The following is a 60,948-nucleotide window of genomic DNA, read 5'->3' on the forward strand; positions in this document are numbered from 1 at the left end:
GGAAAAAAATCTCTGTGCCTACATTTGATATGTAACATTCCATTTTGTAGATAGAATGGTTACTTGTAAGTAGAATTGAAGGACATATCCAAGAAACAGCAAGCAGAAAATGCTTTGGTGGCAATCCCTATCCAGAGTAGGGACACACATCAGCCAGGTAAGGAAAGGCATGTTCCCTTCTCACAGACTTTCCCAGCATGAACACACAGATTTGGGATGCCAGGCCAGGGCTGTGGTCACCAGGGAGCAGTTCTTGTGGGTCCCTATGATTATTTATCATAAGACTGTATGTGAAAAATAACATGTCTTAACAGGGCTTCTCCTTTATTTGTGCAATCCATGATGTAGATCACTGAAGAAAAAAAAAATTACAAAGCAGGAAACTTAGTCAAAATTCTTTATCTCCAAACAAGAGCTGTGTCTTTCATCTAAGTTTCTTAAAGAATCACAAAATAATTTAGTTAGGAAGGAATTTAGGCCATCTAGGTGGACCTCCAAGAGCAGAGCCAGCTTCCAGTTTAATGAAGTTGCTCAAGGCTGTGTCCAAGAAAGTTTCATGTACAAGGATGGCAACTCAGCAACCTTGCTAGGTAAATATTCCAGAAGCTTTTTCCTTCTGTCTGTGGGGAAGATTTAACATTTCTGTATTGAAAGTAAAAATTGCTAACTCTGGTCTTTTCAGTATGCCAGAGAAAGATATTTAAACAAACAAATGCCCAGCTCATTACTAGAACTTGCAATGTAACCTAAAATGCAATAATAAATTTTTAATACCATATATCTTGCAAAAAAAAAAAAAAAAAAAAAAAAAAAAGGAAAGAAAGCGGCAAAAAATTCAAGGACTCAGGATTTCTGAGTTATTACTCTCTCAAATTGAAAAATAGGAGCAGAGATGAGATATCATAGTTTTTATTTTCTTTTTTAAACTAAATAAATGAGGAAAAAAACCCCAACCCACAAACCATTTTCCTTTAGATCCTTCCAAGAGAAGGACTTTGATGCAGCTCTGTCTCCACACAGTACACACTAGTGCACAAAGGACACACACCACACTTCAGTAGGACTCACCAAACTGAAGCAGATTCAGGTAATGTATTAGAAATTATCAAAGTTATAGTTACTTTTATATGTATCCTAATATCTCAAAAGAAGCAGTTCTGCTACAGGCTATGCAGCACAAAACAGCACAAGGGTTTCTGTTAAATTTAAACAATGCAGAACCCTCATAAGCATAGACTGGTCAAGATGGAATAGAGTGGGCAAGAGGAGCTCAGATCGTCACCTCCCGTGAAGGTGGAGGCATTGGTCTGCCCAAATGACACTCCCAGCTGCACTGGGTGCAGACCTGCAGCAGAGGGAATGGAGACTGCAGTGTGGTGTGTCTCCTGATCCCACATTACAGCAGCACAGAGAGAAAGGAGTCCCCCAACACACACCCTGTGATCACCTTTCCCTCCTCCTCACCTACCACCTAAGCTGGGGCTGTGGGGATCACAGAGCCAGATGCCACTGGTGGAGAACAAAATAGATGATAGGGCAGAGACAGCCAATAACTGTTGTGGATACCTAGAAATGCCCTCCACTCTGTGACTGGTTTTAACCAAGCAAACTACCCATGCCCAAATCACAATAGTACTCAGGGCAACACTACACAAGTCAATGCACAAAATGCCATCGTGCTTCTTGTCCAAAAACTGAGTGATTCAGCAACTGCCAAGCAAGACAAGAATGCTGGGATTAAGTAACATGAACTTTTTCTATGACTGCAACTATTTCTGTAACTCTATAACTATAGATGTTCCCTAAATTAACTTACACTGACCTGTAAAAATGCCACTGACAGTAAAAGCACTACAAGCCTTTAAGGAAAAACAGATGATTAGTAACCACCATGGCTAAAAAAGTAAACCCTTTTACAGGCTGAAATACAGGAATCTTTCAGCTTCCAGTCCCAATATATTTTTACCTGAATCTGCTAAAATGATGGTCCCTTTATCAAACTTTTGTGCTTCATGTAGGACTACCCTGAAGTCACTTTTTCTCTTCCTCAGGGAGTTCAGTGGATTAGTTGGCCTTATTTTTTTTAATGAATGGGTCCTGTGCTTACAGCTGTTGATGTTTTCACTCCACGTGTCCTCAAGGACATTTACATAACAGTTCTCTTGAACTGTGCATGTTACTCCAGCAGCTGAAGCAGGGCAAACCATGGTAACCAGCCCACAATTATCTCTGTGGTCTCTGACAGCGCTGCAACAGCCCCTGCTATGTCAATGGGATGAACACACTGACAACCTCAGGGAGAAACCTGCAAAGGATTGTACAAACACACATCATGGTCTTCCATCCTAAATTCAAAACCATTCAAAACATTACCTGAAAAAAGTATTTGTTGTTTTCTTCACTGCTGTGGATATATGCATACATAAAAAAGTAATCTGGTTTTATCCTGTAAAAAGGATGTCTAGGGCTACTACAGGGTAAAAGCAGACATTTTCACACTTAAATGGTATACTCATTTTTCTTTGTCCCTCTCAGTCACACGCAAATGCTGCTCACAGACATGCTACAGAGTGAATCAATGCACCATTGTGGTAGTGGGAGTGGGACTGGCACCTGAAAGCCTCATTTTGAAAAACATGAATCACTCCAAACACTTCTGAAAGGTGTAATAACTCCCCACCCATGGCTACAAGGGTCCTGGATGGATCCGATTGCCATTACTTGAATGTGTGCCATTCCCTGTGCTTCCACATTATAGACTTCATGAAGTATCTGCAGAAAGTTTCAAATTAACTCCAAATTTCAAAGTGATATCCAGGGGGTATTGCCCTGAATTCATTAGGGTTTTCTTTGAAGCAAAGACCTTCAGGCACGAAGCCCTGAGTTTCCTAAGCCTGAGTGAAGCTTTCAGAAACCAGTGCAAGCAGTTTAAAACAGTGATATGACAATGCTCTAATATAAAAGTGAAACAGCATTGTAAAGTGTAATCTTTCATACAAATCCAGACTAAACCCATGGAAATACAGCTGCTAATTGCAGCTGGTCAGAGTTGTCATAAATGCCTTTATGATACTTAGTGAGGCAACAAACTGTCTTTAAAAAACTACTGAGAAAGCAGTGGAGCTGCTAAGCATGACAATTAATTGTTTCCACTTCAATGAGATGAGGAAAACAAACATAGGAGACCCGTAGAAAATAAGCCTAGCATCCATCTTGGGAAGTTCAGCAGATAGCTTTGGGGAATGCTGCTGCCAAAATCCTTCTGACACAAAACTCTTCAGAGATCAGCTCCGCTAGCTTTGGCCAAGGAGGTTGCTACCTCTGCCTCCTGCTGGGGATCAGATCAAGTCCAGAGGGTTGGCAATTGTGCTCACCAACTGCAGGGAAAGATCTATGGTGTAGCCAGGCCCTCCCTCCTCCCTGGCCCTGTGGGCACCCCTTGCTCACTACTCCTGTTGGGGCCAGGTCTGTTTCCAGCTCCTCAGGAGAGCCCAGAAAGCTGCTTTCCTCCAGCTCAGCAAATAATCCACATTCCTTGGCCAGTCCTTGGCTCTTCTCACCAACGCCTGCAGCCGGCAGGACTGAGCCCAAGCTTGTTCATGGTGTGCAACGCTTTGGCTTGAAAGTTGGCACCCTGAAGTGCAGAGGATTTCTGGCACATGAGAGTGTGCCCAGCAGAATCAGATTGGTATTCCGAGAAATTGGACCAATCTCATCCAGGCAAAGCTAGTGGCAATTTTCGTAATTAATGCATTAGGAACAGGCCTCGGGAACTACACTGAAATGTAATTTTCCATTAGCCTCCACAGGGCGGCAGTTTTACAATGTGACAATTATTCAAATATCACTTCATTGTAAAAATTACAGATTTAAGCTGCATCATAGGTTTTGACATTTGATAAATTCATGATACTTTTTATTACATGTTCCTACTCTGATGTTAATGTGCAAAGTCTCATAAATGCAACAAAATACAATAAAACTTCTGACTTAAGATATTAATTAGGTGATTAAACTGTCACAGAAGATTTGTTTGGCCTTTATAAATTAGTAACTCAACCCTCACAATTTATAAGCAGAACAAATAATAAAACAAAAGGCTTGGTTGACTAAAAAAAAAGCAGTAATGTTTTGCACAGGGCCAAAGCAGCCATGGAAAATTGATTTTCCACAGCTTACTGAGTCTTAAATAGACACTGCTTTGTAAAAATTTTTTTATTGAGTGAAGCCAAAGCTTAGTTCCATTAGGAACAGTGTGTGTTTGCACCATTATTTCTAACGTCATCAACATCACATTTTAATCTCATGTATTAACGTGGAAAGAGCTCAAAGATGTATTTGCATTTTATTACCAGGGTAAAAGAAGGGGACTGTGCTAGATCTTCACTAAAATCTGGGCTGTTGGAAAAGGAAAATGATTACTCATTATTTCTCACAGGATGAACTGTGACTAAAGAGCAGGTTCAAGGTAAAGTGAAGCAGCACTTTTTGTACAATGTCCCACGACGGAACTCATTATCATTGAACCTAAGGACAGCCAACACAGAAATGGCACTAAACAAATTTGGAGAACAGGACATTACACACAGCATTCCAGGTTCTGCCTGAGAAATCTCTTGACCAGTGATCATGGGAAGCTGGGAAGCGCTGAGCAGCATGGACTATCCTATCTTCACAATTTGGCCTCACTGTGAAAAGCAGGTTGGACCACAGACCTCCTGGGGAAGCCTTCCAACTTGAATTATGGCACATCCCTCTGTCCATGCCCTTGGCTTACACTGTTAACATCCTGGCTGGTATCAGAAAACATGAGGGCTACGCAGACATATGGTTTGAACTGGTATGGAAGACTTTATGCTGTGTTAATAAACAAAATTGTGCCACCTGAACCAAGATACATTAAAATCAGCAGTCTTCAGCAGCTTCTCTAGTCATTGAAGTGTCTAGTTGATTTTGCCAGGATTATCATAAAGAAATCAATGTTTTCACTCCATTCAGCATACTCTACACAGCTGAATAATAACTGCATAGGGGCTGGGGAAACCTGCATTTTACAATTGATACAGTTTCTGGTCTACGCAAGAACCACCAGCTGCTCACCCAGCTCTTGGCAGAGACCTGATCTCACGGAGTCACAGAGTTTAAATCCAGAGTTGCCACTTGTAATCACCTAATCTGATCTACTTTTCACAGGCCATTACCTTTGTACTGAGCTCAGTAACTTTGTGTTTGACTTAAATACATCTTCCAGCATGACATCTTGTCTTAATTTGAAAATGAGAGATGGGAAACCCATCTCTTCCCTTCATCATGTACTTCAATGATTAATCACTCTTTCTGTTAAAAACGGGCACAGAATTTCTAACTTTAATTTGGCTGGCGACAGCTTCCAGCCATCGCTTCTGTAGTACTCAGAATTTTCTTATTGTGAATATGCTCACACATTTTAATGAGGTCACCTCTGAGTCTTGTTTTTAATTCACTGACATGCCAATTCCTTTATTTCTCATGGGATGAGGTATTTCTTATCACTCATGAATCATTTCAGTAGTTCTTTCCCTTGCTCTTTTAAACCTTTGAACCATTTTAAACATACAAATATGAACTGGATACAATACTCCATTTCTCTGCAAAGAAGTAAGACATTGCCACACTCCTACCAGGAATCTGTTTTTTAATGGGCATCCTACCACTGACTGGAACATATAAACTGAATTTGTTTGGATGAAATAAAGTCATATTAGAAGACTGACAGTTACTATATGAGTGAACTTTCTTATATTTAAAGGTTTAGTTGAGCATCCAAATCTCTGAGTAAAGACAGCAAATTTCTTAGTGAAACTTGTTGGCTGTCAAACTGTGGCCTTTCAAAAGTCAGATTATTGCCTGATCTCAGTTTCTGTAACTATAAAATTGGAACAAAATCTTGTTAACCCTGGCACACCAGAGGAAAAAATGTTTGCTGTAATACTGTCACAGCAATTCTGTTCTTGGCCACTACTGAAATTTTCAAAGAATTATGCCACATTAATAGGAGTGTTCAAACTGGAGAAAAGAAGCCTCCAAGGAAACACTACAGCAGCCTTCCAGTACCTACAAGAGAACAGGAGAGGGATTTATTTTAAAAGAGCAGGACATGATAGGACAAGGTGGAATGGCTTTAAACTGAAGGAAGGGAGACTTAGATTAGGTATTTGGAAGAAGTTCTTTACTGTGAGGGTGCTGAGTGTGCTCATAGAAGTCATGGATGTCCCACCCCTGGAAGTATCAAAGAGCAGGCTGGATAGAGCTCTGAACAACTTGGTCCAGTGGAAGGTGTCGCTGTCCAGAAGAGGAGGGGGTGGAACCACATCATCTTTTGGGTCCATTGCAGTCCAAACCATTCTATAAAAAAATAATTTTATGAAACACTTCTTTCTTCTCCTTGGGCTATTCAAAGCAACTTCTTAGCCTGTAAAACCCTTATTCCTGTCAGAAAAGCTTTTATCTTAGTGTTACAGTGTTGAGATAGATGATTACTGAGGTAAAGAAAAAAGGGTATGGGCTGTACTGTGTTAGTTCAAACCCACTGAATTTTGCAAACTTTTAGCTGACAAATCCCATTTCAGAATCACTGCTGCCATAATAGATGTTTAATAATGCCAATTTAAATGCATTACTGAATTGAAAAAAAAAAAGACCTCTCTAAATGTGCATTATTTACTTTAAAAATTTTTCCTTTTTAGTGATAGGGATACATGGTTTCTCAGAAATGATGGATGCTGCATTCCTTTTGCTGTTCAGGATTCTTATCATCCTTTCAGGCAATTGAATTTCTTCCATTTGTAAAATCTATTACCAGCAGAAGGACTGCAAGTAAAAACCAATGACTGGAATCAGAACTGTTTTGGCAATACAGTGAATGAGTGCTTCACTGACCCATATCAATACCCAGGAATCCCATCTTAAAAAAATTAAAATTGTATTTACTTTGGCTTAGAAATTAGAATTCAAGCAACACCATGAAAAAGCTCACAAGGGATAATAATTCATTATATTCATACAACATATTATGTAAAATACACTTCAGCTTGGACCAGTTTGATGCTTTGATTTCTGGAATTGCATTAAAGGAATACAACCACATTAAATGTCTAAAGGCTGATTAACCAGAGACACTGAAGAAAGCAATATTAGGCTTAGCAACTTCATCCAAAGAGGTACTTTCTAGCAGAATCTTCTTTAAATCAGATTGAAGCAGCATTTCTTAGTAATCTAAATGAGACTATTAAACTGATGCTAGTAAATATGAAATTACTAATAAAATTTGTGATTTCATAAATAATTATTTGCAGAATGACTCAGAGAAAGTAATAGTCCTTCCCAGACTTAAAAATTTATGAACTGATGACACTCTATTGATTGGAGCATTTACTGCACTTCCAATAGGTCTAATTAACAAAACTGTTCACAAAATTAAACATAGTAGTTAGCAGGATGACACTATGGCCCAGTTCTTTGCAAACATCTCCACAGTCACACACTTTCATCCTCATGGAGGGGCCTAAGGAGGAGCTGACTTTTTGTACTAGTGAAGCCAGAGTGTTTCTCATTATCTTCAATTATCTTATGCTTACCTACACGTGAATATAAAGCTACCTAGAAGACATGTAAATTGCAGGATCTAACTCTTGATCAAACAACACTGCTAAAAATAAGATGTAAAAGAGTACTTGGTTTGTTGACTCTCTCATTTAACTTTAAATCATTACTACAGCATGGAATATGTGGCAAAATATTTTTAATAATGTCAATTTGAATTTTAATATGTACCAATACAAAGGTACAGATCCAGCAACAGGCAGTCTAACATAGCAGAGAATAACCACCTGAAAAGCAGAGTCTGAAAGGGATCTTCAGGTCCCAGTGGAGAAATGACATGAACTCTTAAAAGCAGCTGTATTATGACAAGATAAGCTAATACAATTTTCAAACCTGTTAAAAGAAATGAGCAAAAACAGAGATGCAGTTTTTGTCTGTTGATGAGGTCACTTTAGAATTATATGTTTCTACTACATTTTTTTGTAAAGATGTTAAAAAACAAAAGGACAGAAATGAAATAAGAAGAGTCACAAAGCTAAGACTTCAGGTAATGCATTAAAGCAATAAACTTCAGGGACTAAATCATCTTGGGTTTTCAGGAAAGCAACTGAAAAGAGACTGAAAACTAAAACAGAAAAATAAAATCAGAAGAGGGACTTAGGAGGCAGAAAAATTCAGCTGCTGAACTAGAAGTTTTCATCTAATGTGTTTTTCCAGGCTTTGTTATTACAATGGCTATGTACCATGGAGCCATTGACAAAGATGGACAGCTTTTTCCTCTTCTTTTTCTTTTTCTGTCTGAAGTTCTTACATTACTTGAATCTAATAACATTTGACTGAATAGGAAATCAGAGGTAAGTCAGGAATTTTTCAGCCCTAAAAAAGATAAAAGTGAGTTACAGCTTTAATTGGCCATTGAATTAGCTCATATGAATAATAGCTCACGGTCTTTTCAAGTTCTGTGGCTTAATAAGACTCACTTTTATTTCTTTATCTGAAGATTTACTGGAAAATATTAATTTCTTCTGAACTTAGTGATTACATTCAAACTTCAGACATGAAAAAAGAAATAGCTATGCAAAGCAAAAAATGTAAGTAGCATAAGCTGCTGGGAACAGAGGTTTATTACCACCTTCTACATGTCTGCTACAGGACGAAAACTGACAGGGCACATTGTGACATGGGATTGCACCAGACAGGCTTTTCAGGGCTGCATATAAAAATACAAAAAGACAAAAGGGGACAGACAGATATGCCCCAGACAGCAGAACCATTACCCATGTCTCAGAGGTGGAACTCACATGGTACGTTGGCTTTTGTAAGTTCAGAGCTGAACTAAGAAACATAGCAGAAATTTTACACCACTCAAAAACTAAATTACCATTAGCCCCATACCTACCGTGATCACAAGCAGACACTAACAAAAAACCACCTTGTTTGGCTTTAATAAGCTATGGCTTTAATAATCAAAACAAAAGGTCAGTAAAGGAAACCATTCTTTATTCTCTATCGTGAGTTCCTAAGCCTGTAACTCCCTACCTGCATAACTCTTCCGAAAACACCATTTTCCTTGCAAACAGTAACATTAAACATGTTTCGTTAATCTTTGACCAGTCACAAGCTGCAAATGCATTTCCACTATTTTCCATGGCACAAATGAAATATCTACTTAAGTACTATTCATCTTAGTGTACCTAACCACACTACTCAGGAGCAGTGACTCTATGGGACATAACTTGGAGTAAGTTTCCATGAGAGACAGGAACTCCAAAAAAAAAAAAAAAAAAAAAAAAAAATAAAATAAAAAAATCAAAAGCTCCACTACCTTCTACCCTCAGCACAAAGTGCACTCCTGAACCCTACGCATTTAAAATAGGAGTACAGCCATTAAAGTAAACATCACATACCATCTAAACAAGTGACCCTGCCTAGAGAAAGAAAGAAGCACATGCGTCATCAGTACACCTTTTAATCCCCCTCCTGGAAATCTATCCAGTACAAGGGTGATAATAACTTCCTGCATCTATGTCACAGTCTTTAACTGCTATTTTTGCATATGACCACGATGCTATATTCACCAAAGAGTTAATCAATACTTTGCTTTCACCTCATGATTCACTGTGTGGCCTGTGCTTTGTTCATTGCCCATTATTCAATTGCCTTATGATGCCAGAAATATTAATTTCCTCCAGAGATTCTCAAAGCTGCTCATCACTTCAACATCAGAGTTCTGCACAAATCCAAATTAATTCACAAATATTCACAGCAGCAAAGGAAAGGTACTACTGCTGTTTAAAATACAGGGCAAGGAGGCACAAAATAATTAAAAGCAGAAGTACTCCCTGATTTTAAATCTAATTTCTGAGACATCACAGATGAAATTTAAAATTATTTAAAAATATTTCAAACACAGACATTGCATCATTTGCAGGTGTGATTGCTGAGAAAACTGGATTTAGGGCTCTAAAAGGGGTCATTAAAAATTAGATAATTAGAAACTATTACACCATTAGAGGTTCCACACAGAACTGGTTTAAGTGTCTATATTAGCACTACATAGAAAAGTATCTTTTGTGCAACAGTGCATTATTACAGTTGCATGACCTTTCTTTCCCCTCCCATTGTTCATTATTGACTTCCCAGCTCAAGCAATAAATGAAGCAGGAGCCACAGGGGCATCACTCATCTCTCCTGCACAGCCCCAGTACATCCCCAGAGCAGGTCCACCCTGCACAAAGACAGAAATCCTGCATAAATACAGCATGTGATCACCCATGTATAATAAGGGGACCAAATTAAGGTTGCCAAGCAACCACTTCCCCACACTATGCCACAAATCCCTGTTCTTCATCTCTTCAGCAAACACATGCCATGCCCTGTCTCACAACCCAACTCTCCCCTGTCTGCTTCTGTGACCCTAATTACCCATTCTCCCAAAGGCTTCCTCATTGCAGTTTCTTTGTCCAGCCAGTACCCATTTTCTCTCATTATTCCAGTTGTTACCGTCTGTCTGTTCTTCATAATTAACATTTTGTTCATCCCATTTTCCTATTTCCCTGATCAGCTCTCAGTCCACTGACATGGCTAAAAAAATTAAGGAGTAAGAAACACTAAAAATATCAGATTAAGATAATGAAGTCTGGCAAAGCTGTAAGCAAAAACAGTTGTTAAATGAAACTTCCTGTAAACATTTTAATGTACTAAGAGCAAGACTAGAACTAAAAAAGTTCTCTTACACTTCATTCTCAAAGTGATTTTCTGCTGCTGTTTCCTTCTAAGTGTGAATTTCACACTAAGATTTCAGCTAATATCTTCAAAGTCCGTTTTATCGAACCTCAGCATATTTTTACTTTACCATCATCTGTTGTTTTGCACGGTAAATCACTAAGTCAAAATAAATTTTAGTTGCAGAAAGAGTAGATGATGTACCTGGTATCAAGAACCATATCTTTATTTGACAGCCAACAACAATATAACACTTATCAGTCCTAAAACAAATATATCTATGAATATACCTGATGACATAGAGAAAAATGGTCTAGAATACACTTGAAGCAGCAAAAGGTCTGTTGGTCTTCTCCAAGGCATGTGAGAAAAAGCCATGATGAAACAGCTGATAACCAGCCATCGGTAATAAGAAATTTAGTCAATCCAAAGGAGATGAAAAATAGCTCAGTACTTTCTCACAGCAAGCAGTAAGGGAGGCAGAGCAAAGTGAATTAGGCAATTTACAGCATGATTTTGTTGCTGACTTCACCTAACAGGAAGCATTTTGCTGCTCAGAAAACTACACTCAAGAAAGAAAATCAGAACCATGTCAGGATAAAACTCATTTGGATAGGACACTCAGAGGACACTTTCCAACTAGGCCTCCTGGTCTTGGAATGACTCGTGATTTAGGTCTGCTGAATACTGACATTAGCATTTCTGTTTTTCTAAGAAAATTTCACTCTGAACCTGTGATGTGCAGCACATGGTGTTGTTCCCCATCAGCCTAATCTAACTCCTTCTGTATCATCTATTTCTCCCATTTAAAAAAGTATAGTTGGATCCAGTATTCTTCCCTCCATTAACTTTTACTTTAAAGAGGGAATGAACCTATGATTCTAAGGCTGATAGAATACTTAGTATCCCACACCGAGATAAACATAACAGGTCTTGTAGGACACTTGCTCAGTATAAACAAAAGAAGATGCTTCTTCACACAGCAAGGAGCTGCTCTGTGGAACAGATTTCCATGAGACGCTGTGGATACCACAGAAGGAAAAAGACTGGTCGAGGGTTACTGAGTACCAAAATTGTATTAGGCTCAGGCATTCCTGAGAGCAGTCAGTGCCTGGAATGATCCCTAGGGAAGCTCTTCATGTGCTTTTTCTACTGTTAGCCTTCCCCCAGAATTCACCTGCAGCCAGTGATGACAAAAAGAAGCTGCACTACCAGAGGGTATGTAACTAAATGTGTAGAGATTAGAGGAAGGCCTCAAAGTGCATATACTGGCAGAACAACAGGAGCTTGCCCTTTGCTGCTGCTCCTTGGCCTGTGCTTGTGGCTGTTCTTCCTATATGGTTTCCCATTTCAAAGACAAGTGTCAGCTCATCCCCTTACAAAAATAAAAAACAAGACTTTACCTGTGAAGGGTGAACTGAAGAAGAAAGAAATTAGGAAAAAAAATTTAAAAGCAAGGGAGTATGGAAGTGGAAGCAAGCAGCCGGGGAGAGTCGAAGAATTACAAATATAAGGATTCACATGAAGACATCAGGCTGAGCATCTCTAACAGCACTTCTGTGAGCACACTGAACACATGCAAGGATGTGGGGAGGCTGCCCAGTGGTGGCTAACACAAAGATGGGTCAGGATGAGAAAACCCTAACTGTTCCACAGGCACTGGGATTCCTCCCCAAGCTGTCCTGTCCCCAAGCTGTCCCCAAGCTGCTGATGAGGGGTTCATCCAAGGTGAGAATGTTACTGACTAGAAAATTCTGCTGCCTGGCAGGGCCTTGGAAAGGCAGAATATGCAATTTACCGTCTACTGGATAGATGGCCCCTTGGTTTAATTCCACACAAGAGTTCTCAGGGTCTCGTGCACATGCTATGCTCATTCAGAATGATGTAATTGGTTTTCACCTCAATTTGCCCAGTCTTCACCCACCTATGGTTTATGTATTTTTGGCACAGTGCAGATCTAGCTGCAACCAAGTCATTCCCACCATGTGGTCTTGCACAGCTCTAGCTCACATCTCATGGACAGGGTTGTTAAGGGAGATCTCATTATGTACAATACCCATGCTAGCATTGAGCCACTGCTTACAGATTGCTATGAAAATTTAAAAAATAGTAAATCCACAAATGGCACAATACCATTATTCAGCTCCCCCACAGTGGTCCTGAATGCTGTTGAAAGGAGCGCCATGTGCAGCCGTGCAAGGATAAAAGCCTCCATGAAACCAGGCGAGCTCTAAAGCTGCCTCATTCCAACATGTGTGTGGAACAAGCAGCAACCTAAATCACTAATGGTGATATTGTTTGCAGCTGGCTTAGCAAGCCTCTACCAAGTTTCTTTACAAGATGATTTTTAGATAGGCTGTGCTCAGCAAAAAAAAAAAAGGCACAATTTCAGAAGCAGAGAAATGCTAATGGGAGCATAACAGTACTGCTTCATAGTGTGAATGTTACATAGGGAAATGAAAGGATAAGAAAGATACAATTCAAGAAAATGGTCACCACGCTTCAGATACAAGACACAGTCGTACATACATATATATCTCTGCTCTTTCTTTCTCCCTGTGTTTTTAGTACACAGCTAATCTTTTCATCTGCTTGGTATATTTATACAGTTCTACGGAAAATTTCGGAAAAAGCTACCAAAAATTCCCCAATGTTACAACGATTATGAAAATCACACATGCATATATTTGGAGTCTTCTCTCTCTAAATTTCACATTAAAATATGCTTGCTTATCTGCTTACTGAAACACAAACTATGCTAACACCTTCTAATCTGTGGTTAACCTGCTGTGAAGAGGCAAGACAAAATATTTTTTCACCCATGTTAGGAAAATCTTCTGGCAAACATTCCTGCAAGAAAATCTTTATTGTACCCATGCTTTCAAGGACACAGAGGACCACGTCAAGGTTCTTTTTTATGAGTACAAAATGAAAATAAAATATCAAATAGTGCTCAAAAAGAGAGTACCATCCATCTTGTTATGTATGCAGAGAGAAAAAAATAGCAAGGGAACGTATAATCTAAAACTCTATCATTAATGCATTGGAAGAGTAATTAAGATAGCCACCATTCTTCTTTGAGTTTTAAAGATTTCATCATACAGTGAGCAATATCTTTTATCATAAGTTCTGGTGAGGATGTGAAAGCAACGGAGATGTAAACAAACTAATAATGAACTAATCAGTAAATAATTTTCTAAAATTTCACAGATACAAAGAGAAATCACTCTTGAAGGCCTAAAGAAGAAGCAGAAGTGAAAAATGGGACAAAAAATCAGCTCCTCTAAATAAAGTCCATTACATTTCCTAATGACAAAGGCTAAGTGTAAATAATTCTCCCAAAATTCAGTAGGAAAAAAGCTGACTTTTCAGGTTATTTAAGAAAACTAAACAAGGTGGCAAAGCTCCTCAGTCTATGCAGGCAGACAAAAAGAGGTTCATGACCTATTCCCATCTCTGTGATTCACATTTCAGTGCCAATGCAGTTCATTTACTTAGCAGCAATTGTCTTCAAAGTGCTGCACAAACATTTTTCTTTCCAGTACCACCTCCCCTTCTCCCTTGTCTGCAACAGAGTAAAAAGTTAAATCTTTCCTAAGAAATGGAGAAAAGAACAAATGGGGGAAATGAACAAAAGGTTTTCAATGATCTGGCCATGGCCAGATAAATGTCCAACAGAAATGGAATGAAAGCCACAGTTATGCCCCACTGCTATTTAGAAGCAATTCGAGGGTGTTTTGCTCAGTAGCACATCCTTACAGGCTGCACAGCCACACACGTGGAGGTAGCCTGGCCTGCAAATGCATTTTAATGTCAATCAAGAAAAGGCCCAAACTGTGAAAGAAAATAAGTCCTAGCCTTCCTAGGACATGCTGGAGTTTAATTTATGCTCCCGTAAAATTTATGTGAAACGCAACATGAAAAAGTGACAGTCAGTGGAACAGAAATGATGTATGAGGTGTCTGGAAACTGCTCCTGTAGATGCCAAGATGTGACACGACAGTGATTGCCAAGCAATTTCTTGCACCGCTTTCTCGGCACTCCCTGCCCCAGGAGCCCGGGAGCTGCATCCTGGGGAGGACCAGAACTGTCATCGTCTGCGTCTCACGTCCCCCAGGCCTGACAATCCGTGTGGGCTCCCTCGAAACGGGCTCCGGGGAGTCCCGGTCCCGGCCTGGGGCCCCCGGGGATGGGGCTGAGGCGCCGTTCCCGGCGGCGAAGGGAGAGGGGAAGCGCGGTTGCCACTGCGGCGGCAGCAGGGAACCGGGAAGGGAGGTCCCTCCCGCAAGGGCGGGGAACCTTCCCACTCTGCCGGCCGCCCGTGCCGCCGCTTTAGCTCGGAGAACAGGAAAATCAACTGAATAGATGAGACAGACGCCGGGGCGGGTTCGCTGCCTACTGGGCGTGCCAGGCGGGGGATGGGGAGCCGAGCAGAGATGCTCTGTGCGCAGTCCCGGTGGCACGTCCCTCCCGAGGCAGCCGAGCCCCGTGCCGGGAAAGCACCAGGGCGACGGCGGGGCCGGCAGCGAGACCCTCACGGCTCCGCGGGCCGGGGTCAGCCGCAGCCATCCCCGCCCGCCCCTCCTCGTCCGTCCCCGCCGCCCTGCCCGTCTCCCGCCCCGTCCGACCCCACCCTGCCTGCCCGGCGCTCAGCCCGCCCCCCGCGCTGGGCTGATCGGCCCCGCCGCCTGCAGCACCACGGAGAGCGGCCGGGCAGCCCCGGCCCGCCCCGCCGGGGAGGGAGCGCCGTGCCCGGGCAGGGCGGCCCGCGGGGCCCCGCCGGGCCGAGGCCGCCCCTGGGGGCGCAGCGCTGCGTCCTTGCTCACCGTTTCCTTTCGGGAATAAGCTCCTCTCACTACAGACATCGTCGCAATCCTGTCCCGGGCTCACCAACGCAGCCACAGAACCGAAGGGCCAGAAGTGAAACACCCTAGAAAGCCACCGGGTCCCGGGGCTGCCTTCCTGCTTCCTCTCAGGAGGATGGATCGGCCCTGCATCCCAACACACCTGTTCTCATTCCCTCTGCCTGCACCTCGGCAGGGAGCCATCACGGCGTCTGCCCCGCCTCAGCTCACGCTGGTGTCTGTGCACGGGGATGTTTCTGTCCCCAGACTCACCTCTAGACTTTACTGTTCTCATTAATAAATAAATAAATAAATAAATAAACATCTTAGTTTAGTTTTTAGTGTCGTCCTTGGTGTCTCAAAAGAGAAAGCTAGCTTTATGCTCCAGGTGATGCTTCATTCCAAGGTGCTCTTCACTGACTTCAAGGAAGCTTGAGAAGCAGAGAATGGTGGGTTCCCTGCTCTAGGGAAGCACGCACAATGAGAACATCACAGTTAGCGATGACACACAGCATGGGCTGTGCAGCTGCAAACAGCCCCACACAAGAAAGAACAACAGTGCCAACGCCTTGCTTTTCCCACCCACCCATATACACACCATGAAACATATCTACAAGCAGTGTCCTCCAAATTGCAAGCTGAAAATTTGCCCTGTGCCCTGTCTGTCTGGACCCTGGAAGCAGGGTCGCAGTCTAGTATCTCTGAAAGCTCTTAACAATAAGGCTCGTTATCCCCTGGGAGAGGCAAATGAGCTCTGGGCGGACAATGAAATGAGAAGGTAAAGGTGGAGCATCCTTCTCTTTGTGCCAATGTCTTGGAAACTGGCTCCTCTAGGCCAGCAACGGCTTCCAGGCCTACAAGGTGTACAAACAGGTCCCATCACTGGCATGTTTCTAGCAATGTTTCAATTAACCTCCATCACATTTGTTTAGTGGCTGTCAGTTAGGTTACTGGCTTTTCTCTTTCCAGGGGACAGATAATTCTTAAAATTAGTGTAGGGAATTCTTAGAATGTGTCCATCCCCTTTCTTGTAGTGATCGTGTCAGATCCCATCGAGCACACTTTATCAAGGGAATCAAGCTCACATCTTCCCAGTGATTCTTTCCAAAGTGCATCAGGGAAGCAGTTGGACTTCTGTCCACATTTATCCTGTTCTGGGATTTCCAGAGCCCTTTGATAGCATAAACAGGTTCAGCTGTCATTTCACAAGGTTAAGAAAAGTTTGACATGACCAAGGTTAGGTATGGCCACAGTAAAACAGGTACTAAAATGCAGAAACATTCAGTATAAAACTAATTGATAGGATATCTGTGTATCCTTGCAGGAGGCAAAAGTAATCTGAAATCATTTTACTGAAATGGTCTAGGAAAACCCTTGCAACAGTCCCTCTTCTTGTTGTATCTTTGGAATGAAATATGTTAAAATGAATTTGTGCATGTTTTACAGGTAGCAACAGCAGAGCCTTCAACACCAATAGGCTTTTTTCATGTAAGACATAAAACATTTGACATGGAATGTACTATTAATGCCAGACCGAGGGGGGAGAAGCATCCACGGACTGATTTCCATTTCAAACTGCATTCTGGCACTTTGTACTCCAGCACCATTGGTGGATCAATATTTAATGCCCAGAGATTCTGGCTCTGCAGGAGTCATGTCAGGGGACCTCTTGAGCCAATCTGCTTGGGTAGAGGAGTGATAATTATTCATGGGCTCCTGCCTCTTGCTCCTTCTCTTGCACAGCCCCACTCTGCTGACTCAGTGCCTTATTCAGTCTTCTCTCCCTCTCTCCACTGCTGTAGCTGGACCCCTTTGCCTTCACTGCCTCTGAGAGCTGCACATCCCAGCATGGCTAAAACAGCAATGGGTAAGAAAACACCTCTCTTTTCCTTCAGCCAGTACTACGGCCACTGTCTCCTAGGTCTGCTACCTACACTGGGTGTTCTTCTCGCTGCCCCAAAAGTTTAGGAAAAAAAAAATCAAGAGAACACTGAACATATTTTTTAATTTCATTGATAAGAGAAAAAAAGGGAGGGTGGGTGGGACCTGGGGCTGTTTTAGTATTCTAGCCAGAGATCGGATTAATTATATACCAATGGGTGAGGTCGGCACACGAGCACAGCGTAATTTTGACATGGTTTTCATTATTTTTAAGATTAATATATATTTTATATCTATATATACATATAGATATTACATATATATATTACATATGTGTGTGTGTATACACATACATATACATATATATATACATATATATAAGAAAGAAAGAAAATAAAACCGAAAACGAACGGCAAAGTTATCCCTGTTGTCAGTGTGCCTCCGCCCGCCCCCGCCGGCCGGAGTCAGCGCTCCCCTCTGCCTCTGAAACGGCGTGGGGAGAAGAAAAGGGGAACCGGGGAGAGGCACCGCCGCCCGAAAGGGGCTCGGCGCGGGTCGGGGGCTGCGGGCGGGGCCGGGCCGGGGCGGCGGGGGACCCGCGGTGCCGGGCGGGGGGCGCTGCGGCGGGGCGGACCCTGCCAGGCGCGCACTGCGGCCGGCCGCGCCCGGCCCGGCACGGCACGGCACGGCACGGCACGGCACGGCAGGGAGCGGGGCTGCGGGAGGGGGCGAGAAGGGGCCGGCGCTCGGCGTTGCCCCGGCGCTGCCCGCACCTGCAGTGTGCCGGGGGGGCCGGCTGAAGTAGGTCACTGCATCACGGAGAGCTGGTGTGCGCTAGCGGTGCCCGCCCTGCTCTCTCTCCCGGGGGACGGCTGCCGGGGCTGTTGTTACCTCGCGTTTTCCAGCGGCAGGGAGAGCATCCCCCCCTCCCCCGCAGGAGCCGCGCCCTTGCCGCCGCGGCGCGCCGCCCCGCCGCCCCCAGCCCGCCCCGGGAGCGGCCGAACCGGGCGCGGCTCCTCCGCCCGGCCCCGGCCCCGGCCCCGGCCCCGGGGGTCTCCTGGGTCCTGGGGAGCCCGTTCCCCAAGGGTCCCTGTTGGTCCTGCTGGTCCTGGCAGGAGAGAAGGGCGGTAGCCCGGCACTGGTCCCTTTGTTCGACCGAGGATGCTGGGTAGGGTGGGCGAAGAAATCCCAGTGGGTGTGGAAGAAGGAAAGGGAGAACAAGTCCTGGGGTCGGGCTGCTGAAAGGGTCCAGACCCTAACCCTCCTTAGGGTTGGGTTTTGATGGTTTCGGGGTTTTTTTGGTTGGGTTTTTTGTGGGGGTTTTTGGTTTTGGTTTTGGTTTTTGGGGTTTTTTTTTAAAGAGGAAAAAGGATGGACCTGTATTTGACGCATTCAAAATTAAGTTTTCTCAATCATTCACCATTAATGTCGTGCACACGCAAATCCTACAAAACAAGGATGGTGTGGTCCCAACACAATCAATGTCCTCCCCAAGAAGCAAATCCTGTTCAAATTTTCATTTGTGCAGATTCTTGTTATCACTCTTCATCGCGTTGCACGAAGTTACACCAAACCCTCCTGGCACCGGCTAAAACCGATGCGTTACACCCAAGCATTTATCTGAATGCTGATGTTCCGCTCCCAAGGAAACAATTGGTGTGGATTGAAAGCATTCTAGCCCGGCTGTGGCACCCTTGGGAACAAGGCATGAGACAGCTGTAGATGCAAATAGAGGAGGGAAGTGAGGGCTGTGGGAGCCTGGCCAGCCCTGCAGTGCCGAGCACGCCGTCCCCTCCCCACTGCAGCAATCCGGTAATCAGTATTGATAATTTGTAGTCGGTCAGGGACCTAGCGCTGCAGAAGGCCTGTTAGGAATTCTGTCACAAGGGAAGGAAGGGCTCCTCAGCCTGGTGTTAATGATCTCGCAACGCACAAATATAAAGATTTCTGCGGCACGATTGATGCCAGGAATCATTAGGTTTACCAGAGACTGAGGGAGTGTCTGGCGCCGGTTTGTCTGTTAATCCCTGGATAACGAGCCACCTATACCAGCCATAAAAAGCGGTGCGGCCACCTAGCTCCAGTTTCCAAAAATACTAATTACAACAACATTCAATTAGAAAATTGAAGTTACTTTATTAAAAGCATCTTCCATCTTTAAACTCACAAAGCTTAAAGGATTCTTCTCACCATTTCTTTAAACTGTATTCTTCCTTGTTATAGTTATAAATAGACTAAATTTGTATCTAGACAGCCTATTAGAATAAACCACTATATTTCAAGAGTTACAACAAAGCAACAAATTTTATTTTCATGTGGAAAACCAGATGCATTCTCAGTAAAGCACGTTTCCAGTTAGGGCTAAACGAGCTACGTTTGTTCTGTACTCCTACTTTACCCAGTAGAACACTGAAAGAACTACAGAGTGCCTGATTTTTTCCCCTGTTGAATCCCAGATTTTGCAAAGTGGCATTAAAGGCTAGCTACCACTGGATCCAGCAAAACATTTCTAATCAGCTTAACCCAGCCCACTATTACATTTCTGGCCCTGGTCCAGCAAGGCACTTAATCAGGTGTCTGAGCATGCGAATAGTCCAACTGGCTTTGGACAGAACTCTTCACAAAACTCGGGTTAGGCAGATGCTAAATACCTTGAACAAGCCTGTGTTTATATTCTGCCACAGAAAGCAAAATAAGGCCTAATTTTCTGTTAGGCTGTGTAAAAGAAGAGGTTTTCAGGGAAAGCTTCCTTTACTTACATAGGAATTTTAACAGCTGCAAGAACTTCTGGAGATCATTATATTCTGAATGCTCGCAAGATTCTTCTTTCTGTTTAGTTCACATAGTAGATGAATGATGCATGCCACACAAGCATCTTTGGGTTGTTTTTTTTTTTTTTAAGTATGCCTTTTTTTTAAATTCCATGTGACACGACTGCACAGAAATTCTGGGGGCTTTTAAACTTCATCCTCCCACCAACACCATCTTCCACATGAAATATGTGTTGGATAGAGGGATTGCCCCATGCCTTAAGCTCCCAAGCAAACAGGAGTGTGTGTTACATAAATCAGGGCCTTTGCAGGCAGGGTCACTACAGAACAATCAGGCCACTTTTCTGGTTTAATAAACTTACTTAGGGTAAGGTACATAGATGGCAGTGTGAAGTTGAAGCAGTCTGTGATGCCACTGGAACTAAAAAAGTGTTAGAAACCATTATTTCATTGTTTCGTTGTGGTGTTTTGTTTACAGAATATTTACTATTCCAACATCTTCAAGCAACCATCATACAGAAAATCTCAGTCTCCATTATGGCTCTGGTTTATTTTATAGGAACTTGTTTAACAGAAATACATGGAGTATGTGTTAATAGTGTGTTACAGAAGTGTTTTAATGTCAACTCCTTTTGAGATAGTCAGGAACTCTGTAAGGTGATAAATGGGTGGGATTAGGAGGATACAAAGATTCAGGCAGCCCCATGCCCCCTCTTTCACATATCTGAGTAAGACTGATTAAACCACTGTGGAAGCTCTTCAGAGTTGCTCTTCTACTTTGTAATTCACATTTTAGTTGTAAGCTCAGACCTCGATAATTAGCTTGATGGATGCAAGGCCACTGCTAAGTTTTTCTGTTAACTGAGTAATATGTTATTGTTTTTCTGGTATGTAACATATATATGAAGTCTTAAATAAGTGTATCATTGTTGAGTTTAACTGATCCCATTATTTTAATAAGTTTTGCAGTTTTTTGACTGCAAAGGGGTAAGAATTTTGCCTCTGATCTGCCACTACACTTAAACAATTGCTTGATTGACAATAATTGCACATGAGTAGTTACCTGAATATCAGTGGCAATGACAAGCTTCAAGCTAAACAACATATGGCTAAGCACCAGGCTGAATTTGGACTGAACACACTTCTTCCCATATTTTTCAGTGTTTAGTTGAAGGTTTTAACCTTCCCCTTTTATAATTAAATGAACACACGTCAGCTCTGAATTATTTCCATCAGAAAATTACATGTCTGTAAATAGGAAATTACTTTAAGAGAAGAATGAACATAGGCAAGAATCAGAATGTTTTTTATTGCATCATAATGTTGGCAGAAATGTGATTTGACTGAGATACCACTATTCCAAATTCTTTGAAGACCTAGGAGAAGAAATCACAGAATAAGCTGAGTTGGAAGAGACCCATTAGGGTCACTAAGTCCAGCTCCTGGCCCTGCACAGCACCATCCCCAAGAGTCACACCGTGTTCCTGAGAGCATTGTCCAAACATTTCTTGAACTCTTAACAGGCTGATGCTCTGAGCACTTCCCTGTGGAGCCTGTTCCAGCACCCAATAACTCTCTGGGGGAAAAAAACCTTTTCCTAATATCACTTTGATGTGATAAGGAAACTGAAGTGATAACATTGTAGTTAGTGTGTTTTTTCTGAGAACTTTTATTAGTGAGCTAAATGTTGGTAAGTAAAATTCACCAAAGAATTGAGGTTAACATCTATTCACATTCTTTTCTTAGTTTTTAAAGACTGGATTATTCTTCCTGCTATTGAGAATTAAGCAGGGATAATTTTAAAGACAGTCCATATGGCTAAGGATTTATACTGCCTCATAGCAGTTCTTTACTTACCCTGTGAGGTGTACAGGCAGGAGGGATGGAACGTCATCTATTCCATTTTCTTGGATGAAAGATATCCCATAACTCACTGAGGAAATAAAAATAAAATCCAGCAGCTTGAACACTCCCAAAATGTTCTCTCACCTCCACCTCCATTGCCATCACCTCTTTGTTCCAATACAAGCTCTAGTTAGACTAAAAACTTCCCTGCTTAATGATGTATTCCTGTAATTCATTCACATAGATTTTGTGAATTTGAATTTACTTTATTATTTCGGACTGGATTTTTTTTTTACTATTTTTGTTGGCATTTGTCCTACAATAGTAATTTCTCTAGATCACATTTTGCACACCTATTTTTTATTATATATACTCTGTAATCTAACCTTATGGTTAGATTTATCTCAGGTGACATTTACATTAATTTCTGTAGAAAAGAATTCTCCATTTTCAAATTAATAACATTAATTTGAAAAAAAAAAAAAAACTTGTTAGAAAAAAGAGATGGGAGACTCACATCCAGCAATATATTTAGATAGTATTTTAGCCTTCGAAGACTATACAGTATAAACTAATTAATTCTCCTAATTACTTGCAGTGAGAAGTCAGCATTATTTTGTAGTCTAAAACACAGAGAGAAGAAGGCTCCCATGATAGATCAGTCTGGGTAATACTTGACCAGTACAGCATTTTCATGTAGGTCTAATTTAACCACCTTTTTCATTCACAGACAAAAGAAACAAAGAGATGCTCAGCACTCCTGAAAAATAGCAAGCCTTAGGAGTCCTAAAGTAGGTATCCAAAAAACACCACATAATTTATAGAGTTGGAAAATTGACTCACTAAAAAGCTTTGCTAAAGCTGGTAAAGCAAAAAAGCTGAGCATGAGGAACTGAGGGTGGCATCTGGCCCTGTGACCAGTGGGCAACAACACTGAAAGTGAATCCTCCAGCAAGCCTTCTCTCAGGCTAGACAGAGGGAGTGAAAATTTGCCTTTCAACTCAGAGTATCAGGCTTCTAACCCCTTTATCCTGCCACTCTCAGTAGTTCTGCTCAAGGGGACGAGCAAATGGTACATCATGAAGCAGCAGTGCTTGCTTGCCTCTGAAGTAACTACCTTCCAAAAATCCTCTGTCAGTTCTCCCTACCGGTCACCTTTAGAAACAAAAGCTATTGCCCTCCTCTGGTGGTTTGTAGAGAACATGTCTTCTTCAGCATTTGTCCATAAAATGGATGATAGATGAACCAACTTTACAAATGAGTCTTGCCTCACAGGAGCCAATGGAGCACAGCCACTGGCCTCAGCATAATCAGCTGGTCTTTAGCCCATGGGGACACAGAAGCTGGCAGCTGATTTGGAGGAATGGCCACTATTCACAATTCTTTCTAGGCTGTACACACAAACCTCACACTATTCTATGGACACAGTCTGAGGTGGTGTCAGTTTTCATTCAGTTTAAAAGTACTGTTGATCCCACTTGGAAGGGTGGGTGCCCATGGGGAATCTCAGCCAGCAATTCTACCTGAGACAGGTGTCCTGATCCTTTAAGCTGCTGGGTACCCATGACTGCAGTGCAGACAGTACCTATTCCTCTAGTTGCTCAGCACTTTTCAAAAATGGACAAAAATTGCTGTGGAGAATTTAATCCACATAGACCTGCATCCTGAGTCCAAAAAAATGGATTGATGCAGAAATGTTGGCTCCTAGGGACTAAATACTTATAACATCATGTATCTGACAAATACCAGCATACAAAGCTGATCTGAAATGTTTCATTTTCTCTTCCACTTATGTTTTTCTTTTTCCTGTCTGCTAATACATAATTTGACCAATGAAGTGAATTTAAGCTATTTCTGCCCAGATGTGCAGTTAAACTGGTGGACAGCATCTGCACAAAACATTAAGCTTTGCTGAATAGATTCAGAAATGTTATTTTTCTAAGTTATAGCTTCAAATCCAAGCAGTTCATAAATAAATTATGATTTATGCTTACATTCTAATACACAAAGCAGTTGTTGTGTGGAGAAGTTGTGGTCAGATAACAATCACAAGTTCACAGACACAATCACAAGATGGGATTATTAGGAGTTTTCACCAATTTTGCCCCAGGCAGGTAGTTTAGTTTAGAGAGGTGACTGAGGATAGGGTTAGTAAAGCATCTGTGGTGAGATACAGGCATGGCTGTACCTCCACAGCACACGGGGAGAGGTCAGCACCTCTGGCTGTGGTCAAGGTCTGCCCACAGTGAATGTACTCATAGTTCAGTGACCCAGAGGAAAATGCAGGGAGGAATGGTGAGACTTCAGCTGTCCCTTGGACACTTCACACACAGCCTTAGAGAAGCCCTGGCTTGATCTCTTCCATTGTGGTGGGTGGAGAAAAGGATGTGGCAATGGGTACACTCCTGCCCCTGAGCCAAACAGCTGGTGGTTGGCCTCCAGGTGTGGTGCTGGGATGTGGTGGCCCTTGTCCCTGTGTGTCCCCACAGAATACCAGAGCCATCGAGCTGTATCTTCTTCCCACTCTCCCATGGGAAGGACATCATGCTAGAGAGAGGACAAGAGAGCACACAGGAGGGAGGATGACCTACACCTCAGAGCTAGGGATCCCAGGAGAATCACTAGATTTTGCATGATATGGCAAAATAGAAATAGTTGTGGAAGCAGAAAATAGAACCTGAGTTCCTTTGGGTGACAGTTAGAACACTTTGGCTTGAATGGAAATTTTGAGAGTTTGACCCCAGCTCTGGCATTTCCCAGTCAAAGGTGTCACCGTAGGCAGCTGCTCCAAGGGTCAGGAGTATGACAGCCAGCAGTGTTCCTCCTCAGTTACATTTTAAAGGAAAACTGTGGCTTGCTCCTCTCTTTATGAAGAACTTATGAAGAAACACCTGTGTGGGCCACATGCTCCCAGGAAAGAGGTTACACAGATTTCTTCAGAGGACTGGCTGTGAGCTGGAAAAACACGCAATTCCCAATGTTAGTTGCTTAAGCATTTCAAGTCTGAGCTATCCTTGCTTGTCCAAAGTTTAGCACCCTACAATGCACACCAATTTAAAGAGGACAAATTGTGGTTTTTCTGTATTCTCATGACTTCTCATCTGTGTAGGAATTTCTAGGATCCAGATTTTCTATGTAGAAATCTGAGAGTTTTTTAAGCATCATTTTAGGCAACTAGTTCCCTTATTGGATTTGTAGGTTAATCATTTTATGACCTTTCTCCTCTTTAAGGTGGGGATAATCTTGGGTACTTACCTCAGAGCTGGGATGTGAGGTTATGTTGCATACTGCATGGAAATGTGTAGCTATGCTCTGATGCTATAAAAGTTGCTGAAATCCATACTGATCAGATTAAGAAACAGAGCAACTTACCTCCTAAAGCTGTATTAGAATTCTGTGCTATTGAGGTACTTTTTTGTAATCCTTAGGGAATTTTTTAGATAGAGAAAAAATAATGATGTGTGTCTTTTATGTTACCAAAGGCACAGAGTTCTACAAATTAAGAATTTACTCAAAGCTAAGGTACACTCTACCTGAAGGTTGATGAAGCATCTTTTAATGCTTAAGGGTTTTACATTTAAATATATTTACTAGTCACTAAGTAGCTCTAACTTTTGATCTTGATGATATTTTTGAGGCTTTCAAAATTACTGAAAACACAAGTTGTCCTTTTGAATTAAGATTTGTGATATATATATATATATGTTTAAATTCATCCCCTGGTTTCCAGTAAGATGACTCTGGATGTCATTTCATTGGCAGAGCTCCCTGAAGTGACTAATATCATCACAGTTATTATTTTTCTTTTTCAAAAGACTGTGGAGACCACAGCCATGTCAAAGATGCACAAAAATTTTTTTAGCAATGTTGCTATATGGAATTGTAACAAAATTACTCTTTTTGGTTTACTAGTATATTTGCACTGCAAATCCTCCAATTACCTGAATGGAGCTATAAAAAATGTTGCATGTACCTAGGAAATATTAAAACAAATCCAGGAATCAATATCCATAATTATTCAAAGACATTTTTGGAAGTGAAATTCACTTCGGTAGCCTATTTGATTAGTCTATTAACTATTTTTGATATATTTGTTGCTTTCTTTATTCCTATGAAAAGAAAGTGTAGCTGATGTCACTGCAAGTCATGTTTATATCACTTGAATATACTTGAACTTCTTTGTCTCTAGGTGCTGGTGTTTATTACGTAGATGTAATACAAAAAGCTATTTCTAAGCTGATATATTTTCTATGTGATCAGGTATTTTTTGATGCTGTAGAGACTGCAGTTAGGGAGCCTTCAATATTATATGCTGTAGGTGGGAATAAAGCCCTTATTCCTGATTTAAAAACCTAAATGTTTAATGTTTGTCAACAAACCACTTGTTCTCAAGGCAAATAATTTCTTGCTGGGAAATGATGTTTTAAGTCTAAATATCATTTTCTAAGTAAAATATCAATAATGACTTCTTAAGAAAAGTAATAGTGAGGTATTTATTTTAAGCTTCATTGATAATTCAAGTTACTCCATTTTGAAGTGCATCCCCCCCTGTTTTTTGGTTTTTTTTTGCCATTAAACATTAAGAAGGGAAATGTCTTACTTAGAGAATCATACAGTCTATCAAGGGTAAAAATTGCAGTAAGAACAAATACTGAACCCATGCAGCAAAATGAAGGCATTTAGATAAGTAAACAGGTAATCTACAACACAAAGGTTGCAAAATTATATTCAGTACACTTCTATGTAGGTATACAAAAAAAAAAATTAAGAAAAAGTATCGTAGAAACAGAATATTATATCAGATGGAACCCAGTCTGTCCCTGAAACACAACTCTACTATTTTTGTAGTGTGTTAATATCATCTGCATGTAGGGGAGTCTGAGACAGTAGTTAGGAAAATTTCTATTTGAGATGACTCGCAATGTTCTTGTGAACAATCTACCATTGTGGGCTTGATATTTTCTGAGCTTGAGAAGAGCTCAGAAAATATCAAACCCACATACCATCCTAATCAGTTTCCCATTTACCTATCCCCATCACCTACTAATTTCCAGTCTCATCCATTTCCTTGGTACCCTTCCCCTGATTTTCTCAACCTAGTTTCGTTATCCAGTCAGTCAAGTGTAACCCTCATTCTTGATCCAATTTCAGTCATCTTGTTCTGTGACTGACTTTAGCTGCTTGGCTTTTCCTTTTTTTTTTTTTAGTTTTTCTGTTCTTGGCAATTACTTCCATAACGCAGATTCAGCTCTCAGCTCTTCACGCAGCCACTTCATTCTTGTAGTCCTTCACATTTCTATGAGACCAAAAGGGGCAGAATTGAGACTACAGGATCGTTGTTTCCTCTTTTTTTTTTTTTTTTTCCTAGTTTCCGATGCTCCTCTGGTCCATAATATCACTTTCAGTCCATGTGGAATCAGAATCCAACACAAAGTGACTTGAGATAAACTGGCTGTAAAGCTTGGATTTCTATTTCTCAGACAAGGCTGAAGGCTGAAATCCTGATATTTCAGTGACTTATTCCATGGCTAGGCTTGGACAGATTTTTCAAATGAAGAATAATTCTCCCATGATGGGAATCCCACATGTTCTAGTGGCACAAAATACTAGAACCTTTCAAACAAATGCAATAACCACCTGCTTAGTTTACCCACAGTTTTCCCTAGTCATCTTCACAGAAATAGTGAAATATTTTTAGCTAAAAGCTTCTCTAAACTTCAGCAAGAAGCAGCCTTCCAGCCAAGAAAAATGTAGACTAAATTGTAATTTAACAATGTGATGTTCAGTGGAAGGGCATATTTTCTAATGCAGTGGAAGAAACAAACTGGCACAAGGTGTTGAATACTTAAGTGACTAAGGTGTGCAAAGGCCAGGAACACCAATCTTGACAGAATTAGGTACTAAACCAGTGGAAATCTGTGGGTCAAGTAGATTCGTGTGTATTTACGTCTGATGAACCTATTTTTCCCACTTTAAATCTCCCAAAGCATCAACTTAGGAGGAAACCTCTTCTTAATTATTTTTAAAAATGATGTAAGAGCTATCTACACAAAGAAAAGTAGAATTTTATTATTCAAAAAAAGAACCTGTTTTTATATACTAGAAAAAGAACTTGATCATATAATGAAAGAGACAGAATAGGCTGTTACAAATTGACATTTGGGCATATCTAACTCCTGCTACTTTTAGAACATATTAAGAATTTGATGGACAATCCAGTTCTGGAGGTTTGATAAGTCTGTTATAAACGACAGGCTGAACAACAAAGAAGCTCTGATTTTTCATTAATGACAGATTGTTGATGCTGGTGCACAGTGCCCTGAAAATCTTGTTATTGCAGGATCTTTTCTTTATTCTAAATGAGACAAACACCCTTACACCAACAATCAGTGGAGCATCTCTGCAGGGTTCAGCTCCTCATGTGGTTAATTTAGTAGGAGAGCAGTGTCTCTGAATTCATCAAGATTTTCTTCTCAGTGGAGGCTGGTATTGCAGAAAAATAGAGACACAGACAGAGACAGAGAGCTGCAGGAGAGACAGACTGACAGAGCACTCTAGAAATTCTCAGGAATATTTTGGGATGGGAAAAATACCACTAATTTGAAAAACAGTAAAAAAGAGGGAAGGCAAAGAGAAAGATGAAAATTAGAGGTGGGTCATTAAAGACTTTATTGGGAGCAGTCACATTTCTAAAAGTCCATAAAAACTGTTATAGCATAGACATTTATGCATTAATTTTACATCTTCAAAAATCAAAGTGCTTCTATTATGCAAATCTGAGCAAAGCTACTTAAAACACAGGTCACTTCACTGCAAGCAGTGGCTCTTGTTCTAGTTTTATCGTAGCATCAACTGTAATAAAAGTATCCCACCAGCAAATTTTCCCTCTCAGACAATTTAATCAATTCTGAATAATATACTAATTTCTTTGCATCATCAGTATGGTTTCCAAGAAGAGGCATCATTCTTTATCTTTCTTTTTTTTTTTTTTTTTTTTTTTGTGCTAATTTTATACAGCTTCTGGTTAGCATAGTCAATAATATCAATAATATTTATAATCTATGCCCAACCATGATAGATTTTATGTGCTGTTGAGAGGTATCATTATTTTCATTATGGAAGCAATCAAATGTTTGCATCTATGCATAAAGTCATGGCAGGATACAATAGTAGAATTATAAATCTGGTAATTAGTAGTAATAACTGCATAGATTGTTTAGGTAAAGATCACATAGAAAACTTTGAAAGCCACAGATGTGACAGATGTTTGTCATATGGAAAGGTTTGGTTCTGTCATTTCATGAATTTGAGCACCTAATATAGTGTCCCTTAAGCCAACTATTTGCCCAATTATCCCTCACCTTCCTGATAGCGCTCCACTGGACTTTCACCTGACATGTTCCTCCATGTCACTCATAAATTGGGGGGTCCAAGACTGGATCTAGCATCTGGGGGGCAGCAGCTCCACAGCACCAAACACCTTCAATCAGTGGTGAACCCAGCCCCTCCTGCTGATTCATGCACACCTCTGTTTCTTTTCTCTGTCTTCTAAACCTGGATATTCAAAAGAAAGATTGCAGAAGGAAAAAAATAAAAACAGAAGAAAATAAATAAATAAATAGATAGATAGATACATAGATACATAGATACATAGATAAATAGATAAACCCCCCTCCAAAAAATATAAACCCACACAAAAAAATCCACCCCCCCCCCCAAAAAAAAAAAAAAAAAAAAAAAAAAAAAAAAAAAAAAACAAAAAAAAAAAAAAACACCCCACCACAAAGTCTCCCTTGTGAGGTTTCTGGAGCCAACCTACACGTGCTGAATTTATTTCTGCAAACATATAACATTTTTTTTTTTGAAAAATCACTTCCCCACTATTCATCCCTATTTTGGTTCTTACTCTTCATCCTTCAGTGTTGATAGTTATGGGTTTAGGAACACATCATCCAAAACCTCACTTGGGCATTTGTACCTTTTTTGGACCTTGGAGAAGACTAACAGGAAATTATCCTATCCTTTCAATGTTGTAAAAATAGATTTCCACACTAGCCCCAGTTTCTAGATTTGGTGACCTGCCAAAAGATACTTCTCCTAGTCATTCTGCTGCCCACTTGTTAGCAGAAAACACCAAGTGAAAAAAAGTTTTACAGAATCTACTTCCTATCAACATAGTTGGTGAGGGAGTTGCTGTCATTTTTGCTTACTCTGTGCAGAGCTTTCAAAGTCCTTCAAAACCTGGAGACATTATTTTTTGAATCAAAGGATTTCTCCAAAGATAAGCATGCCTTTGACAGGCTTCCTACATAGGGAAACTATTTTGAATTAAGGATTACATTTCTCTAAACCCAGAAATTTAGTCATTTAATATCTCATAATTAAATACAAACCCTTACTCCCACATATATCCCACTAAGTAGGCTTAAAATTGTATAAAAACATTTACATTTCGATAGTTTCTGTTATGAAAAAGGGGAATTAAGCCATACAGCATAAAGCATCAGAATAACACAGTTTCCATTATCACACCTTCTTGGGTTTAAAACAAAATCTTCCACAATTATGAGTTATGTTGACAGGCAAAATCTAATATCAAACAGTTTTATATGGAAACTCAGAAGTTATTTGCTAGGAGCTTGTTTTGTTCTGGCATTCAGATTAATTAACTGTTAATTAACACAGTTATAACGTGTGTCCTGTTGTATTATTGCAGGGATTGGAATTCTTCCTTTGAAAGTAATCTACTTACATATGTCATTTGCAATTGTGTGCAGAAAGCAAACTTTATAAAGAAAATGCCTTTATTCAAACAGATGAGACACCCTTATTTTAAAATGTTCCACAAAATTAAAATTCCATTCAAAACCCAGAAGTAAATTGGATTTTCCAGACTGCCTCCTTTCATTGTCTTTTGCATTTTGACATTCAGTCGGTAGTCATGGCAGCCAGTAGGAATGATTGTCTAGCATAAAGATGCAGTCACACATATTTGGCTTTGGGTTAAGTACATTAAATACATGGGAATTGCTCAAAATCAACCAATAAACTTACACAAATAAAGCTTTACATACCTATATATATATATATACACACACACACACACATATATATATTTTATGTATAGATACATATATAAACTCACTAATTAATGATTCTATGTGTTTGTTTTTCAGACCCTATAAAATGTGTTTTCTAGTCTAAATGGAATGATTAGTTTTGAAAGATACTATCTACAACCCTCACAGCTGCATATTTGCTCTTAAATGCATTCTCCTGATATTTATGATGTGAAAATAACTGCAATAGGTTTTGCACTCAGTGCAATGACTCAACAAGCAAGGAATGCATTTAATTACTGGAATGCAAAGATTGAGAGTCCAATCCTACAAGAAATCATAATTGCATTTTTATCATCATACAAACACAAATTTCTACTTATCTGATTGCCTTGCTTCTATTTTTTTTTTCTTTTTGTATAGAGAAAAAAAGGGGGGGAAAAGGCACCTTGCAATTTATTTGGCGTATTGTTCTGAGCCTCAAGACACAATTCAATATTTTGGCCTTCATCAGTTCAAAGGAAAATTTTAAAAATATTGGAAGACATTAAAGGTATCTGCACTTTGGAATAGCACAAGTTTATGAACGTTATGTTTAAAAAACATTTATGAGCTATATTTTATATCCGAGCTACAGTTCTGTTAAAACCGTGTGCATCTCTGAACCAGGAAAATGGCAAGAACCAGCCTATCTCTTAGTGGAAACTGCCACTGTAGCAATCTCTCTCTGGTCCCTTGATTGAGGTACTCCACAACAGCTGAATAATGAAAACAGAAAAAGTTGAATTCTTTACCCATTCTTTCCCCATTCTTTCTTAAGTGCTTGTTTTTCTGAACCATTTTTGGTCATTCATTTCCTCGATGCTGTACCAAAAGTTTGCTTTCAAAACATATGGGCAGTTCTGCTAACTACAGTTTTTTTCCCCTCTGGAGAAGCTCATTATGAACAATTGGACTGTAATCTCAGCATAGAGGTGAGGAGAGGGACTTCATCATGTAATACCAGGTGCAAGTCCAGAAAGGATCTGCTGTGTCCAGATGAAAAGAAACAGTAGCAGGACTCCTATTTCCATGGCCAAGACTGGCAATATGCACGGTTGTGTCATTAGTCTCCGAACCTGATAAGAACCAGATGGCTTGGAACAAAATGACACTCTGTGTCAAGTGTCAGTGGGCGATGTAAGGCCGGCTGATGCATGACTAGGAAATGTTTGTCGAGCCAACATAAAGGGATAAGGGTAATGCAGATTTAAGTCAGTGGAAGCCTCTGAAGACATCACCAGGAAAAACTCAATAATGCCACTGTTCTAAACACGCATGGATGACAGTGAGATTCAGATAAATAAAAGTAATACTGGCAGCCAGCTCTCTCACAGCCTGCTCTAGTAACCCAGTCTTACTGTGCTGGAACAGAACCCGCAGTGATTCATACCTTGGGAAGATGCTGTTTGATCATAGTAGGCTGCATGACTAAACCATTGCCATTCTATTTCATCACATTTGATTTGCATCCTCTCTCAAGGGCTGTTTCACCAGCCAGCACCTGTATTGCCTGCAGCACTTGCAAAGAGGTGTCACTTATACAGAATTCAGGTGAGCTCTGTTCCCCAAGAAGCTTTCCTACAGAATGGGTCTGTGACCCAAGGCTTCTTTTTTTCATGTCTGGGTCATTTTTTCCCCCAGCATCCCTTGCCTCTCTTTCTCACACCATAAGCTCTCTGGCATACAGTGTTTGCATCTGACACATTTTTACAGAAAGTAGTGCAGATCTCAGCTGGGCCCCCGCACACTCCCACAAAGCGATGACGGGATGACCTTAAGAGCACACTGGGAGGTAGCAGCCATCCCTGACAGCCTAATCCTGGGTGTTCTGCTGGGTTCTCTGCCTGAGGCACCAGAGGAGATTGGAGTGCTCAACACAAGGGCTCGAAATTCCGCTTCCCACCACTGTTTGGCTCAGCACCAAGCTGCAGACATGCTGCTGCTGTGCTGGCTGAAGCCTGCATGCTGCTGAGGGAAGGTGGGCTGCTTGCAGGCTTGGCAGCTTCCAATCTGTAACTCAGTTCTCCCCACCCCAAATTTAGAAAGACACTGAAGAAGTTCCAGCTCCTTTGCATGTCCTTCCCTGGTGCTTCAGCACGGCCCCAGGACCAAGCCAGGCACCCCAGGAAATAGCTCTGCTCAGGGAGCTCCTGAGTGCTACAGTCCACTTCTGAGAGAGACAACAATCTGGGGTTGTCCTATTGCAGGGAAGTCCTGAAGCAAACTCCACTATGCTGATGTACATGGAAAGCAAGTACAGCTGGTAGCTCCTGTCTCAGGAACACTGAGACAAAATAAACTGCATACAACAAGGCTGGTGTTGAGAAGAGTCGTTGAAAATCCTTCTGCTTCCCTGGCCTTCAGACATGTACATCAGGACTGCTGAAAATGCTGCTTTTTAGCCTTTGAGTAGATGGACATTATGGTTCAGTGGTGCCTACCAGGAGGGATTTTCAAAGCCACGTTAATAGAAACTTTGGAGTGAAATGTCTGTCTTTTTAAGCCATTTTATATGTAACCTGTCTCAGAAGTGTAAAAGAGATTAATGTCTTTGTGTCCCAGTGAAAAGGTGTGTCACAACCCTTCAGGCACACAATGCGAAGGAAATACATTACACACCCTGAGCACTAAATCATGGTAGGCAAATCCACCATTCAAAAACTCCAGAGCACAAGGTTTTGTTTCTCAGATAATTCATATAAGACTTTAAGTGACAGATCAGGAGACAGGGATTTTTAGTGAGATAGGAAAATTAGTGATAGAATCAAACCCAGAACAATGTATGGAGAATCCTTACTACTACTCTAGCAGGAGTCCTCAGCTAAAAGTAAAAGAGATTTTTTTTGTTGTAAAGCATGACAGAACCAAGCTTACTACAATGCCAATCAAAAGAAACTGTTTGCCCCACGTGCAGGTATGTAACAAAACCAACAAGAGTTCTTGAGCAGGTAAGGTGAGCCAAATAAGGAAGGTTATTTCCTCCCGGCCTTGCTGCTTCCTCCTGGTGCTTGCTGAAAGACTCTTCAATTTTCCATCCACTCCACATTCAGGAAAATTGCTTTGGTTCAAATCATCCCATAGCTGAATTTCCAGAGTATTTTTTGCTTCCAGTGAATACAGGAGACAGCGGATAGCAGAATGGTTCCTGGCTGGGGCTGCCTTAAAAATTTTCAAATAGTGATGTTTGCATAACTTTCACCTTTTTCACTTACATGATGATCAGAAACTATCTGTGTCTCTGGTGGCGTCTTAAGAAATAGGCATAAGCTGAGCATCTTAAGCATCCATATCCTGCCAAATCATCTGAATAACAGGATTTAATAACAGGAACTTCTGACTGCATAAAAATTAAACAGTTATGTTCAGTTAACCAGCAGGAAATACGGCTATCTTGGACTACTCTAGTCTTTAAGTTCATTCTTCATTCTTTATCCTCCCATTGTTTTCAAAGTCTGTCTTAGTAACTTACATCCTTTCCTACGCAGAAAGCTGTATGGGAAGAAAACTGGGGGAAGGCAGATGGGATGTAGAGATACAGAGGGAAATATGGTGAAGGGATGCCTTGTAAAGGCAAAGTAGACCTTAAAGAAGGCTGTGTTTTCCCTTGTGAAAAAAAAATCTCTGGAATTTTTGTTTTCACCTTCGTTGAAGTTCTCTTAAGTTCAAACAGATTTCAAGAGGGACACAGTTGTGGATATTAGTACTGGCTCCTTGGCCTTCCCCTTAGGCCCAGAGGACTTTTGGAACTGAATTGCCAGGGGCTTCTGCATGCCAGTGTGATGCATGGGCTCTGCAAAGAGGTGGCTCAGAAGAGAGTGCAGCATCTGGCTCTGCCACTGCTATGGACCAGGTTCTGCAGAGCTGAAGGAGGAGATAGCCCATGGCTTTCCTGTCTTGTCTTCCCATGTTTCCACCACCATTCAGTGTGGTGAGGCTGTGGGGCCCCGAGTGCACCAACAGGCTCTGAATAGAATCACAGAATCACTAGGTTGGAAGAGACCTTCAAGATCATTGAGTCCAACCCATGCCCTAACAGCTCAACTAAACCATGGCACCAAGTGCCACATCCAGTCTTTTTTTAGACACATCCAGGGATGGTGACTTCACCACCCCCATAAAGTACACTCCAGTACTTTATCACTCTTTCTTGTAAAAAACTTTTTCCTAATATCCAGTTAGGATAATTCCTAATTTCCCTTGGTGCAACTTAAGACTGTGTCCTCTCGTTCTGTCAGTTGCTGCCTGGAGAAAGAGACCAATCCACACCTGACTACAGCCACCCTTCAGGAGGTTTTAGAAAGTGATAAGGTCACCTCTGAGTCTCCTTTTCTCCAGACTAAACACCCCCAGTTCCCTCAGCCATTTCTCACAGGGTTTGTGTTCCAAGCCCCTCACCAGCCTTGTTGCCCTCCTCTGGACACGCTCAAGTGTCTCAATGTCCTCCCTAAACCGAGAGCTGGACACAGCACTCGAGGCATGGCCCTCACCAGTGCCCAGGATGGAAAGAATGACCTCCCTGCTCCTGTGGCCACACCATTCCTGATCCAGCTGGGATGCCTTTGGTCCTCTTGGCCACCAGGGCACACTGCTGGCTCGTGTTCAGCTGCAGTCACCAGTGCCCCCAGGTCCCTTTCTGCCTGGCACTGTCCAGCCACACCATCCCCAGCCTATAACACTGCAGGGGGTTATTGTGGCCAAAATGCACGACTTGGCACTTGGACTTAGTAAATTTCATCTTATTGGACTCTGCACAGGCACATGTCCGCTGTATTCCTTCAACGCTAGAAGGAAATGTGTGTGGTTTTGTTTCAGTGATTGCAAAGCACAATGTGACTATGACAAAGCATCCGCATCAGTGTTTGTTTTGAGTAATCTTCACAAAGTTGTTTTTTCAAATTCAGAAAGCTCCTTACATCAAAATCTCATTTTGGAAATGGGTTTGCATTAGCTTGACAAAGCAGTCCCATTAACTCATGTCACAGATGACTGTAATAGTCAGGGTTCAGTAAAGGTTTCAGCAGTGAAAATTACATACATTGAAATAACACATAATAGTAACTCTACGTCTTAACATTCTGACATCATAAAGTGAGCAAAGACATTTGACTCCAACCATGAACAGTAAACAAAAACAAAGACATGGTACCTGAAGTAGTCCAAAAAGCCACAGTCATGACCAGTGATAGATTAGGCTGTAAAATTAGGAGCAATTTTTAGAGACACTTGTACCATTTTCCAATCTTCATGTTTGTATGCATTTATAGCCCTGCACCAGAGATTCAAGGAAACCATTACTGGACAGCCTTTCTATAAACAAAGAGCTTCTTGTGTATTGAGGATGAGTTTTCCAGCCAGATCCTGTGCTGTCACCTAAATTATGCTGTGGAAATGGTATGCCAGGCCTTGGATTCAAGGACAGGGCGCACTGGTACAATCTGACACTGTCTGAATAAGGAGCTGAAGGTCAGATCTGTTGCTTGCATTAGGGGTTTTTGTGCATTTTGAAGAACTGATGTTACAGTGATCCCTAATTTCACAGCCACTCTGTGATTTTATGGATGACGCTAATATTTGATTCCCTCCCAAATAAAACTAAAGATTTTGTTAAATGGACTTTATGTTTGAGAGAATAAAATGGATGATATTTCTGCCCAAAACCAGGAACATTCATGAGAGTTATAGAAATTAATGACTATTTTTTCAAACTCCCAGTTGCCATAAAGGTAGGTTAGAGCTGTCCCAAATCTTTCCTTTCTTGTTTTCCGGGCATATTGAAGGAAATTCTAGAATCATGATTGACAGAAGAAACTCACTGTTTAACTCTTTTTTTCCCCTTGTTTTCTGTTTCTTGTTACTTTTCCATAGTACCTGCTAATTCTATTGCCTAGATATAGAAATACTAAAAAAATCAGGGCACATTGCTCATGGTGAGAATGTGCAACCCATAACACAGCTCAGCCCTGTGCTCCCTTGCCAGGAACCTATGTGACAGTTGCCTTTCTGACACTGAACTGAAATTCAGTGAAGCATTAAAGTGTAATATTTCAACATAGATATAGAAATATTTTTTAAAAAATTCTATATTAAAAAATCTATTTTTAATATAGAAATATTAAAAAAATCAGGGACATAAACAAAACTCTATTCTCATCTCTATCTTAAACTGCTTTGCAGTATATTAAGAGAGAAATTTTAAAGACTTGTTCCCCAAAGAATGGCCCCAGGTGAGTGGGAGTCCTGTGCCAATCTTCCCTACAATGAAGCAAGAAAGTACTGTAGGGCATTAAAGAGTCCCTAAGCTGTAAAGCAACTTTATTTTTGTTGGGGAAATGGGAACAGCACACATATACATATGGTTGTGAGATGGACTCAACCAAATACTCTGGTGAGTAGCGTTTTGCATTGAGAGTGTAACAAAATAAGCCCCACCTATGTGATCCACCAAAATGAGCTATCACTCGTGGCTGAGCATAAGGGGTGGATAAGGTATATTTACTGCAGGGGCTTTGGCTTTTGTTCTCTCCATCACTGGTGGTTCCATAAGCCTATAAATATCCTTAGGCTTCCTGACAGTGATGATAGATTTGCTGGTCTTAAGACAAGCTAATTTGTTTAACTTAAGACATCTGAATGGGACTATCATTCTCTGGTAGTGCTGATCTCTCCCTTGACTAAAAAGTAGGCTTTCATGATTTCTGCAAATTAGCCCTCCTAAATAATGGCCAGCATTAATTAAAGTGACTCCCAGGCTGATAGATCTCAGACATGCCAAAAACTAAATCATACCTAGAACCATACTACTCCTGCCCCATCCTGAATTTTAATTCTCCCAGTCCCATGTGCTTGTCCCATAGTACTAGCCCACCACTTTAGCACTCATCATGCAACTTTCTTTAAATACCCCACCAGCTATGGGGAAACAACACAGCTGGGATTATATCATCACCTGGCTTGGCAGAAAAGATGCAGCACTTTACCAGAATGGATTAGTTAAAAAAAAAAAGGTAAATTACTGGTCAGCAGAGTGTGGCTGTTAGTGTTCATAAAATTACATGACTTAAAGCACTGCCTTGACAAACCAAAAGCTCGTTGAGAGAAATATCAAAATTTGTAACAAAACATATGGTCAATAACATCCATCAGAAATTCATATGAAGGATGGGTGTGATGGGTCTTCTCTACCTATGTTTCATGCTTAATCTTACACTTTAATGCTTCACTGAATTTCAGTTCAGTGTCAGAAAGGCAACTGTCACATAGGTTCCTGGCAAGGGAGAACAGGGCTGAGCTGTGTGCACATTCTAACCATGGACAATGTGCCAGTTTCCTTCTCCTTCCAGGTGTGCAGAGCTTGAAGAACTAGTTGGCGAGTGGTGCTTGAAATGTCAAAATACAGTACCATTACAAATTAATGTATGTGATCTATACATATTAATGCGTGTGATTAATATATATCTATACATATTAATGGGTGTATAAAATACATTTCTTATATGTGGACAGGATTCAGGAAAAATAAGGAAAAAATAATCAACACATTTGCCTTAATCAAATGTTAATTATAAGTAACATTTACACTTTTCTTTCTCCCTCCATGTGTTAAAAATAGTCTTGCTTATGAATAATGGTCTCTGCTGTGACACAGCAATCTGTCTGAGCTGTGCTTTGCCAAGGAACAAAATGTGACCCAAATTGCCCATGGCCCGTCAGTCAGGACAGATTTTCATTTTACAGTGTAAATTGTAAAAAATTCCTTATAGCTATTGGATAACAGATGAGAACAGACAGGAAGGGTTTAGCAGTGCATTCCTTAACCTTCTTATTTCTCCCAGCAGTGAGTAAGTGGTTGCTGACTTCTAATGACAGCCATAGCACTCTGCCTTTAGCAACTTCATTTACTGGGCAAGTAAGCTGCAGGACTGGCAATGGATTACTTTTCTGCAATTAGTAGAGTGATATATCTGATAGGATATATCTGAATAAATATATTATTTGAGATCAGTACAGCATTTTCAAAGAGGATCATCAAAACACCCCAGCTGACCCCACTTTGGTTCACACATCAGAGCAATATGGGGGCACAAATGAGTTTAGTGGACAGGTATTGAAACTGGAAGGTGTGTATTAGCAGTATGCCTAGTACACCCCAGGCTCTAATGGTTGTTCAGACCATGGCACCAGATTAGCCTAAAGAAAAGATGCCCAAAATTATACAACATGGGCATGAAATCATTTGAATTGTTTCCCTCCAAAGGTCCAGAACTGCTTTCCTTCCCTTCTTGCTCATGCAGTTGTAAAACTGGAGCCCCTAAAAGGCCCCTGAAGATCTTACCTGGACCAGTAAGTAGAGCCCACAAAGGAAGAGCATGGATGTTCACCCAACAGAGAGAGTAGTTTCACAGTTTCTAAATAGAGCTGTTGAAAATAATGCCAGAAGGTTGAGGAAAGGGTGAGGTTGGCTTAAAACAGTAATATTAAGGTACATTTGGGACTTGTTCAGAAAAAAACCCCGCATTCTTGATTTTCTAAGCCATCTGAGTTCATTCTTTTCTGAAGCCATCAAAGTTTTAGGGGCATCTGATAGTATTTCTAAGGTTTTCTCTGCAACTCTGAATATGAGGAGTTTATTCTTAAAAGGTAGATGAGGTTCTGGAATAATCACAGAGTTTCTGAATTTGAGACCTATGAATACTAGTATATTCACAGCAAAACTACAAGAAATGCTAATACTGAATTCTCTTCTGATTTTAGCAAAAATCAGTGCTCTTAATGCATATAAACATTTACATCTTGTTGCATATAGCTAAAAAGATTCTGTGCCATCTTTTGTCAGCACTGTTCTTGCCTAGCAATTTCCCTATCAAAGCTTTTGTAGTATTATGATCACCATCATCTACTCTCCTTCATTTAACTTGCACAGTTAATGGAATGATATGTAGCCTACATGACTGCACAAGTAGGGATATAATTAGCAAGCCAGTGGAAACACATTTGGAAAAACAAACTTCGTTGCAATCACTGCTTGTCTTCAAGGGTTTTGAAAAGCTTCACTATGAGGCAGGTAATTTTTGTGTCTCTTTTAGGTTACACAAGAGGTCCTGCGCAGACTGCACAAATGCTCTGCTCTTGGTTGTCTGGTCTATGTGTGCTGCTTTCTTAACAGAAAGACTTTTCAAGGTTACAGGCTTCCACTGCTAAAACACTAACCCTTGGGATCTGGGAAAGTACAATTACCTTCCTGTCTAACCTGTGTGACATGGGCCAGCCACTTTAATTAGACCACCAACTGGACTAACATTACTGCTTTCAGCTTTTTAATGTGTTTTAAGGAAATGTTTAAGGAAAAGATTGCTGAAAAAAAGCAGGGCTCCTCCTACTCAGAGCTGAGCCTGATCAAGGGGGACATGACATCACAGTGTTGATGCTGGATACCAGAGGAGATGTGATCTCTTCAGGTCCTTTGACACCCTCAGCCCTTAAGTCCACAACAAGAAAACTGAGGGTGTCACCATGGAAGGTTGTTTGGTTCCCAGAAGCCTCCAGAACTTCTGTGAGTATCCAAGCCAAGTTCCAGCTATGGTTGAAGGAGTCTTTAGGGCAAGTGCAGACTAAATCAATATAACAAAAAAAGAGAAAATTTAATTCTTGTAAAGGTTGGAAAGTCATTCTAATTCTGCCAGTGGCCAGAATGAACTAAGACAATGATTCTGCCTTAGCATGATTTCAATGCAGCTATTGCGTTAAAGGAAAGAGAGCTGAGCCTGTTCTTATCTTTCTCCTGCTGTGTTTTGCAGATGGCAAGCTGGGGAAAAAAACACCTTTCTGTAATCATTTGAAATGCTGTTAGGAAGCAAAACATATTCTATGTCAAGCAAAGATAAAAAATATTAACAAAGGCCCCAAAAGGCGAGATTCCTAAGATGCTGCCTTGTATGCCTTTTTCTACAAGAATATTTTAAGGTATACGTTTTAGAAGTGATTCAGCAGATCATGTACAAGATTCTGCTTATATCATCAATGGGCATGTCTTTAACACACAACCCAGTGTCCATTTTCTCTGCATTTAGCAATGTGACAGGTTTTAATGTGCATCCACTCCACCACCCTGCTGCTGGGGAAGATGTCATTTCAGTGGTATGGGCAGCTGGCTGGGCAAGCCCTCCTCAAAGAAGAGTCTGGAAAACCACACCTGTGTGCTTGTTAGATGGAGGTCTAAGTGAACAATTCATCATGTTTATCATTATTCATAATTCAACTTACATCAGATGGACATGATTTTTCTCTTCAGAAGATTTTCGAGTTATTCTTTGCAAGTTGGTACTTAGGTTTCAAACCAAAATTGTGTCAGGATCAAGCTTCCATGACAGCTTAAGTTCACAGAAAGCAAAGCCTTCAGTACACTCTTAACCTCAAATCCTGTGCTTTTCCAATGGTTTCTGAAAAGCTAGATACCCTTTAGGTGAATTATTAAATGTACATGATTAGAAGCCCTTGTGCAAAGCTTAATTAAATTAACTAATCCTTTTCTGGCAGCCAGAAATTTTTTTCTTGAATCATGGATTATTCAAATACCAGCATACTGAGCAGCACTCAAAGGCTCTCAAGCCCTCATCAATCTGAGGTTTCTTTCTGAGTAGGAAAAGCAAAATCAGAAACCACCAGAGAATCTATGAGAGAGGGTAAATGAGAATTGCATATGTATCCACAGTTTTTCCTTTAGCAACAACAAGGGTTAATTTGTCTATTATGCACAATACTTTGAGTCACACGTATTTTAAGCCACATTTTCACATGCTGGCAGCAAATGAATGTCTGCCTCTGTAGATATGATTTTGGTAATAGCAGGGGTTTCTGTGTGCCAAGATGAATTTTGAAGCACCCTGCCTTAACATCCATGCATTATGGAGTGGGCAGTGGGCAGGGTATTGTCCCAGAACCCAGGAGAGCCAGCTGTAATCTGGGCTCTGTCACTGGCTTGCCAAGTGACCAAGTACAAGACTGTTTTCTTACTTACAAGCAATTGGGAAGGATGATCACAGCACAATGTATAATGATTATATGTATTGGTATCACCATATTAGTGCCTCCACAGTTCATGACGAGGGCCTACAGGCATTGTAAGAGTTAGCAAAGATAGCCCCATAAAGGTAAATTACAAGGGCATTAATTGCATGAGCTAATTCAGACTAGACCTGAGTGTGAAAGCCACATATTTTGGCCAGTAAGTGGGGAAGGAAAAGCTTTGTTTCAAATAGTTAAGTATATTAAGGACATTATGCAAATAATTTGATAAATATATCCTTATTTCTGGTTTTATTTTTAATTTTCTGGATGACATTTTCATTGGTAGAATAATGTCTTTAGTGTCTGCCTATGGCAATATAGGGCCAGCTTTTCATAGCTGTTCTCAATTGCATTTGGATATATCAGATAAACTGTAAGAGCTTCATGTCTCTCCACCTGCCAGGGGAGAGTGGAGTCATGGCACTCTTCCAATGCTAAATGCATTTCCTGGTAGCCAGATTCACTGTCTATAAAACAGAGAGGAGTGCCTGCATTATGCCCAAGGTTGAGGTCGTGTAGAGAACCAGAAGCCATCTCTGCAGCTCTGAGGATCTCATTTGTGATTTGATAAAGGTTCAGCGTTGAAAAAGAAAGATTTGAAAATAAATATTCCAGAGAAATTTGCCAGGTGGGTGATGGAGTAGGCTTTCTGGTCCCCAGCCATTCACCTCAGCTAGAGATTCACTAGGGAGGACCTGGGGAAGTGAAGCATGCTAACAAGATCTCTCCTTTCAGCTTACAAGGAAAAGATGAAGGAGCTGTCCATGCTCTCGCTGATCTGCTCCTGTTTTTACCCGGAACCTCGCAACATGAACATCTATAAATATGATGGTGAGTGATGTTTGCTGGAAATCATCCTGCAGGTCAGAAAATGTGCTGGTGCTGGGAAAACACGTAGTTCACCCCCTAGTCTATAGTGTTAGTTGGTGAATATTTTGCTGATTTAACAATTGCTGGTTTGGGCTATTACTTTCTATGGAGTGTGCAGTACCCACGATGCTGGATATTGTTCCTAATAGGAGCTAACTAAACTTTTAACGTTAGCTCTCTCATACTGAGCTGCTCTTTCCCTACTCCCCATTTGACAATTATACCTCTTCTTAGAGCTGGCATAATTCCCAAGAAAATGAAGAAAAGATGAAAGCATACTTCAAAAATTAATCAGCTTGGGCACTGCTTGCAGGGGGTGTGAAATGGCACAGAACCCCAATAAGCTTCCAAAATTGCTGTAAACTGTTATCTTTATGAGATTAAGGTATAATTAAGCTATTACAGATAAAATGGAATGTACTCCCGAGAACAGTTCTCAGCCCATAATCTGCCATTGCATTTAAAATGCCCAAGGCAAAGATGCTAAATCATTTGTCTGTGCTTCTGATCCTACTCTGATACCAGTACTGCTTCTCTCCTCAATACTGCTGGCATATTGAAGGATTTACAATTTCCCATCTCATTGTGCAGACATGGAAGTGAAACAAATCAACAAACGTGCCTCAGGCCAGGCCTTTGAACTGATCCTAAAGCCGCCATCTCCAGTCTCAGAAGCACCACGAACTTTAGCTTCTCCAAAGAAGAAAGAACTCTCTCTTGAGGAGATCCAGAAAAAGCTGGAGGCTGCAGAGGAGAGGAGAAAGGTATCTTTCCTTAAAAAAAGCCTGCTAGTAATTAGACACGATTTAGTGTACAGAATAGCAGTCGAGTTTCCTGTTCATTTGTGTGTTTTCCATTGCCATCACTGACTCATGCTAGCCTGCATGAACAAAAATCTTCAATATGTTTATAGGAATAGATGAGTTCTTTTTCTTTCAGCAGCTTGCAAACAAGCCTCACTGGTTTAAGTGCTGAGGAAGCATGCATCACAAAATAGACAAAACTTCAGACAGAGGCCAAGTGGGCTCAAATGCACTTGCTTACTGTGTGAACATAACTAAGTGGTTCATTCAGGGCATCTGTAACAGCTGCTTAAAGCCAGTGCAATTGTTGTGTCTGAGTTTACGAAAGAGATCTGCAATTCAACAAAATGCTCTCTGGGATACCAGAGCTTCACTCCTTGTAGTGTGCATGGAAATTATTCACAGGGCCTGCATAAGGCAGCTAAAATGTCTTATTTATGCAATATACAGGAACACCCTGAATAGAGTGAGTTTGGGATCATTCACACATACTTGAATGAAGACACTTGCATATCACAGATGCTAAAAGGCATTTCTAGCAGTTTCAGTAGTGATGGAAATTGGCCTTCTAAGGGAGGGAGGTCTGTCTTCCCCTCTTTATGATCCTACCCATAATGGTAAAGCTCTGTTTCATAATCACTGAGTTTGTCACATAGTATTTGTTACACCTTTTTCACAAAAGTTGCTGCAAAGGCAGCTGGAATTACCCATTAAGTAATTATTTGGCTTTCATCATGACTGATGTGTTGAAGAGGTCTGCATTTTCTCGAAGTCAGAGCTAAATCAGGTTGCTTTTTCTTTTTACTTTCTACAAAGAGAAAAAGACAAACTCCAGATCAGATAAGTCAGAAGATGACACTCACCATAGCCAGCCTGAATTGCCACTCTGGAAATTACCAGTGTTCTATATACTCACAGCACAGCATTTATATTATTTTGCAGCATTTCAGAAAAGTCATGACTGGCTGCAGTGACCAGAGAAATATAAAAATTAGTAATATATTGCCCTGGTTAATTTATGACTAGCTGCAGTGACCACAGAAACATAAAAATTAGTAATATATTGCCCTGGTTAATTTATGTTTCTTTTTGCTGGCACACAAAAGGACAGCCACAGAAGCTTTAGGATCTTAGGACTTTCTGTGTCCTTCACCCAGGAGACCAATGTTATTTTGTGTAAAATCAGCTGGCACAGTTAAATAGGCATTAGAAACCCCTTCTACCTGCTTGTGGAGTGCCTGGTAGAGGGTTTCTGAAAAGGAAACAAGCTTATACGTCTCTTAAGTTTTTTTATTTATCTTTTAAACAATGTGGTTTCTTGCTAAAACTGCTGTTAACAGAACTTTTCCTGATGTCGTCAAAAACCTATACAGAAGTTCAGGAACAGCATCTATGCCACAGATAGCACATGGATCAGATCCAGGAAAAGCAATTCCATTCTCTTTCATTCCTGTCAGACCATATCAGGGTCACTGCCAAGAACCTCAAGGGAATGATTACTCTGATGTGTGGTTTGTTATGTGTCTGCTGAAGTCAGTAGATCTGGATTACTGACAGGTCTTTAAAACCTGGCACTCAGTTTGAATTTGCATTGAAACCTCACTATTCTGGGCCTCACTAATTTGAACAATTCATCTAGGTGAGAACTGCAGTGTTACTACTTTTGTCATTTTTGCTGGCTTGCTAACAATGCACTGTGGTTCTAGCACACACTCATTAGCACTATCACTCCTTTCAAACAAATATTTCTGCCAGAGCATCCATTTCAGTAAGAGGACATGTCTGTGTATCAAGGGAATTTCCATTTGCACTAGCACCTGCTGAGAAAGGTGAGCTCTCACTCACACAAGTTATGATATTCACCAAAAACTCAGTCCATGAAGTTCCTCTGTGCTGAGTACAAATGCTCAAGTAAGGATACAGGCACAGAATGAAATGATAGCAATTTAAAAGCCTGATATTATGCATATACTTGGTGGAAAATACAAATTGAATGTTTCAGATATTTCATTCCATTGATTTCATTACTGTTCATTTCTTCCTAAAGAAAAACTCATCATACAATAGATTGGTAATCAGTGATAGCACTACAGACGCCTGCCATTTCTTCCCCTTGATACTATATTAATTTTGAATAAACATTTAACTGAGTTATTTTAACAGACAAGATACTCCACATTAGCATTGCAGCAGAAATTGCTAGGAAAGGAACAAAGAACAAAGCAAAATATTTCTTTACATCATTATTCAAATCATTGATGTTCTCACATCTCAACTGTTGACTTCAATTTTTCCCCAAAAAGGAGCATAGTGCAGAGAAGGATAAAAAAGCAATTAGAGGAACAAAAAATCTTCCATAAGAAGATAAATTAAACAGTACATTTTTCAGCTTGGAAAGACACAACAGATGAAAGATAAGATAGAAGTCTACAAAGTCATGAATGGTAATGAGAAGATGAATAGGAACAATTATATTCTACTTCACAAAATCCAAAGGGGGCAAAACATTCAAGGAAATCATCAGACAGCAATTTCAAAAAGGAATCATGTTTTCATGTATTGTTTATTCAAGGTATGTTTGTCACCACAGATTGTTTAGAGGTTATTAAAATATTATTTAGTTCAAAAAGATAATAGCAAAATTAATAGAGCACTACCTTGTAGAAAATTATTATGTGAATGGAACTCGTGACTAAGAAAATATGGAACTTGCTGAGTGATGAAAGCTAGAGAAATTTGCCCAACTTCATCTAGTTTCCCTCAGCATCTTCTTCCACTTCCTGCTGCTAGAGAAAATAGGCAGACTCTTTCTAAAAGCCAGCATGGCTGTTATTATGATACTTTTCAATTTATGTCAGGCATGACCATTCTGGATCTCGTACTTCCAATACAGTTCTAATTAAAATCAAGTATAACTAATGGATGAGAATTGCCTTTTTTGAAAAAAGAATTGCTAATGAATTTCACACTGCTTAGGAATTAGGTTCTACTCTGTTAATTAGGCAGTGTTAATTAACAAATTTTCAAACTCATGAGAACATATAGAGTAATACATGCACTTCAGCACTCTCCTGCTTATGCTTTTTCCAGTTTATCACTCTTGTTTATTTTCTTGTAAGCCTTTACAGGACTCCTCTTTCCTTTTCTCCTCCTTTTTCTCTACCTCACTTGGCAGTCATGACCTCATACTCTCAGAGAGTTTCACCTGAGGCACTTTTTGTTTTTTGTATTACACAGCAAAGCCTATTTGGGCTAGTGACAGATTTGTCCTTTCCATTTATAGAGTCCTCTTTACAGCATGTCATTGTTACCTTTTTTTTTTCCTTTTTTCCATTTTTTTCTTTTTTTTTTTTTTTTTTTTTTGGCATATGTGTGCTATATTTTCCTACCTCGGTGGATAATCAGAATGATTTTTTCATCCTTCTCAGTTAAGAAGTTAGAGCACTGTGACATTGTATGCAGCAGAAGTTTTTCTTATGGAATATTTAACATTTATCAACTTTTACCCATTGGCCTTGAATGTTCAGCTGTTCTTACAGGCCTCATGGGGCACATGTATATGTCAAATTATATGTTTTTATTGCCTAGCTTCTATTTACTTACTAGCACAGAAAAAGAACCACTAAAGGGATGTGCATTTCTACTAGACTATGGATTATAGGAGAAACTCTATGCAATTAAATCCTTTTAATGGATTTGTATTGAGATGAAATTGAATCAAGCTTATCCCTAGAACTTAATGTGACAAAGAATGAGGTAAAAAACTAATATTTTTCTAACTTTCATGCTGTTGGATGTAGACTTATGGCTCCATGGGTTTTTTATGCCATTGCAATGCGATGCCACAAGACAAGCCTGCCAAGCAGCCTGGGCTGGGCTCACTGTGCTCCCCACTGCAGCAGCCAGCCCAGGGCACCTCTGCCAGCACCAGGGCCACACTCAGTGCTGGCTTCAGCATCCAACTCACTGCCCCTTTAGCCAGCCCAGAGGCAGCTCTTGATACCCTGAATCCATCTTTGCTTTGGCCATCTGTGCTTTGCTGCTCTGTACAGGAGGCTAAGGGGGGAAGGGCTTTTCCCAAGGCAGGGAAGGAGACAGAGCTGGGGGACAAATGTTCCTTCCTGGACATGGCATGGCACCTACAAAACTGCTGCTCCAGGTGACAGGCAAAAAGGCATGCACACCTTTTGTGTCAAAAGTGGAGCTTTCTTCTTCCATCTCATTTCTGTTACCTTTTCCCACCAAATTTTAAGGTGAGAAGAATGGGAATGAAGATAAGCTGTACCTGAGATATATGTCTCCTGTTTGCTCACTTATTGATCTCCCTTTCTATTGCTGCTGAGCCTCAGCTGTGCTTGTGCGGAGAAGGAATACAGCATGAACATTTTTCCATGTAAAAGTCCCAGTAATAGGTGTAATCAGCGCCTGAAACAGATGTTTCTGCCACATTTTGATTTATACCATAGTGTGTCTGTAGGCAGTGTTTCATTCCTAAGTTTTACAAAAGATACACAAAAGTGCAAGAAATTTTGCAGTTTCTCATTCAAAAAAAGCCCCATTAGCCTATGGAATGTGTGCCTGCAGGAAGATGTTTGCTACCAACAAGGAAAGGATTTGGTGTTGGGCACCAGGGCCTGTCTCAGAGGGAGTCCATGGAGCAGACATCACAGTGCTGGCAAACATTCTCTCCCCAGTTTGCTGTGGGCTCTGCCACTAATGAACAACCATAAGACAATTTGACATTGACCTTCATCAGCTTTATTCCAGGCCTCAAACTGCAGCAGGCCATGAAGGCAGAGGGCTCAGGTGGTACTTCTTGCACACCCCCAACATGCCTTGTCCACCCCCACAGGTCACAACCATGAGAGCAGCAATTTTGTGCTACTTGAGGAAGAGAAACTGAGTTTTCTTAATCACAGCATGGATGGACTCTTTTTCTTTTTTTTACTCCACCTCCCAAATGTCATTTGGCAGACTGTACAAAAATAATTTTAAAAAGAGATCTGCGCCTAAATTTAAGAAAAATTTTTCATCAACTAGCTTCACTAGAAACAAAGCTTCCCTCATAGTTACAGATCACGTCTCTGACTCTCCTGCCAAATGGATACTTCTGAGAGAAGTCTCATTTGAGTCCATTCCCATGCTTTTACATGGAAAAATCCCAGTCTCAGTTCCTTCCCCTGAAAACATCAGTACTTCAAGTCACCATATCTAGGCTTCATCTTGGCATTTACATTGCATTAGGAACCTTTCCTCCTGTCTTCACAATCTGCTCCATTAACAGCATCTCTTGGGTACACAGTATATTGAGGAATACCAGTGTTATTACACTTCTTCTGAACAACTGTATTGTAAAAAACAAAACCCTAATAAGTGAATAAATGTACTGCAAAAGGGGAGCACTCATGACTGGTAGTGTGTCTCAGACGCCCGAGTAACTAAAGGTACTGCTGTCTGAGGTTGAATGTGTTCAAGCTGAAATTCACAGCTTAAAAGCTGTTGTCTGGACCCATTTCTTGTTTAAGAGCAATAAAGGGTTACTTTTATCTCCATATCAATTACTTCAATATTTGGATGTATCTGTCAAACAAAGATAGATAAACAGATACAAACAAATAAAGCACATCTTACTAAAGATAAGGAGAATTTTCTTCCTGTGAGTAATAATTAAACACTGTATCTCCAAGGCCAGTTTCCATAACTAATTTTGCTCATGATTTGAGGGTTTAGTGGTCTGCATCTATCTCCAGCCAGCTAGGTAACAGATGTGGATTTGCTTTTGAACCAGTTATCTCTGAAAACTGAAGATATACATAAAAAATATGTCCCTTAAAAATATTATATGAACATTACAGGAGTTTGCCTGCATTTTTACCACATCAGTATGTTTCTTGGAGCAAAGGTGTCCATACCATGAATAATCTCCAATATTTTTATTCCTCCATATTTAAATATTAACAAATAAGAATTTTTATTTCTCCACATTATTTTGCAGCCTTTCAGTACCTTAGGGGGTCTTGTAAAGTATAGGCAAAGTCATTTTTTCAAAGCACAGATAGTGATAGAACAAGGAAGAATGGTTTTTTAAACTAAAAGACGGAGAATTTAAATTAGATGATAGAAAAAAGTTCTGGGTGCCCAATCCCTCGAAGTACCCCAGATCAGGTTGGATGGGGCTTTGCACCACCTGGTAAAATGGAAGATGCACCTGCCTATGGCAGGGAGTTGGAACAGGATGATCTTTAAGGTCCATTCCAGTCCATGATTCTTTGATTCTATGATGTAACATTAGATGCTGCAGCTGGAGCTGCATTGGTAATGCCTTGTTATATTTAAGAAGTCTTTTGAATATTTTCCCTTGAATATTGCTTTTTTTGTTTCCTCCACCATTTCATATTTTTCTCTCCTCATTAGTCTTCTTTATCTTTATCATCCCATTTGCAGCCTTTTTTAAAATTTTCTCACTACATCTGTATAAGAAACATTTACCATAAGAGGTTTACAACTGTGTGAGAACTATCAAAGATTTGAAAATATCTTTTCCAGCACTTCAAACAGCGTTGAAAATAAACTTGAAATAAAAACCTCCTATGTATGTTGGAATCCTGCATCACTGTGGAACTGTGTGAGTCCAAACACAGCCATTTAAAAGCCAAGACAAACAACAAAGGGAGTCTATTAATCTCAGCTTCCCTGGGTATCCAAGGTCATTCATTTACCCATTTCTGGATGCTCAGTAGACTTTGAACAGACAGGGTGGCCAAGTTCTTTTGCCAAATGGGTTGGAAACAGAAAATCATTTGACAGTCCAGTACAAACACATAGCAGCCACCTTCCAGAATTGTCGTAAGGGAATTTCAGAATGTTCTGAACACCAGGGAAACAGGCAGACTGACAGCTGGGCCACAACACCATTAGAGAAGGGACATCAGTCCAAATGAGACTCTACCCTGTGGATGTTTTCTGGCAGGGAGGGGGATTCCTTTATTTTGAACCAGTCCTGGTGATTTTCCTCTCTCAAAATTCGTCACAATATTCCATTAAAGACAGATTGTGAAGGAAAATCGCATTAGGGGTTTACAGTCAGTTCCTGAGGCCTTCTTCAGCTTTCAAGCAGTCTCTTTCTGGTGCCAACACTATTTGCATCCAGTAAACACTGAATTAGAGTATAAGGATTTTCTTCATTATCATGAATTAGAGGACAGATTACTTTTGAATGTACTATCTGCCAGCACAGCATTCATAAATATGTGTACTTTGATATGAAGCTCTTATTTTTCACTGTTCTCCCAGATTTATGAAAAAAAAAAGTCTTTCCAGAAAGCAAAGAGTTTGAATGGAAGGAAACAAATCTTGAAAAATGGGCAAGTGCCTCAAAGTCTCAAAGGCGTTTTGCTACCTCCATTGAAAGCAGATGCTCTTTTAAAAAATGCTTCTTATATGCATAGTCCAAATTTATTTTTATTAGTGCATGGCTATGTCCTTGAGAATTGTTTTCCAAATCTGAAAAGATCTGATTTTATAACTCATTATATATGCATATTTAACCACCATGAAATGTTAGCCTTTCAAATTAAAAAGTCACTTCTGAAACGTTTCATGGGAAAGGACATAACAATTAGTCTAATTGTGTCTTTTCTATTTAAACCCTCAACAGGAAGAGAAACGGGTCCTTAGATTATCCATTACTTCTAGGTCATTTAAGCAAAGAGTTCACAAAATTCATATCCACAAACAAAACTTAATGATCTTTACTTTTCCAAAAGTAGACAAGAGATTGCCATTGAGTAGTAAATTAAACAAAACATGCAGAATAACTTCACAAGCACTGGTCAAACTGGGCCACTCAAGTTTGTCCACAAGTGGGAAAGAGAGATGAAAATATTTCATTATTTCAGTCTTACACTGCATCAGATCTTTTAAAATAACTTTTTTACATAGTAAAATAACTTATAGTTAAGAACTGTTAAATGCTAAGTATCTGAAATCAAACATTTTGTTTCAAAATAAGATACTTTTATTATATATATTTTAAATTTATTTTTTATTACATTTATGGGGCTCTTATGATTTTTTAATTGCTTCACAAAATTCCTCCTTTGCCCAGCTCTACTTGTCTTTAGCTCATCCTTCTTCCATACTCCACCAGTGAAACTTCCTCTGCTTTTGGCTTCACCTGTCTGGGGGGTTTTGTTCCCATTTGCAATATCTTTCATCTGGCACAACAGAGTCAAAGACATGAAAAATGCTTGCTCTATTACACTTTTTAGCATATGCTGTAAAGGAGGGAAGAGCCAGGAGGAGTCTCTGGGAGGTACCAGCCTTTCCAGGAGACCATTCCTACCAGCAAGTGCTCCAGAGATCAGTTTGAGAAATGAGCCTATACCTGCAGAGGTGAAATGCATTAAGTGATAAGGATGGATGGAAGTGGCTCTCTTCTATGATCTCAAGCAAGCCATTAGAGCTTTTCAAAGCCAGATGTATTTTACTCCAACATATTGCTGCAAAATGTTCTGCCTGGCCTGTGAAGCCTTTTCTAGAACTGGCTTAATTTGCCTTGTCAGTGCATTTGGCTTTACGCATATCTTACTTTCATTAAAATATTTGTTTTCTCCTAGTTGAGTCTTGCTCATATTAAAGAATTGTAGCCTTTTTCAGTCCATTTGAAGCCACATGATAGAATTTAGAAGGTTTCATTACCACTAATTGTAATTAATGGTTAAAACCCTTAATTTAGGCCTTAAACTAACTCATCTTTATGGATCACAGAGGCAACAGTGCCTTGGGATCAGCACTCAAATATGCATTTAGCCTCCTGGTGCCCTATTTCATTCTCTGTTTTTCTGTTTCTCCTCATGTTGCCTCTCATTTATTTTATCCAGAAGTGTATGATGTTGTTTATCCTTTCCAAATAACTATCTTTTCAACTGGACTTGCCTGGAGAATGGACCCAATGCTGCAAGTTTTTTGGCTTCTTTCCTAGGATTAGTGGTTTCCTGTTAGAAATTTGATTTAATATAAATAGCAAAGCTTATGCTTCTGACAAGTGAATTTACAAAGAGGAACACAATATTAAGCATAGACTGCATCTGTTTAATTCCAACTCTCAGTTTTCATCTTCCTTGAAAAACAAAAATGTTTAACTAGAAAATTTTGTTATTTTCTATGCAATATTTTTCCCATTTCCTAATCAATAAGATTAATCCAAATATAAGTGTAATGGGGAAAAAAAAATTCTGAATTGATGCTGCCTGTCTTTCATGTCAATAAATTCCAAGCCTGCTGTTAACTATTCAAGCACATTAAACAAGGGTCCAACCTGGGTGAAAATTGCACATCTCCTGCATCAGTAATCTCCCTTTTTACTCTGTACATTTCTTCAACCCCAGATCCCTATCTCTAAAGATAAAAGGCCTATAGCTAGGAGACTGCAGATGCCAGAGGTTGAGCAACCACTGCAGTAATCCAGGCAAGCCAGGGCACCAACACAAAGCAGAATTTCTTGTTAACAGAAGTGCTCTGGACATTTTTCTGCTGCTGCCCCAGGCCTGTACCCCACATTTAGCCAGCAACTCTAAACACCTGCTTTTGAGGCTAATCCGGTTCAGTGACAAAGTGACCTTTATAAAAAAAGAGCAGCAAACTTTACACAGTTTCCACACTGAGGGACCTGTTGCCCTACGGCAAAAAACTGTGCTCCCTGGCAACATGGCAACCTGGTTTGCTCCACATGGCTATTTCTTCTCAGCTACCTCTCTTTTTCCAGTCCCAGGAGGCCCAGGTGCTGAAACATCTGGCAGAGAAGAGAGAACATGAGCGAGAAGTGCTTCAAAAAGCTTTGGAGGAGAACAATAACTTCAGCAAAATGGCAGAGGAAAAGCTGATACTGAAAATGGAACAGATCAAAGAAAACCGTGAAGCTAATTTAGCTGCTCTTATTGAACGCCTCCAAGAGAAGGTAACCACATCATCACTCCTCACCTTAGACTAGAGAGGAAAATCTAATCATTATTTTGCAGAGATGTTGTGCATAGTCCTTATCTCAGTTGCTACACTTGAGCTATTTTTAAGTCAGAGCTACTGATGTCTAAACCACCACTGCCTTTGAAAAAGGACTGAAGTTCTACAGGTACACAATCACAGGATGGTTGAGGTTGAAAGGGCCCTCTGGAGATCATCTGGTCCAGCTCCAGGCTCAAGCAGGGCCACCAAGAACCAGTTGGCCAGGACCAGGTCCAGGTGGCTTTTTAATATCTCCAAGGATAAAGACTCCAATTCCACTCTAGGCAACCTGGGCCAGTGCTCAGCCACCTCACAATGAAACAGTGTTCCCTGATGATCAGAGGAAACCTCATGGGTTTTAGTTTTTGCCCATTGCCCCTGATCATGCCACTGGGCACCACTGGAAAGATCCTGGCTCTGTGTTCTCTTCATTCAGGTATTTATAGATACTTGTAAGAGCTCCCTGAGCTGCCTCCAAAATTAACATCCCAGCTCTCTCAGGGTTTCCTCATAGCAGAGACTGAGAGATGCTGCTTAATCCTCACGGCCCTTTGCTGGACTGTCTCTAGAGAAAGATTGGGTTTCTAGCTGTTAAGAAATTCTGTGAACAAATGAAAGGTTACTTGTGTTTAGATTTCAGCTTCTAAGAAAAGTCACTGATCAAATCAAACAACTGCCCTATGTCTGTAATTCTTGGTTTCTCAGAGGAGAAAGATGAAAAATTAAGGGAAAAAATCTTTCATATACAGCAAAAGACAGCAAAAAGGTCTGTCTTTTCACAAGTCTTGCAAAGAAGAGAGTAAATTTTCCTATGGAGATCTTTGGTACAGCCAGAGGAAACAGAGAATCACAAACCCTAGATGCAGGATGAAGTATGCTCTTCTCCGAAAAAGAACTGTCCACACAAGGGAGAGAAAAATGCAAATAAAGATTGAGAAATTTTAAGAAAAAATTAATTAGTTTTGCATGAGTTATCACTTGTTTCTCTCAATAATGAACTTTCTAATATGCTAGTAAATTGGCTAAAAAAAAATATATCTCAGAGGTTTTCAAGGAGATCTTCATAAGCACCTCTACATCTTTGATGGAGACGAAAGTCTTTGAGAGTAGGAAAGAAACAACAAAATCCAAATGATGATGTTACAAGTAACTATGCAAACAGGATCATTCTTGAGCTTAAGAACTATGCCCAGATTGCTTGACATTTTTGCATTAGCTTCATTTGCAGGCATATACCCAGACCTTCTGAAAACAAAGGCAAAGGCAAATTATTTATCTTTGAGGTCCAAAAGGAAGTGGGAAGGACAGCTGATACATGTCTCTGTCCTAGGTTAATATTAACAGACTGTTAAACCCTGTTTCCACAGAAATGTGATGGCATATACGCACTAAACACAAGACTTCTGAGGAAAGATGACAGTAAATCACTTGGAAACATCTGCACTTACCAGTAATTGCTAACACCAAAACATCAAAAACAAACATAATTTAGCAACATCAAAAGTGAATCCTTAATACAGAGAAAAAGAAGTGAGCTGTCTGGTTCCAAGTCTTCCAAAGTTACACAGAGCTGTGGGTGCCCCAAGGTATAGGTGTCTAGAGACAACTGCAGAGATAACTTCTGTATACTGCAGTTCATAGGAACACCAAGCAACAAACCCCTTATAAAATCTAGCATTCAGTATTACAGACCTTTCAAGGACTGATTCACAGGTTCAGTCACTGCCAATAGGTAGTATTCTTTGTCATAGCCAGAGAAAGAATCAAGAGGACAGGTAGCCTCAGTGTTCAGACTAAGGAGATATTTGAGACATTCAGATTGGCTCATCTTGTTGAAGCAGAGCTCTTGGATCTTTATTACAGTTCCTAAATGCTACAGATAACAGAGTAACTAACATACAATGTGCAGGCAATTAATTCCTCACTCATCTTTCCCTATATTTAGTTTAATATCCAGGAATTCAAAGGGCAAATGTGAGCATGTGGCACATCTTATGCTGCAAGCAGCATGTCTCTATGTGGCTCTTTTAAAGGAAACTCTGTGAGGTGCTGAGGATTATAAGGCCATATCAGATGAAAGACTGAGCTCCAGAGCAGGAGTATAAAGTAAGCATAAAACATGCCTGAGGCTGGTCTAATGGGTGACACCTCTCCTGTGTTGCTTCTTTAAAGATGGTTGTGCTGTGAAACAAGTTTTACACAAGCATCAAATTAATGACCTGCATGGGTTGTCAGCAGGAAACTCTGTGGGCGGGTAGAATGAGAAAAAGGTTTGATTTTTCCCTTCTTGATGTTTTCCAGGAGAGGCATGCTGCAGAGGTCCGTAGAAACAAGGAGCTCCAGGTGGAACTGTCTGGCTGAAAACAGCAATGGTGGATGTGACCCATCCCCACCATTAGTAAACTCCCCCTGCCTATATTATTATGGATCATGCGATATAAGTATGGGAAATGTATGACGTGGTTTAAAAAAAAATAAAAATCAAGAACTCAATAAAAAACTTTAAGAAAGAAACAAAAAAATAAAAACAAAAACAATGCGATCTCTTTGCAGAATGATTTGCTTGATGTTTAAAAAACTTGGATCTTATTTTGTAAATACTTACATTTTTGTTAAAAAATACAATTATTGCATTATGCAAGTTATTTCATAATCTTACATGTCCTGTAACAGGCTTCTGATGTTGTCTATTTCCACTCGGTTGAATTTGCTAGGTCTGTTCATTTGAAGCACCTCATGTCTAATTCCATTCCCTGCGACTTCTCATTCCAACCCACCATGAGGTCAGTAGTAGTTCTATGGTGCTAGAGACCAGTCATTGCCTAATAACCTAGACTGCTTTGCCATCAATAAGCTTTCTTGAAAACAGTGACTAGACCACAGGTATTGTGACTTCACGTTCAGCTGTCCAAGACAAAAGGCTCTTAAAATGGTTTTTCAAATGCAACTTATGCTGCAGGACTCTACTGTACTGTACAATTGAGGTTGAATCGCCACATAGAGTGTTTGTTGCTTCTGCTTTTTGAGGTGAGAGGCAACAAAAACAGCTGTGCAACAGAATGAAATCAAGCAAGATCAGTTTGAGACAAATTTAAGAGGCACATTGTAACCATTAAGCTATGACAAATTCTGGATGATGCCGAACAGCCATACAAATGCTAATTGTAAAGTGAGCTTAATTCACCACTTGAAAATTTATTGATGGAGCAACTACTAGATAGCATCAAGTGGCTTTATCTGTAGGTGCCATGATCTATGATAGTTATCTGATCCTACCACATTACATGCGTAATAGTACAAGAGGCTACAGAATATTTCACCTGGAACTCATGAGCCAGTGGTTACCTTTTTTTTATGACACTGCTGACTTCCATTCATCATGACCTTTACTCTTCAGTGTTAGCCAACCCTACCTAGTGACAGACAACTAGGACTAAGAGGGCTGAAGCAGGAGGAATGACTAGACAGGGTGCTTGTGCCAAGTACAATTTCACCAAACCTAACACATCATCCCCAAAATAGCTGCAGTTTTGAAGTTGTCCCTACCCCCCTAGAGGTTGCTGCCTGCATATTCTACTCTTCATTAGTGCTATTTTCCTGTATGTCATTGTGAGCAAGCTGTGATTAATAAAGAATTGGGGTTCTGTGAACTGAAAAAGGGCTTGTTTCTTCTCTCGCTCCATTACACCTCTGGCATGCGCCCATGTAAGGAGAAAACCTAATGCAGTCATAAAAGCATGGAAATGAGACTTTAACAAGACCTATTAATAAACCAAGCCTATTTCTCTGCTAATGTGAGACTAACCCCTGCCATGCATTTTCCAGTGCTTAGGTTGGTTGTTCTTAAAGATTACCATATAATGTTCTTAAAGATTACCATATAAACTGAGCTTGTAAATGTGACCTCTAGCACTGAGTTTATTAAAAAGAAGTAGCTATATACACATGCACTGCTTAATCCTGGCTCAACACTGGGTAAAAATGTAATCTGGGGAAAGAAAAGTAAATGATCTAGCTTTGGGTACATACATCAATAAGTACAACAAGATTCTGGTGTTAACACACTGGTTTTCAGAGTAGAAAACACTAATTTATAGGATTTACTGAGGAACAAAATCACTTGGGTTTCTACTGAGCTACAGAGCTAAGATGTAAAATTGAATCAGACCACATTTTGAACTGGACAAGTGATAAAGAATTATCTCTAGGATTAGTAGAAAACTAAACGAATTATTTGAAGTCATCAAAGTAGCTTCATTTACTTGCTCTTTCAGAGAGATGGACTTTATGCTCCAGGTCTGCAACAGTTAGTTTTTTATTTTAGCAGACTATTTTTTTTCAGAGCCAAGAGATGGCCTGCAGTCAAAAAGCAGCAGCAGTTGAACCTGGTAAAAGGCAGTGAGCTCAACTCTGTGTGCAGTGAACTCAATACCACAGAATGAAATGAGTACTCCAACTTGTTATGGCAGCTGAGTTGTCTTGCCTAAATTACTTATCTTTCTCATGAAATTACCAAAAGTAAACCTGGCATAGAAGCCAGATAGCAGACATTGAGTCTGGAAGACATGAACTTCAATGTCCTCAAGTCTATGAATTTTGTATATTGCTTTAAGTTCCAGTTAAAAAAGGACATTATTGTAATTAAATTTAAGGTTCAGGATCTTAGCTTGAAGGCTTGTGGATCCTTTTTTCATTTCCTGATGGCCAGCCACTTACAGTTTTCCCTGTCCATTGACTTAACAAATTCTGGTAGTACTTCAACCCCTTTCCCTGTTTGTCTTCCTATGGTTGCTCAGAGAACAAGCCAAGAACAAATCTCTGGTGCTGAGCCAAGCAGGGAAACCTGCATCACTTCCATGGGGTTCAACTCTCTTCCCTCCACAAAAAAAGGGTGTCCACACCCAAAGTACCAACTGGGATGGTTTCCAGCACATTCTCACCCTGCCACAGAACTGGGCTTTGACTGGGAAGTGCTTCTCAATAGGTACCCAGGCTGCATCAGGGAAAAGAGTGAAGAACCAGACAGTGGGAGCTCTGCTGCCCCAGGTCACAAACCATGCTCTGCTCCTGCTCACTTGGCCCTTTGAACAGTTCATTTTATTAGTGTATAATTATGCTTTGAAAGCCTGTTTGCCTACACTGCCTATTCAATCTCTAATAGGAAAAAGAAATGTCTGGAGACCTGCAGCATGGCCCTTTCCCTCTTTTACTCCTGTTTCCTTACATTTCCTTATATTTTGCTTTAGTGCCACCTTTCTAGCTCCTCCCTGCTTATGCTAGGAAAGGTGTATTGTTGCCATGGGTCTCTCTTCACGTGTAGCTACAGATCAAGAATCTTCTTGAAAATTAATAAAATATAAGTATAAAACACCTGCTTTTAAAGTATTACCATTTTGGTAATATGGGCTTTTTAAAATTAAACGGCAAACAGAGGGTTCAGGGATTTTAGATCAAAAAAATTGATCTACTTTGATTGACTGTAAATGTCCAAGTCCGTGCCATGAGCTGTGAGTAGCTGCTGCTGAATTGCAGACCATTTTCCATGGGCTGCCTGAAACTTCCCACAGGACGGGAGGGAGGCTGGAGTGCTGGCATTGCACCACAAAGATATTTCAGCCTTTCCTGGGCTGTATGATGGCTCAGAAGCAGGGCAGAGCTGTACAGCACATCTAGAGAGGCACTTCTGGCCTCTGCAGGTCCAAGGACTGCCATTCCAGGAGTGGGTAGGGTTCTATTTCCTCTTGGTTAACTCATGCATTGTGCCAGAGCTGCCACGAGGCAACAGCCTGAGTGATCAAACAGGAATGGCTCAAACATGTCACACTTCTCATGGTCCTACCAAAGCCATAAAACTTATGCTCAAACCAATTCACAGAATCCTAGAATCATTTAGGTTGGAAGAGACATTTAAGATCATTGGGTCCTGGCATCATTAACCTGGCACTGCCAACTCCACCACTAAACCACATTCCTAAGTGTCACATCTACACATCCTTTAAATACCTTTAGGTATGGCAACTGAGCCACTTCTGTTCCAATGCTTGATAATCCTGTTGGTGAAGAAACTTTTCCTAATATTGGAATCATAGAATCATTTATGTAGGAAAAGACCGTTTAGTCCAACCTATGATCACACACTACCATGTCAACTAGACCATAGCACTAAGTCCATGTCCAGTCTTCCCTTAAACACATCCAAGGATGTTGACTCCACCACATCCCTGGGTAGCCCATTCCAATATCTAATTATCCTTTCTGTGAAGAATTCCTTCCTAATGTCCAATCTGAACCTCCCTCACCACAACTTTAGGCTGTTTCCTCTTGTACAGTCACTTGTTACTTGAAAGAAGAGACCAACCCCACTACAACCTCCAAATATTTCCATAGTCAGGAGGTTTGGATGAATGGTTTAAATTCACCATCATTTCAGAACTTGAAAACAATGCCATTTCTTCCCCTTTTTCGTGCTTCTTGTCACACAGAGAGTTTTTGTTGCTTTGTTTTTGAATGACTGAAAGAAAATCCTAACCCTTCGATAGCCAAATAGCAATGTCTGCCCATTCCCCCACTCCAGAATCCCCAAACATGTGACTGATGTAGAGCAGCATTGTACACTCAGAGTTGTCTGCCTGACTGCCATCCAGCAGCCCTGTCAGAGAGATGGGCTCTGTGATCAGCACAGCAAAAGTTTTACTCCCAGTCCCTAAACTACGTAGAGAAGAGAGGTACTTCTTTCTCCTCTCACAGAAGGAGAGATGCATTAGGGCAGCATGAGCATCTTTCTCATTCTGCTCTTGCCAGATCCCATCATATCAAACCAAACCCTTCCATCAGATTTTGATAGAGAGAAGCAAGGATTGCACAGGAACAGGCAGGGACCACATCCAGCTTGCAGTACGTGTCCTCTTCTGAGTTTATTCCAGCGGTGGGAAGAGGAGACGTTCACTCAGCAGAAGGGATA

General features: G+C 40.5%; 1 protein-coding gene across 1 annotated transcript; it reads left to right on the forward strand.

The window, feature by feature from the left end:
- The first annotated feature begins 17,390 nt into the window (after positions 1-17,390).
- Positions 17,391-57,637, forward strand: STMN2 (stathmin 2). The gene is made up of 5 exons (XM_066332610.1): positions 17,391-17,517; positions 43,048-43,143; positions 43,774-43,946; positions 53,752-53,943; positions 56,289-57,637. Exons 1-5 carry the CDS (start codon positions 17,499-17,501, stop codon positions 56,346-56,348), a joined length of 540 nt encoding a protein of 179 aa, XP_066188707.1. The 5' UTR covers positions 17,391-17,498; the 3' UTR covers positions 56,349-57,637.
- Positions 57,638-60,948: the final 3,311 nt, after the last annotated feature.

This window comes from Sylvia atricapilla, chromosome 1, assembly GCF_009819655.1.
Source record: "Sylvia atricapilla isolate bSylAtr1 chromosome 1, bSylAtr1.pri, whole genome shotgun sequence".
In the NCBI taxonomy this organism is placed as follows: domain Eukaryota; kingdom Metazoa; phylum Chordata; class Aves; order Passeriformes; family Sylviidae; genus Sylvia; species Sylvia atricapilla.

Bases quoted from the DNA above. Each gene is read 5' to 3' on its own strand.
- STMN2 (XM_066332610.1), top strand. The intron at 43,947-53,751 runs GTATCTTTCCTT...CTCTTTTTCCAG, and splicing joins CTGCAGAGGAGAGGAGAAAG to TCCCAGGAGGCCCAGGTGCT. The intron at 53,944-56,288 runs GTAACCACATCA...GATGTTTTCCAG, and splicing joins TTGAACGCCTCCAAGAGAAG to GAGAGGCATGCTGCAGAGGT.